Source organism: Micromesistius poutassou (assembly GCF_964030765.1).
Source record: "Micromesistius poutassou genome assembly, chromosome: 24".
NCBI lineage: Eukaryota > Metazoa > Chordata > Actinopteri > Gadiformes > Gadidae > Micromesistius > Micromesistius poutassou.
This window is the reverse complement of record NC_140294.1, coordinates 7,755,492-7,827,580: the sequence shown is the minus strand read 5'-3', so window position 1 is coordinate 7,827,580 and position 72,089 is coordinate 7,755,492. Positions and strand designations below refer to the sequence as shown.

Here is a 72,089-nt window from a genome sequence, read left to right as displayed (position 1 = left end):
AATATCATTGAGTTGATAATTTAACAGGAAATATTGACCTGTTTCCACTGATGTCACCTTCCACTAACTGATGTCTTCTGTTGTTTTCACTTTTAGGATCTGATGCTGTCGAGTGCCAACATAAAATCAAGTCTCATTTGAAGAATAAGTACAGGCGTGAGTTTGAGGGAATCACTAAAGCAGGACATTCAACACCTCTGAAGGACTTCTACACAGAGATCTTCATCACAGAGAGAGGCAGAGGAGAGGTCAACCAGGAACATGAGGTCAGACTGATTGAAACAGCTTCCAGGAAACCAGCCTTAGAGGAAACACCAATCAGATGTGAGGACATCTTTAAACCCTTACCTGGAAAAGATCAACCAATCAGGACAATAATGACAACTGGAGTGGCCGGCATTGGTAAAACCGTCTTAACACACAAGTTCACTCTGGACTGGGCTGAAGGCAAAACTAACCACGACATAGACTTCACATTTCTCCTCACTTTCAGAGAGCTGAATTTACTGAAAGGGAAAGAGTTTAGCTTGGTGGAACTTCTTCATCACTTCTTTATTGAGACCAAAGAAGCAGGAATCTGCAGATACGACCAGTTCCAAGTTGTCTTCATCTTGGATGGTCTGGATGAGTGTCGACTTCCTCTGGACTTCCAGAGAAACCCGATCTGGACTGATGTCACAAAGTCCACCTCGGTGGACGTGCTGCTGACAAACCTCATCAGGGGAGACCTGCTTCCCTCCTCTCGCATCTGGATAACCACACGCCCTGCGGCAGCCAATCAGATCCCTGCTGAGTGTGTTGATATGGTAACAGAGGTGAGAGGGTTCACTGACCCTCAGAAGGAGGAGTACTTTAAGAAGAGATTCAGAGAGGAGACGCTGGCCAGCAAAATCATCTCCCACATCAAGAAATCACGAAGCCTCCACATCATGTGTCACATCCCAGTCTTCTGTTGGATCACTGCTACAGTTCTGGAGGACTGCTTCAAAACATCCCAGAGAGAAGAAAAGATGCCCAAGACCGTGACTCAGATGTACAGCCACTTCCTGAGGGTTCAGTCCATACTGGGGGACAGGAAGTATCATGGCAGAGCTGAAACAGATCCACACTGGAGTTCAGAGAGCAAGGAGATCATTGTTTCTCTGGGAAAACTGGCTTTTAACCAGCTGGAGAATGGCAACCTGATCTTCTACGAGGCAGACCTGGCAGCGTGTGGCATCGATATCAGAGCAGCCTCAGTGTACTCAGGAGTGTTCACCCAGATCTTTAGAGAGGAGTGTGGGCTGTACCAGGACAAGGTGTTCTGCTTTGTCCATCTGAGCCTCCAGGAGTTTCTGGCTGCCCTTTATGTCTTTAAGCACTTCATAGACACTGGGATCAATCTGCTCTCAGAAGAACAACCAAACTCTGGGGAAGATAAACTCCTCCTCTACCAGAGTGCTGTGGACAAGGCCTTACAGAGTGAGAACGGACACCGGGACTTGTTCCTCCGCTTCCTCCTGGGCCTCTCTCTGGAGACCAATCAGATTCTCCTACGAGGTCTGCTGGGAAAGACAGGAAGTAGATCACTGATCACTCAGGTTAAAAAAAGTCTGCTGGGACAGACAGGAAGTGGCTCAAAGACTAATAAGAAAACAGTGTCTTACATCAAGAAGAAGATAGATGGAAATCTCTCTCCAGAGAGAAGCATCAATCTGTTCCACTGTCTGAATGAGCTGAACGACCGTTCTCTAGTGGAGCAGATCCAACAGTCCCTGACATCAGGAAGTCTCTCCACAGAATCTCTCTCTCCTGCTCAGTGGTCAGCTCTGGTCTTCATCTTACTGTCATCAGGAGAGGAGCTGGACGTGTTTGACCTGAAGAAATACTCTGCTTCAGAGGAGGGTCTTCTGAGGCTGCTGCCAGTGGTCAAAGCCTCCAAAACATCTCTGTGAGTTCACTAATAATGTATTACAATACACACAACACTATATACATAAAATTTAATATAATGTATATATTATAATATATGCTAGAATATAAAAGGTATAATAAAATACAAATCGTATCTGTACATTCACTAATAACATGTATAACAATACACACAAGATAATATACATAAAACTAGAAAATAAAAGTTATAACAACGTAGAAAACATCTCTGTACGTTCAGTGATAATGTATTATATTACACACAAAATAATTAATACTAGGATATAAAAGCAGTAATGATTTATTTATTTGACATACTCCCCAATCATAACAATCATAAAAGATAAATGATAATAATTAACAATGATTCGCCGAAGGTCTCGGGGGCTATTCCCCACTACTCACAGAGCCTGAGCTGAATCAGTTTTATATAAACTACACGTGAACACTCCAAAAATAAACAAGATTACACTTTTTGCCGGGATGTATTTGTTTTTATGAGCGGTTCATTCGTTTTTATTGGCGTGACGAGACGACCATCACTCGCGCTACCCAATGGGGGAGGGGGGAGAGGGACAGAGGGGGGAGAGGGACGGAGGGGGGAGAGGGACGGAGGGGGGAGAGGGAGGAGAGGGGGGAGAGGGACAGAGGGGGGAGAGGGACAGAGGGGGAGAGGGACGGAGGGGGGAGAGGGACAGAGGGGGAGAGGGACGGAGGGGGGAGAGGGACAGAGGGGGAGAGGGACAGAGGGGGGAGAGGGACAGATACGGAGGGGGGAGGGACAGAGGGGGGAGAGGGACAGAGGGGGAGGGGGGAGAGGGACAGAGGAGGGACAGAGGGGGGAGAGGGACAGAGGGGGAGAGGGACAGAGGAGGGACAGAGGGGGGAGAGGGAGGGACGGAGAGGGTAAGGGAGGGGGAGGGACGGAGGGGGGAGGGAGGGATGGACGGAGTACACACAACGAAAACATACATAATAGTAGAATATAAAAGTTATGATAACATACAAAACATCTTTTGAGGTTAACTTATAACATCTCAATATACACAACGTCATATTGTGTAACCAGGGTGAAAAGTCAAACTCAAAAGCTCTATTCATTATGAAATAATAATTAAAGAATGAATAATAATTGTTCATCAATAATTAAATGCACCTGTATTTAAATATGTTGCTATAAGTATAAATAAATAGTTATTGATGAGGTTACATGCATAAATATACGTTCATTATTAATAAAAGGTGACCCACTATTTTAAAACGTTTAACCTTGTTCAGTAGTTTGGTTATATGGACGCATATATCAAGACACATTTTCTACTGGCTACAATCTTTTTAATTTGGTGGCAACCTAAAAAATGTGCACCCTTTTATTAGACGTGAAAATGTCCTTGGTCACCTCCCATCAGTGGCGGTTTCAGGAACGGGCGAAGCGGGCAGCCGCCTGGGGCCGCATTATTTCATGACACATGGGGGGCGGCACGAGTACACGAGAAAAAAGAAAATCATCCGCGCCGCAAAGCGGTTTTCTATTATCGCTCACATCACTGTGGGGGGAGTTGGCTCACCGGCGCCCCCTCTGGCTGCAGGCGCCCTGCTCCCTGAGGAGGTGACGTCACAGAAGCTGTGTGAGAAGGGGAAAGGGGTGGGGGGGGGGACAGTTCACCTCTGGGTCTCCATAACAGACAAGGGGGGGACGGGGAAAAGGGAAAGGGACAGAGGGGGGAGAGGGAGGGACAGAGGGGGGAGAGGGACAGAGGGGGAAGAGGGATGGAGGGGGAAGAGGGATGGAGGGGGAGGGACAGAGGGGGGGGGGAGGAGAGGGACAGAGGGGGGAGAGGGACAGAGGGGGGAGAGAGGGAGAGGGACAGAGGGGGGAGAGGGATGGAGGGGAGAGGGACGGAGGGGGAGGGAAAGAGGGGGGGAGGGGAGAGGGACGGAGGGGACAGAGGGGGGGAGGGGAGAGGGACGGAGGGGGGAGAGGGACAGAGGGGAGAGGGGGGAGGGAGGAGAGGGACACAGGGGGGAGAGGGAGAGGGGGGGAGGGACAGAGGGGGGAGAGAGGGACAGAGGGGGGAGAGGGATGGAGGGGAGAGGGGAGGGAGGGGGAGGGACAACGAAAACATACATAATAGTAGAATATAAAAGTTATGATAACATAGGAAACATCTTTTGAGGTTAACTTATAACATCTCAATATACACAACGTTATATTGTGTAACCATAACTAACCCTACTACACACTACAATATGATACGAATCAACCAATCAAATCACTCAACAAGCAGCAACGGTCATCATCACTTACGCAAATGAAAAATATGATTTCATAGTTCAGTTTTGTAACATATAAGTCAGTTCGATGTCTTCATATAATAATATATATATATATATTGGGTATTGTTATTGCAAACTCTCTCACCTTGGGCTCCCGTCTGGTCGTTCCCGTGCTGCTCGCCACATTATTATTAAAAACATCTTTTGACCATAAATATTCGTCATAACCAAACGACTGTGGTTTTGGGAGGGGGGGCTTGGGGGGGGCTCAGCCTTTTTCAGGGGGAGCTTAAGCCCCCGCTAGCCCCCCCCCCCCCTTGCACCGCCGCTGGTTGTAACCTAATATACCAAACATCTCTGTAGATGTACTAGAACATGTATATACATAAAGTACATAATACTATAGCTGCTTTCACATATGGACGTACAACCGTCTATTCTCCCGCTATTCTCCCGACGGGCCGTATAGTGAATGACTTATCCTGACGTTGGACCTCCTGATAAAAGACTACCCCTCAGGTAGTATTTTAGCCGGCGGAAATGTTAATTACCTTATATGTGAGTGAGCAGTAGAATGTGGGCATTTCACGCCAGTTGAGTGGGCGTGTTGATGACGCTTCAGTCTACGTTTGCATGTCATTGAGTGGCACCCGCACCCTAATCGATAATCAGCCTGTTGCCTTTTGTTCGCTGAATGGTTTAAAACATATTTTAATGTGGCACTGCTTTTCAGAGTCATTCGTGGTGAACGCTAAATGATAGGTCTTATCATATCCCTCAAGTACAACATCATACAATAAATTACAATACATGAGTTCACAGCTGCACACGTATATAGAAAATGTTTTTTTATTTTTATGTTACACCTTTCCTGCTGTCGGCTCCCAGACCGTAGTCGAGGAGCACAGGGGAGACGTTCCCTCCAGGGCCGATGTTCTCTCGGGGGTAACACCCTTCACTTTGACTGGCAATGTCATTAGTGTTCATTACTTCACTAAACTAACACACGCTACCGCTCGCTCTCCTCGCTCGTCCACTCACACACCCACACCCACACACACACACACACACACACTGCCATTCTCGCGCACACACATACGCTAACTCTCGTAACAATTGTTATTGACAACAGTGAGTTGAACATTATAGGGTCCTGTCCTTCCACTCCCTGTTTTCTCAGTTAAACACAGAAATCAACTACATTTGTCCCAGTGTTTGTTAGATGTGAAATGAAGCCAAAAAAGACGCTCTCTTCCTCCGGTAATGCAGTCGTTCACGACGCCTTTCTTGTTTGTCGTTTCTTCTTTTTGTCTCTAACTCATGCTCCAATCTTTCATCGATTGATGCAGATGTTGTGGATGCAACGGAATATATGATGCATCGCTGCAGCAACATTTAAGATGATTGCGATGAGTTCTGCCCGTTCTGCCTCCGCGCTGTCTACAGTCAAACCAAAACAAACCAAGACCTTACGTCATGTCCCGCCCCTTGCAAGCCCACCCCCCTAAACCTGCCGGAGATTCTACTGATGTCTGAGCGACACCGATGTCCGCATATCGGGTGTCAAGTGTGAATAAGTGTGAATGACCCTCACGGTCGAACCTCCTGATCCACAAATGCAGAGAAAAGACGGAGGTCATATGTGAAAACGGCTTATGATTAAAAAGTGAAATTAATATACAGAACGAGTCTCAAACACTACAAAAAACTCAATAATATTATACATTTTACAGCCAATGTTGAATAAACATAAGGATCTAATGTATTGACTAGTATATATTAGATTTAATTACTAAAATATCTCTAATTATAGTTTTATCACGTCCTTTTATGTTAACGGTAAAAGATGTAAGATATTTTAATCCCAGTTCCTAACATGTTGTGTTTATTGTGTGTGAAGGCTGGATGGCTGTCATCTGTCAGAGACATGCTGTGAAGCTCTGGTCTCAGTTCTCAGCTCCAACTCCTCTAGTCTGAGAGAGCTGGACCTGAGTACCAATGATCTGCAGGATTCAGGAGTGAAGCTGCTCTCTGCTGGACTGGGGAGTCCACACTGTACACTGGAAACTCTCAGGTCAGTTTTACTCAATGGTCAAACAGTTACAGAGGGGGGGGGGGGGGGGACAGACTGCAGGATGACACATGTGCACGAGCACACAAGAAAAAAAAAAAAAATCCGTGCCGCGAAGCGGTTTTCTATTTAAGCAATAGATCACGACAGGCTGTGAAATGTTCTCATTATACCACAGTTAAGGGGCGTTGTCCGTCCCTCCGCTGCACGTCGGGACAGACAACGCCCCTTAACTGTGGTGTAATGAGCACATTTCACTGACTGAAGTGATCTATTGCTTTTATAAAACGGTTACGTAAGTATGGCGAAATGAAAGTCATAGACACCCTCAATTTTGAAAAAGCGAGCTTGGTAGCTCGGTTCGCCGGCAATTTAGCCTACTATCGAGTTCACTCACCGTGTGCCTATTGCTTTACAACATTTCCACCCTCTCCAGCAATCAACATATTTTTAGGCTTCAGTGAACTATGCTATTGCTTTTAAATATAAATAAACAACAGTTCAAGTTAGGCGCGGAGTGATACAGATCTCTGTAAACTGAATGGGCGTCATAGCTGTGCGTATACGCTCATTATACAACAGTTGGGAACCAATCAGATCGCTTGATTTAAGCCACCCGTTTTCTATTATCTCTCATATCACTGTGGGGGGAGTTGGCATATTGGCGCCCCCTCCGGCTGCAGGCGCCCTGCTCGCTGAGAAGGTGCCGTCAGAGAAGCTGTATGAGAAGTAGTGGTGGCTCGTTCACGAACGAATCAGTTTGAACGAACAACTCTTTAAAACAAACAAACCAACCTGATTCGCCGCTCTCGTTCGTCGTCGTTCGTCTCGTTCGTTCTCTGAGACTCGACTCCCAGCTCCACCCACTAGTCGCTGAGTCGCGCTGACTCGCGAGTCGCCGTTCGTTCACTGACTGTGTTTAGCGGTGAAGACTCGAGGACTGAGAAGTTACGAGAGTCAGCCGGGCAACAACATCCCGATTCCGAACATGAAGCGCTCCTCAGCTAAAAGGAACTCAGTTAATGTTGTGTTGATTGATGACCGTTTGCACCATTGCACGATCGTGATTCGTTTGAGAATGAGAACGAGGGAGGAGCTGAGTCTGACCGACTCGGCTGAGAACGTGCATTCGTGATTCGTTTGAACGAGAACGAGGGAGGAGCCGAGTCTGACCGACTCAGTGACTGAGAATCATGATTCAGCGCTACCGGAAACGCAAACGAACGAACAAACGAATGATCGACTCTTCTTGGCGAACTGACTGACGCAAACTGATTCATTCAAACAAATCATGAAATCCACCACTAGTGAGAAGGGGAAAGGGGAGGGGGGGGGACAGTTCACCTCTGGGTCTCCGTAACGGACAAGGGGGGGAACGGGGGGGTCCACTGTTAGGGGATTGAAATCCTTATTGCAGCCTGCAGGGTTATGTGATCAACATACGGAGGAACGCGGTCGCTGAGCTGCCCCAACATGAGACGTTAAACTCAGCTAGAACCGCCGCCCACCACGTCCACCATCATCCAAAACGTGATGTCAACAGACCAACAATAGTCTGAAAGCCTACAGAGACTATAGATAGTTAATGTGACGATCACGTTATTAAAAATAGACTTGGAGCAATGATTTACAAACTATCTTTTTGGGAGCATGCTTTTGCAAGTAGTTCGCCGCCCCACCTGCCCATATGGACGGCCCGGTACAGAGCAACACTCTAATGGAATGAGTGGCTCAAGTCAGGCACACCTCGAATTTCTTGCAATTGAGAGGGGGGGGGGGGGGGGGGCGCTCGGAGGGGGTCTCGCCCGGGGTGTAATTCAATGTAGAACCGCCACTGCCTACCATCCATCTGTGTCCATTCATGTGAACAGACTCACTCACTTTAAAAAGGTTTAAGTTAATGTTTTGAATGCATAGGGGGCAGTGCTTCATTTGAGCCGGAACACGCCGGAACATGTTCCAGCACCTCCTGGGTCACTGAAAAATGAATCGCCTAAATGAAAAAAAACAATTACTGTTGGTGTGTTGAGTGTGGTTTTCTGACTAGTTAGTCTTTATTCCCCGTTGAAGTTCCACTAAAATCTAGTGTTTGTGTAACCTTCCGGTGACCCCTTGAGACGGGGTATCTATAACTTTCTATATTTCTATATAACGTTCTATATCTAAATTTGATCAGGTTACTTGAGATTCTAGGTTCACATCCGATTGATAAGGAGTTTGGTTTGTAGCCTAATACACATAGGATTAATGAGACCTCCAACCCACACAACGACACAAGACCACGACTTGAGAGAATAACATATGTATTTTAAAGAAAAGACTTTCAAGGAAATATATTGCATTCGTTCTAACAGTGTTCAACTTACAATATAACCTAACTGTTACGTCAGTTTTAGTTTGTCTTGGGCCCAAGAACTAAAAGAAAAACTAGAGAAAACCTGAGTACTCAGAATAAAAACGTTACAAAATAAAATAATCCGGTTTTGGTTCCTTAATGTCGTCGTTCCTACCCCTCCTGGATTTGAGCACAATGTCCACGTAACCGATGTCCGACGGGAGACGACGGCATCCAGGAATAGCGATGGTGGTGGAAGCCGTTGAACAATCGACTTGAAACAGTTGTCTCTCGTACAAAAAAAAAGAAAAAAAAAGAACCAGCGTGCAATACGGACTTTAAGTATTCTTTTGAAAAAAAAAAACGTCCGGAGCTCTACCCACAGGATTCCTCCCGAACCACCTGTAGCTTTCAATACTACCTTCTAAAACTACCGAAACACACCTGTCTCGCAACACCGTATCCTGCGTGTCATCGGCTCTCCGTGCATATGCTTACGATGCGTTCAAGGGGCATCGTAAAACGCAGTACTAAAATAAAACAACTAAAATCACTTGGGTTACACACTCCCCCTCTAAAATACATGCGTCTCTGCATGAACATTACAATCATCAAGTATGGAAAATATAGCCCCCAAGGTCTGAAAAAATGAACCTATAGCCAAAATCAAAGGTTCTCCCAACTCATCATAAGTGAGCTTACGAGGTTGGCGCCTCTCCCTACCAGAGCGTCTCAACTCAGTGGACTCTTGGTTATCAGATGCCTTATTTTCTGTGTCTACAGGTTCAGCTGTGACATGATCTGTGATGTCCTGAACAGGCGACATACACACTATGTCTGGTTCTTGGATATCAATAACAACATAGTCTGGGGCTCTAGAGTGTGAGGTAGAATGTATAGCTGCACTGCCACTCTCTGAGCAATTCAGAGGACATTCTGATCTAAACTCATGTCTTGGGCTATCAGAGAGTGTAGAGTTTTGTGGCTCAAAAGGGGAAATGTCTCTGTTTAACACCACTGAGGCTGGTTGAGGCTCATTGGGATCACCTCCTGTTTGCAAGAAAGGGCTTCTTGTGATAACCTCTGGCACTTGTGTGGTAAGATAGAGCTCATCCTCATCACTGTCCAACTCATCCTCCTGACAATCATCTCCCTCTGTATCTTTTGTTGCTTGTTTCCTCAGTTTCATCTTTCGTTGTTGATCATTGTGTGAATGATCATCCTCTCCTTCTTTTACAGGAAGGAACCCACATGGTAAAAGGAGATCTCGGTGCAATGTGCGCTGTGGTCCTGTTCCTGTTTCAGGTTTAACCACATAGACAGGGCTCTCTCCAATCCGTTTGACAACGACATGGATTTTCTGTTCCCACCTGTCTGCGAGTTTGTGTTTCCCTCTTATGTTCACGTTCTTCACCAAGACTCTATCCCCCTCAAAGAGCTCTGCTGCTCTCACCTTCCTGTCAAACCGAGCTTTGTTCTTCTCGCCCATTTTCTGGGAGTTTTGTGTAGCTAACGAGTAGCTTTCTTGCAGGCGTTGACGAAGGCCTTTAACATACTCTGAGTGGGTCTTGTGGTTTCCCATATCAGGGTGGATTCCAAGGACTAGGTCAATTGGCAGTCTGGGCTGCCTCCCAAACATTAACTCATAAGGCGAGAAGCCTGTTGTGTCGTTACGCGTGCAGTTATACGCATGGACCAAGGGCTTAACAAAGTCCCGCCAATGGTACTTGTCCTTCTCTTCAAGGGTCCCAAGCATACCCAAGAGTGTCCTGTTAAATCGCTCCACTGGATTCCCACGGGGATGATATGGGGTAGTGCGAACTTTGTCTGCTCCGATTAGTGTGCAGAGTTCTTTGATGGTTTTTGATTCGAAATCTCTACCCTGGTCACTGAGTAGGCGACTGGGAAATCCATAATGGACAATGAAATTTTCCCACAAGGCTTTCGCAATGGTTCTTGCTTTTTGATCTTTTGTTGGCACTGCAACAGCAAACTTTGTGAAATGATCTGTCATAACTAGTATGTTTCTCGTATCTCTGTTGTCTGGCTCAAGAGATAGATAGTCTATAGAGATGAGTTCAAGGGGGTAAGTAACTGAGATGTTTTGTAAAGGTGCAGCTTTTTGGGGCTCAGCTTTTCTCCTGAAACATCGTTCACACTTTTTGCATTTTTCCTCAATGGCTCTGGCCATTCCTGGCCAGTAGAATCTGGCACGGGCAAGGTGTAGTGCACGCTCTGAACCAAGGTGACCAACATCATTGTGTACACCGTGAAGTGCTCTTTCTCGGAACTGTTCAGGTAAGACCAATTGATAGACAGGGTTGTCTCGGTCCATCCACTTCCTGTGTAGTACACCATCTCTGAGTTCAAGCCTTTTCCATTCCCTGAGGAGGAGTTTGACATCGGAATGCTCCAGATTTGTCTCTCTGATGCTGGGCTTTAACGCTCTCTCCACAAAGTGGATGACACGTGAGATACATGGATCTGCTTTTTGAAGATCGTGCCAGTCAGTGTTTGTCATAGAAGGCAAGGTGTCTTCACCGAAAATGCCGGATATCAATGAGGGGTTGACGGCTAGAGACTCAGCAACAACAGATTGCTCTGGCTGGTTTTGGTGTTCACCCGTCAATGTCACCAGGTGACGTTGACATAAGGCAGAGAACACTTCCTGACCCATGTTTCCTCTTGGGTCCATGAGACGTCTTTTCATATCCTCAATCCTTTCTCTTTCCTTGACAAAATCCTCATCCTCACGAGGTGGGCTTTGAGGCCGACGGGATAACCCATCTGCATCGCCGTTGGCATGCCCTGCTCTATACTTGATGGAGAACTGGTAAGTAGAGAGAGCGGCTAACCAGCGATGTCCAGCTGCATCTAGCTTGGCAGAGGTTAACACGTACGTGAGGGGATTGTTGTCAGTAAGAACAGTAAAATTTGTCCCATAAAGGTAGTCATTAAACTTCTCACAAACAGCCCACTTAAGAGCTAAGAACTCAAGTTTGTGAGTGGGGTAGTTTTGTTCGCTCTTGGAAAGACCCCGACTAGCATAAGCCACAGCTCTGAGCTTCCCCTCCTGCTCTTGATAGAGGGCTGCCCCTAGACCATCTCGACAAGCATCGGTATGCAAGACATACGGTAGTTGTGGGTCTGCAAAAGCAAGGATGGGTGCAGAGGTCAATTTGTTGATTAAAGTTCTGAATGAATTTTCACACTCGGTAGTCCACTCTTCTCCGAGGGGTGCATTTGGACTCACATGAGGTTTGGAGTAGTCTCTCTTGTACACTTTGCCTCTTTTCTTTGGTGCACAGTAGCCTGCTGTCAGGCTGTTGAGGGGTTTGGCTATTTTGGAGTAACCCTTGACAAAACGCCGATAGTATCCAGCGAAGCCTAGAAAACATTTCAACTCCTTCCTTGTTGAAGGGCGGGGCCAATCTCTTAAGGCGGATACCTTGTTAGGGTCAGTATGGACTCCCTGAGCATCGACTACATGACCCAGATATTTCACAGAAGTCTTGAAGAAGTGACACTTTTCTGGAGACAGTTTTAAGCCGTAATCTTTGAGGCGATTCAGTACCTTCATGAGCCGTACTTCATGTTCTTCCAATGTGTCTGAGAACACTATCAAATCATCTAGAAACACAAGCACCTCATTAAGGTGGAGGTCACCGACACACTTCTCCATAAGGCGTTGGAAGGTGCTTGGAGCATTTGTGACACCCTGTGGCATGCGATTGAATTCAAAGAAGCCCAGGGGACACACAAAAGCGGTTTTAGGCTTATCTTCCTCAGCCATGCCCACCTGATAATAACCGGATTTAAGATCCATGACGGAAAACCATTTAGCACCACTAAGGGCTGCAAATGTTTCTTCAATGTTCGGAAGGGCATATGCATCTCTGATGGTTCGTGCATTTAACTTCCTGTAATCTATGCATAGCCTGATCGAACCACTCTTCTTACGCACCAAGACTATTGGTGATGCAAAGGGGCTCTCTGACTCTTCAATGATTCCTGCATCAAGCAGTTCTTTGAGGTGCTGCTTTACTGCCTCTCTGTCATTGGGATGAATAGGCCTCGGCCTCTCCTTAAAAGGAGTCTCATCAGACAGCCTGATGTGATGCTTTACAGCAGTGGTGTGACCGTATGACAAGTCATCTACTGCGAAGACTTCTGAAATGGAGTTAAGCTTAGTGGTGATACGCTCTTTCCATTGTTCAGATAGCGGTGAGTCATCAAGGTTAAGTTTGAGGTTGTCAGTGACGGGCTTGTCCTGACAAGGTGCATTTTGTTTAGGTCCAAGTGGGGTGATGTGCTGGGCTGCACATAATTGAGCAACAATCGACTTTGGCTGCAGTATGACATTGTGTTCGCTTAGATTACACAGCACAACAGTGACCTTGTTTCTGGAATTAAAGGGAATGTCAATCAGAGAAGCTTCAAGGAACACACTACCTGGCAGCCGATGTTGTTCATGTGGTTCAAGCAAAAATGCAGTATTCTGACAGTGTTTTCTCAGCCTGACATCACCTATGACACAGCACTTTTGTTTTGCAGGAATGGTGATGGGATCGTTTCCATGCAGCTTGACAGGATATGCATGGCTGTCTATCTCATGTGTGCGGGCAATGTGCTGGAAGATCATTGCAAGGTCTTTTGAGCAAAGTTTCTGGATGAACCCTGAGCCATCTTGTTCAAGTAGATGATCATAAAGTCTGAATAACACATTAGTCCCAATCAAAAGTGGGGTTCTACTGTGAAATGAGCATTCTGGAACTATAAGTGCTAACACCTCAAGCTTCTCTTCCCGGCCAGGGATAGGTTGGGAAAAATTGATGCAAGCTTCTATGTAGCCAAGATAGGGGACATTCTGTCCACCAGCTCCTTCAATTTCAAGAAGAGCATTAATAGAATGGATGGGTAGGTGAGACAGATTGTTTCTATAGAAACACTCAGAAACTGTAGTTACTTGCGAACCAGAGTCCATAATTGACTCACAACTTACTCCTTCAAGAGAAACTGAAGCTTCACAACGGGGACCCACAAGTCCTGAAGGTATGAGTTGTTGTGTACTGTCAGCCTCCATTGTCTGTGTCATTACTTTCCTTTGTGTTTTAGCACTGTGAATCAAGCTCTTGGGACAGGGGTTATGTGCTGTCGCAGCTTCTGGATGTCCCATGGCAGAAGCTGCTACAAGTTTAAACCAAAGGGCGAAGCAGTCTGCTGAGCGGAAAACTTGTCACGTGCCTCTCTTAGCTCTACATTTTTGCTGCGGACTAACGTCTGGTTCGGTTCATTTGAACAATGAGCAGCAATGTGGTTGTCTTGTCCACACTTAAAACAGAACCAAGCCCTTGGCATTCCAGGAACTCTAAAGGGTCTCCTGCTATTTTCGCTAATTGTGAAGCACTCCTTTCTCTTGGTGCTCTCACTCTCTTTTTGACTCTGAGATAGCTTCTCAACTTGTTTTGTTAGTTCAGCTATTTTACACTCAAGCTTAAAGGTTTCACCTTGTTTTGGGTTTGGCGCTGGCCTGTTATCATGAATGGGGTTGTGTGAGTCTTTGCTCAACTTCTCCACCTGTTCAGTTAGCTCATTCACTTTCTTTTCAAGCTTTGATGCTTCGGTTTCTTTTGGGGTCGGTGATGGGGCAGGACCACTTTCATAGGAGGGAATGTCAAAGATGTGGTGGGCTTGTGCGATAGCTTTTGAAGCACCTAGATGTTTTTTCATTCTGTCTAGCTTTGCTGAACGGCGATCTTCCTCGGCTCTCAACATAAGGAGAAATTCACAGAATGATGGGGGGTTGCTCTTTTTGGGCCCAAGCTGTAAACCTATAATGATGCTCTGATCCCAACACCCCCGGCAGAACTGTCTGAGTAAGTGTTCGTTTGAATTCCTAACTGAGGCTCCCCCTCTAGAAATTGTTTTTGTGAGGAGGGTGTGGAGCCGGTTCAGATATGCTGAGGGTTTCTCCCCATGGTTCTGGTTTGAGCTGAGAAACGCTGCAAAGAGCTCCTCTCCATCCTCCACAACACCGAAGGCAGATTCAAGCTGAGTGACATAAGCGCTAGGAGGTGAGGAGATTCCAAGGGGTTTCACAACGTCAGTAGCTGGATTCAGCAGGCTTTCAAGGATTTTCCTTACCTTGTGCGTATCACTAAAGGAAGGATCGTCAAGAAGGAGGTCAACCTGGGTGCGCCAGGTGTCATAGTCAACCTCACCGTTAGGCTTTGGCATGCGACCAGAGAAGATGCGCAGACGGACAGGCATGGGTGATGAAGTTCTTGAGTCACTTCGGATGACATGCTCCACGATCACTCTTTGGATCTGAGGTGGGTTAATGACATTCTCATCAATGTGAACTGGGCTCACTGGCACACTAGCAGGTACATTAGGAACATATATGGGTTCTGCAGGTTCACTTTGGTTATCATTGTCAGGTGTGTTATCATTTTGTGTTGTATCCTGGTTCCCTAATAACTCACTTGTGAGTACACTTAAGAAGCCTGCTTTGCCACTACCCGCGACTAGCTTTAGTTCACTCAGGTATCTGCGGCCTAACTCCCTACCCATCTCTTCTTGACAGACATCCCTAATGGTTCTCACAGACCATTTTAGGGAAGGATCTTTGGGACTTGGTAAGGTGCCTAAGATAATGGGGTCTATTCTAGAGATGGACCGGTCAGACGCGTACTCAATCAGGGCTCTACCCTTTGGGTGTTCTAACTCATCTGGGATCCGGACAATTTTTGAGACTTCCCCATTAGCTCCAAAAACATCAGCTATTTCTACATCTGAGTAATCTCCCTCAATGCCCGTTACCAAGAGGGAGCTCTGACCATCAACGTCAAACTGGTTACAAATATCCATAACTAACTGGAAGAACAAACAACTGATGGGACAAATTATTAGCATACAACGTGTGTAACGTGGATAGAAGGTCAGGTTGCTACTTAAAACCAATCTCCTGGCTGGCTCGCCACTTTATGTAACCTTCCGGTGACCCCTTGAGACGGGGTATCTATAACTTTCTATATTTCTATATAACGTTCTATATCTAAATTTGATCAGGTTACTTGAGATTCTAGGTTCACATCCGATTGATAAGGAGTTTGGTTTGTAGCCTAATACACATAGGATTAATGAGACCTCCAACCCACACAACGACACAAGACCACGACTTGAGAGAATAACATATGTATTTTAAAGAAAAGACTTTCAAGGAAATATATTGCATTCGTTCTAACAGTGTTCAACTTACAATATAACCTAACTGTTACGTCAGTTTTAGTTTGTCTTGGGCCCAAGAACTAAAAGAAAAACTAGAGAAAACCTGAGTACTCAGAATAAAAACGTTACAAAATAAAATAATCCGGTTTTGGTTCCTTAATGTCGTCGTTCCTACCCCTCCTGGATTTGAGCACAATGTCCACGTAACCGATGTCCGACGGGAGACGACGGCATCCAGGAATAGCGATGGTGGTGGAAGCCGTTGAACAATCGACTTGAAACAGTTGTCTCTCGTACAAAAAAAAAGAAAAAAAAAGAACCAGCGTGCAATACGGACTTTAAGTATTCTTTTGAAAAAAAAAAACGTCCGGAGCTCTACCCACAGGATTCCTCCCGAACCACCTGTAGCTTTCAATACTACCTTCTAAAACTACCGAAACACACCTGTCTCGCAACACCGTATCCTGCGTGTCATCGGCTCTCCGTGCATATGCTTACGATGCGTTCAAGGGGCATCGTAAAACGCAGTACTAAAATAAAACAACTAAAATCACTTGGGTTACATTTGCATTTTAGGTTTGAGGTGAAAGATGGTAAAGAATGTGCACCCCTTTACCCTTTAGTTGTTTTTTTACTCTACTCTAAAACTTTACAGATTTAATGATCAAACAGTTAAGTTCCACATCAGAGGACGTTGAAAATATTTACCTCCAGAAAAGTAATAGTTCCCACACGTGTGTGTGTGTGTGTGTGTGTGTGTGTGTGTGTGTGTGTGTGTAGGTTGTCTGGCTGCCTGGTCACACAGGAAGGCTGTGCTTCTCTGGCCTCAGCTCTGAGCTCCAACCCCTCCCATCTGAGAGAGCTGGACCTGAGTACCAATGATCTGCAGGATTCAGGAGTGAAGCTGCTCTCTGCTGGACTGGGGAGTCCACACTGTACACTGGAAACTCTCAGGTCAGTTTTACTCAATGGTCAAACACTTACAGAGGGGGGGAGGGACAGAGGGCGGGATGACACATGTGCACGAGTACACAAGAAAAAAAAAATCATCCTTGCTGCGAAGCGGTTTTCTATTTAAGCAATAGATCACGACAGGCTGTGAAATGTTCTCATTATACCACAGTTAAGGGGCGTTGTCCGTCCCTCCACTGCACGTCAGGACGGACAACGCCCCTTAACTGTGGTATAATGAGAACATTTCACTGACTGAAGTGATCTATTGCTTTTATAAAACGGTTACGTAAGTATGGCGAAATGAAAGTCATAGACACCCTCAATTTTGAAAAAGCGAGCTTCATAGCTCGGTTCGCCGGCAATTTAGCCTACTATCGAGTTCACTCACCGTGTGCCTATTGCTTTACAACATTTCCACCCTCTCCATCAATCAACATATTTTTAGGATTCAGTGAACTATGCTATTGCTTTTATATATAAATAAACAACAGTTCAAGTTAGGCGTGGAGTGATACTGAACTCTATAAACTGAACGGGTGTCATAGCTGTGTGTATACGCTCATTATACAACAGTTGGGAACCAATCAGATCACTTGATTTAAGCCACCCGTTTTCTATTATCTCTCATATCACTGTGGGGGGAGTTGGCATATTGGCGCCCCCTCCGGCTGCAGGCGCCCTGCTCGCTGAGAAGGTGCCGTCAGAGAAGCTGTATGAGAAGTAGTGGTGGCTCGTTCACGAACGAATCAGTTTGAACGAAGGACTCTTTAAAACGAACCAACCAACCTGATTCGCCGCTCTCGTTCGTCGTCGTTCGTCTCGTTCATTCTCCGAGGCTCGACTCCCAGCTCCACCCACTAGTCGCTGAGTCGCGCTGACTCGCGAGTCGCCGTTCGTTCACTGAATGTGTTTAGCGGTGAAGACTCGAGGACTGAGAAGTCACGAGAGTCAGCCGGGCAACAACATCCCGATTCCGAACATGAAGCACTCCTCAGCTAAAAGGAACTTAGTTAATGTTGTGTTGATTGATGACCGTTTGCACCATTGCACGATCGTGATAAGTTTGAGAATGAGAACGAGGGAGGAGCCGAGTCTGACCGACTCAGTGACTGAGAATCATGATTCACCGCTACCGGAAATGCGAACGAACGAATGAACGAACGAACGACTCTTCTTGGCGAACTGACCGACGCGAACTGATTCATTCAAACGAATCATGAAATCCACCACTAGTGAGAAGGGGAAAGGGGAGGGGGGGGGACAGTTCACCTCTGGGTCTCCATAACGGACAAGGGGGGGACGGGGGTCCACTGTTAGGGGATTGAAATCCTTATTGCGGCCTGCAGGGTTATGTGATCAACATACGGAGGAACGCGGTCGCTGAGCTGCCCCAACATGAGACGTTAAACTCAGCTAGAACCGCCGCCCACCACGTCCACCATCATCCAAAACGTGATGTCAACAGACCAACAATAGTCTGAAAGCCTACAGAGACTACAGATAGTTAATGTGACGATCACGTTATTAAAAATAGACTTGGAGCAATGATTTACAAACTATCTTTTTGGGAGCATGCTTTTGCAAGTAGTTCGCCGCCCCTCCTGCCCATATGGACGGCCCGGTACAGAGCAACACTCTAATGGAATGAGTGGCTCAAGTCAGGCACACCTCGAATTTCTTGCAATTGAGAGGGGGGGGGGGGGGGGGGGGGTCGCTCGGAGGGGGTCTCGCCCGGGGTGTAATTCAATGTAGAACCGCCACTGCCTACCATCCATCTGTGTCCATTCATGTGAACAGATTCACTCACTTTAAAAAGGTTTAAGTTAATGTTTTGAATGCATAGGGGGCAGTGCTTCATTTGAGCCGGAACACGCCGGAACATGTTCCAGCACCTCCTGGGTCACTGAAAAATGAATCGCCTAAATGAAAAAAAACAATTACTGTTTGTGTGTTGAATGTGGTTTTCTGTCTAGTTAGTCTTTATTCCCCGTTGAAGTTCCACTAAAATCTAGTGTTTTCATTTTAGGTTTGAGGTGAAAGATGGTAAAGAATGTGCACCCCTTTACCCTTTAGTTGTTTTTTACTCTACTCTAAAACTTTACAGTTTTAATGATCAAACAGTTAAGTTCCACATCAGAGGACGTTGAAAAGATTTACCTCCAGAAAAGTAATAGTTCCCACACGTGTGTGTGTGTGTGTGTGTGTGTGTGTGTGTGTGTGTGTGTGTGTGTGTGTGTGTGTGTGTGTGTGTGTGTGTGTGTGTGTGTGTGTGTAGGTTGTCTGGCTGCCTGGTCACACAGGAAGGCTGTGCTTCTCTGGCCTCAGCTCTGAGCTCCAACCCCTCCCATCTGAGAGAGCTGGACCTGAGTACCAATGATCTGCAGGATTCAGGAGTGAAGCTGCTCTCTGCTGGACTGGGGAGTCCACACTGTACACTGGAAACTCTCAGGTCAGTTTTACTCAACGGTCAAACACTTACAGAGGGGGGGGGGAGGGACAGAGGGTGGGATGACACATGTGCACGAGTACACAAGAAAAAAATAATCATCCTTGCTGCGAAGCGGTTTTCTATTTAAGCAATAGATCACGACAGGCTGTGAAATGTTCTCATTATACCACAGTTAAGGGGCGTTGTCCGTCCCTCCGCTGCACGTCGGGACGGACAACGCCCCTTAACTGTGGTATAATGAGAACATTTCACTGACTGAAGTGATCTATTGCTTTTATAAAACGGTTATGTAAGTATGGCGAAATGAAAGTCATAGACCCCCTCAATTTTGAAAAAGCGAGCTTGGTAGCTCGGTTCGCCGGCAATTTAGCCTACTGTCGAGTTCACTCACCGTGTGCCTATTGCTTTACAACATTTCCACCCTCTCCATCAATCAACATATTTTTAGGATTCAGTGAACTATGCTATTGCTTTTATATATAAATAAACAACAGTTCAAGTTAGGCGCGGAGTGATACTGAACTCTGTAAACTGAACGGGTGTCATAGCTGTGTGTATACGCTCATTATACAACAGTTGGGAACCAATCAGATCACTTGATTTAAGCCACCCGTTTTCTATTATCTCTCATATCACTGTGGGGGGAGTTGGCATATTGGCGCCCCCTCCGGCTGCAGGCGCCCTGCTCGCTGAGAAGGTGCCGTCAGAGAAGCTGTATGAGAAGTAGTGGTGGCTCGTTCACGAACTAATCAGTTTGAACGAACAACTCTTTAAAACAAACAAACCAACCTGATTCGCCGCTCTCGTTCGTCGTCGTTCGTCTCGTTCGTTCTCCGAGACTCGACTCCCAGCTCCACCCACTAGTCGCTGAGTCGCGCTGACTCGCCGTTCGTTCACTGACTGTGTTTAGCGGTGAAGACTCGAGGACTGAGAAGTCACCAGAGTCAGCCGGGCAACAACATCCCGATTCCGAACATGAAGCGCTCCTCAGCTAAAAGGAACGTAGTTAATGTTGTGTTGATTGATGACCGTTTGCACCATTGCACGATCGTGATTCGTTTGAGAATGAGAACGAGGGAGGAGCCGAGTCTGACCGACTCAGTGACTGAGAATCATGATTCACCGCTACCGGAAATGCGAACGAACGAACAAACGAATGAACGACTCTTCTTGGCGAACTGACCGACGCGAACTGATTCATTCAAACGAATCATGAAATCCACCACTAGTGAGAAGGGGAAGGGGGAGGGGGGGGGGACAGTTCACCTCTGGGTCTCCGTAACGGACAAGGGGGGGATGGGGGTCCACTGTTAGCGGATTGAAATCCTTATTGCAGCCTGCAGGGTTATGTGATCAACATACGGAGGAACGCGGTCGCTGAGCTGCCCCAACATGAGACGTTGAACTCAGCTAGAACCGCCGCCCACCACGTCCACCATCATCCAAAACGTGATGTCAACAGACCAACAATAGTCTGAAAGCCTACAGAGACTATAGATAGTTAATGTGACGATCACGTTATTAAAAATAGACTTGGAGCAATGATTTACAAACTATCTTTTTGGGAGCATGCTTTTGCAAGTAGTTCGCCGCCCCTCCTGCCCATATGGACGGCCCGGTACAGAGCAACACTCTAATGGAATGAGTGGCTCAAGTCAGGCACACCTCGAATTTCTTGCAATTGAGAGGGGGGGGGGGGGGGGGTCGCTCGGAGGGGGTCTCGCCCGGGGTGTAATTCAATGTAGAACCGCCACTGCCTACCATCCATCTGTGTCCATTCATGTGAACAGATTCACTCACTTTAAAAAGGTTTAAGTTAATGTTTTGAATGCATAGGGGGCAGTGCTTCATTTGAGCCGGAACACGCCGGAACATGTTCCAGCACCTCCTGGGTCACTGAAAAATGAATCGCCTAAATGAAAAAAAACAATTACTGTTGGTGTGTTGAGTGTGGTTTTCTGTCTAGTTAGTCTTTATTCCCCGTTGAAGTTCCACTAAAATCTAGTGTTTTCATTTTAGGTTTGAGGTGAAAGATGGTAAAGAATGTGCACCCCTTTACCCTTTAGTTGTTTTTTTACTCTACTCTAAAACTTTACAGATTTAATGATCAAACAGTTAAGTTCCACATCAGAGGACGTTGAAAAGATTTACCTCCAGAAAAGTAATAGGTCACACACACGTGTGTGTGTGTGTGTGTGTGTGTGTGTGTGTGTGTGTGTGTGTGTGTGTGTGTGTGTGTGTGTGTGTGTGTGTGTGTGTGTGTGTGTGTGTGTGTAGGTTGTCTGGCTGCCTGGTCACACAGGAAGGCTGTGCTTCTCTGGCCTCAGCTCTGAGCTCCAACCCCTCCCATCTGAGAGAGCTGGACCTGAGTACCAATGATCTGCAGGATTCAGGAGTGAAGCTGCTCTCTGCTGGACTGGGGAGTCCACACTGTACACTGGAAACTCTCAGGTCAGTTTTACTCAACGGTCAAACACTTACAGAGGGGGGGGGGAGGGACAGAGGGTGGGATGACACATGTGCACGAGTACACAAGAAAAAAATAATCATCCTTGCTGCGAAGCGGTTTTCTATTTAAGCAATAGATCACGACAGGCTGTGAAATGTTCTCATTATACCACAGTTAAGGGGCGTTGTCCGTCCCTCCGCTGCACGTCGGGACGGACAACGCCCCTTAACTGTGGTATAATGAGAACATTTCACTGACTGAAGTGATCTATTGCTTTTATAAAACGGTTATGTAAGTATGGCGAAATGAAAGTCATAGACCCCCTCAATTTTGAAAAAGCGAGCTTGGTAGCTCGGTTCGCCGGCAATTTAGCCTACTATCGAGTTCACTCACCGTGTGCCTATTGCTTTACAACATTTCCACCCTCTCCATCAATCAACATATTTTTAGGATTCAGTGAACTATGCTATTGCTTTTATATATAAATAAACAACAGTTCAAGTTAGGCGCGGAGTGATACTGAACTCTGTAAACTGAACGGGTGTCATAGCTGTGTGTATACGCTCATTATACAACAGTTGGGAACCAATCAGATCACTTGATTTAAGCCACCCGTTTTCTATTATCTCTCATATCACTGTGGGGGGAGTTGGCATATTGGCGCCCCCTCCGGCTGCAGGCGCCCTGCTCGCTGAGAAGGTGCCGTCAGAGAAGCTGTATGAGAAGTAGTGGTGGCTCGTTCACGAACTAATCAGTTTGAACGAACAACTCTTTAAAACAAACAAACCAACCTGATTCGCCGCTCTCGTTCGTCGTCGTTCGTCTCGTTCGTTCTCCGAGACTCGACTCCCAGCTCCACCCACTAGTCGCTGAGTCGCGCTGACTCGCCGTTCGTTCACTGACTGTGTTTAGCGGTGAAGACTCGAGGACTGAGAAGTCACCAGAGTCAGCCGGGCAACAACATCCCGATTCCGAACATGAAGCGCTCCTCAGCTAAAAGGAACGTAGTTAATGTTGTGTTGATTGATGACCGTTTGCACCATTGCACGATCGTGATTCGTTTGAACGAGAACGAGGGAGGAGCCGAGTCTGACCGACTCAGTGACTGAGAATCATGATTCACCGCTACCGGAAATGCGAACGAACGAACAAACGAATGAACGACTCTTCTTGGCGAACTGACCGACGCGAACTGATTCATTCAAACGAATCATGAAATCCACCACTAGTGAGAAGGGGAAGGGGGAGGGGGGGGGGACAGTTCACCTCTGGGTCTCCGTAACGGACAAGGGGGGGATGGGGGTCCACTGTTAGCGGATTGAAATCCTTATTGCAGCCTGCAGGGTTATGTGATCAACATACGGAGGAACGCGGTCGCTGAGCTGCCCCAACATGAGACGTTGAACTCAGCTAGAACCGCCGCCCACCACGTCCACCATCATCCAAAACGTGATGTCAACAGACCAACAATAGTCTGAAAGCCTACAGAGACTATAGATAGTTAATGTGACGATCACGTTATTAAAAATAGACTTGGAGCAATGATTTACAAACTATCTTTTTGGGAGCATGCTTTTGCAAGTAGTTCGCCGCCCCTCCTGCCCATATGGACGGCCCGGTACAGAGCAACACTCTAATGGAATGAGTGGCTCAAGTCAGGCACACCTCGAATTTCTTGCAATTGAGAGGGGGGGGGGGGGGGGGGGGCGCTCGGAGGGGGTCTCGCCCGGGGTGTAATTCAATGTAGAACCGCCACTGCCTACCATCCATCTGTGTCCATTCATGTGAACAGATTCACTCACTTTAAAAAGGTTTAAGTTAATGTTTTGAATGCATAGGGGGCAGTGCTTCATTTGAGCCGGAACACGCCGGAACATGTTCCAGCACCTCCTGGGTCACTGAAAAATGAATCGCCTAAATGAAAAAAAACAATTACTGTTGGTGTGTTGAGTGTGGTTTTCTGTCTAGTTAGTCTTTATTCCCCGTTGAAGTTCCACTAAAATCTAGTGTTTGCATTTTAGGTTTGAGGTGAAAGATGGTAAAGAATGTGCACCCCTTTACCCTTTAGTTGTTTTTTTACTCTACTCTAAAACTTTACAGATTTAATGATCAAACAGTTAAGTTCCACATCAGAGGACGTTGAAAAGATTTACCTCCAGAAAAGTAATAGGTCACACACACGTGTGTGTGTGTGTGTGTGTGTGTGTGTGTGTGTGTGTGTGTGTGTGTGTGTGTGTGTGTGTGTGTGTGTGCAGGTTGTCTGGCTGCCTGGTCACACAGGAAGGCTGTGCTTCTCTGGCCTCAGCTCTGAGCTCCAACCCCTCCCATCTGAGAGAGCTGGACCTGAGCTACAATCACCCAGGAGACTCTGGAGCTGCGCTGCTCTCTGCTGGACTGGAGGATCCACGCTGGAGACTGGACACTCTCAGGTATGGAGAGGACAGCTCTCCACTCGGGGACAAAGTCTCCTACAGGGATTCAAGCCGCTGCTAGATGAAGCGGTTTGAAAAGGCAGCTGTCACTCATGTTGTGTAGAACGTGATGAGACAGCAGATGATGAAGGTGAATGTTTCAACATGCTGCTCTCACTTTGTTCCCCCCCCAGTGTGGAGCACGGTGGAGTGTGGAGGCTGAAACCAGCTCTAAAGAAGTGTAAGTGTCTGTTTGATTCATCACAACACACACTCACTATTGGGATGGAAAGTCCATCCACACAGCAGGAGGTGACGTCCGCTCATTCACATGTGGACTTGTGTATCCGTATGTGTAGCTATGTTTGCCTGTGTTGATGTGTGTCTAGTATGTTTGTGTAGGTGTGTGTACGTATGTGTACATCTCTGTACTGTATGTATGGACCAGTTCTATGGTACCAACAGTTAGTTTCCAGCCTGTATATGAGCTCAGCTGGTTCAGTCTGTTGTTTACACAGGTGGATCACAATGGATGTGTATTGGAACCTTTCAAAGTCGAATATCTTGAAAAGTATGTAGAGTATAGCTTAGATATTACAGAGGATTAATCAGCTCATCGTGGTGAACGTTTTGATGTATAATATGTGTATGTTGTGTAAATATTGCGGGAGTAGATTCAGTGTATACATTTTTCATTGTTTTGACTGGGACAACCACTCACACACACATGGGATTTACATTTACGTTTAACTTAAAACATCTTATAAACAATATGCACTACTATTTCTAAAGCTATAGCACACTAGTCCACTATAGTAGCTATCATCTGATATGATTTAGTCTTTCTATGTAAATTTTTGTAGAGAAGATGAACGTGAAACAGGAAGAACAGTACTAGTGATGATGATGATGATGAAGATGCAGAAGGGTTCAGTAGCTCATCATGTCTTGTTCTCCGTCAGATGCCTGTGAACTCACACTGGACCCAAACACAGCCCACAGACGACTCTCTCTGTCTGAGGACAACAGAAAGGTGACGCTGGTCGGAGAGGACCAGTCGTATCCGGATCACCCAGAGAGATTTGACTCCTGGCCCCAGGTGTTGTGTAGAGAGGCTCTGACTGGCCGCTGTTACTGGGAGGTAGAGAGGAAAGGACGTGTTTCTATAGCAGTGACATACAGAGGAATCACAAGGAGAGGAGGGGGTTATGACAGCCTGCTTGGAGGGAACAACGAGTCCTGGAGTCTTTATTGTGATGATGATCGTTACTCTGCCGTGTACAACGGTAGAGGGACAGACATACGTCTCCCCCCCCCTGGCTCTACCAGAGTAGGAGTGTATCTGGACCGGCCTGCTGGCACTCTGTCCTTCTACAGAGTGTCCCCAGGTGGAGGAGGGTCCTCAGACACACTGACACACATCCACACCTTCAGGACCTCCTTCACCCAGGAGGACCTCCTCCCTGGGTTTGGGTTCTCTGGGTGTTCTCCATCTTTAGGTTCCTCAGCTTCTCTGTGTGAGTTATAGTCTCTCGCTCTCTCTCTCCTCATCCCTCTGTCTGAGGACACACGTGAACACAAACACGCATATATGAACACACACTCATATATGAACACACACTCATATATGAACACACACACTTGCATTTATTAACAGACACGCACGCATATATTAACACACGTACATATAATAACACACACACACACACATACACACGCATAAACACACACACATAAACGCACACACACATGCATATATAAACCCACAAATATACAGACACACACACAGTAACACGCGCACACACAGACACGTATAAACACACTCGCTCACGCACACACGTGTACGTTTTTCTTGGGCTTCTGAAAGTTGATCTTGATAAACCCTGAAAGGAAGAGACTTTAAGATCTTACATAAGGTTAACTAAGCAGGTTTTACAAAGACTATTTCTAACATCAAATGTATTTTAAATATTGATCGATGGCTAATCTAAACATGTTTATATTACAATATTTTGTATATTTTCAGACATTAACAGTTTCATACAAAAGGGCTCTGATAGATTATTTTAATAAGCCAAATATGGAACCTGATTTAAAGCAGATTTAATATTATATTCATAATGCAAGCGGTCTGGGAAAGGCTATTGATCATGTTGTGATGACTTTAAACTGAGTATTGATTCCTTGTGTTCTGTTGGGAACAACACAGCAGAACATGTTCAGTTATTAAAGATATGTGCACACCTGTTTATGATTAGTAATGTCTGCTGCTTCTATTGTTTGAGTCCTTGTGTTTATTGTGTATGTAACTGGTTAATAAAGCATAATGGTGATAAACAACAGTGGAGCCACTGAATGTTCTCATGTGTTCAGCAGAGGATCAGTTCACACTTTAAGGTCGGGGGTTCACTGAATAAAAAGCACAACAGAGGCTTCGTCTACACAGCATTAATAATCAGGATACCAGCAAGTGCATTTCCACATCAGACTCATACGCCCGATGCAGAACATGGAGAGAGTTCTAGAAGCGAGCCGACAGGAAACAGACCCCGGCTGCTGGCGTCTCTCCAGAGACGAGCCTTGCAGGCTGGTTGATGCACCGCCTCCCCGTCTAACAGGACCCTGAGCCTCCATGTTGAAGCACACAGAGGTGTGTGTTTGAGGAGCTGGTGCTGAGCTGCAGAGGAGGAACCTCTCCTTCTCTGGGTGCGTGTGAGAGGGCCCATGCAGGCCACCGTACCACAGAGTCAGACCAGGACCTGTTTCATGAAGGTCATCAGTCACACCACGAGGTGACCCTCTGTGTTTGTGATTCTAGGGCAGGGGTGGGCAACAGTTTTAGTCTGAGGGCCACAGTTACTTTGGCAAAGTAAGCGGAGGGCCACACTTTGGACGATTGCAATTAAACATAGTTACACGATTAAATGGGACAAATTAATTAAGTGCAAATTATGTATTAGCTACTTTACAGTTGCCTCGACTTTGCCAGCCTATTTCAAGGCCTCACATTTATTTTTGCTAAGCCTATCTGACCTTGGCTACTCCAAGGTTACAATAACTGGATTTACTTTCAAGGATTGATTTACTACACTACCCTGCATATTGTTCAACTGTCATTCATACCAGCTGTAGCTCTTCAAGATAGATAACTATTAACAAAACTGTAAATGTATGTGTGCAGGTCACATTAACATACAGACTTAAGGCAGACTTGGAATTATCAAATTGAATTGAGGCTACCAGAGGGAGACCTTCATCACTGAATCACCATCACTGCCTATCCAGCTGATTTCAGTTGTGATAATTCATTTTTTTGTAATTTCTTTCACATATTTAATTTAAATATTTTATGAAATAGAACACAATTTAAGTGCAGATCAACTTCATCACACTTATGTCAGTTTGAAAGATATAAAAGGGCAACATGGAAGTCAACTTTTCTCTTTTTTTGCTGCACTCATTTTGACATTGTTAATGCCGCCCAGCCGTTTTGAATTTGTTACTTTGAGGCAGGCGCATAGCCACATAAGGGCCAGTGCCACTATGACAGACAGCTGGCCCACCCTATCAGAAGGAGGCGCAGAGCCACATAAGGGCCAGTGCCACTATGACAGACAGCTGGCCCACCCTATCAGAAGTTGAAATTCAAGGAATGAAAAAAAAAAAAAATCTAATCTAGAACACTCCGGGAGCTCCGGCGGGCGTCCTGGAGCTCTTTATCTAAATAATATAAGATAATATAATATATAGATATCTCTATAATATAATATATAATATCACTGCCAAAAGCTGTGTGCGCCTCCGGGTGATATGTGAGTATATGAATCGTAACGACTGCGTCGGGTTCTCCGTCTCTGGTTCTTCCACTTCCACATCAATCTAAAGTTCAGACTGAACTGCGACACGGAGGAGAAAGGGATTCCCTCCAAATTGCGAGTGCATCGTGGGGGCCGGATTGAAGCCCTATGCGGGCCGGATTCGGCCCATGGGCCGTATGATGCCCATGTCTGTTCTAGGGCAAGGCATGACGATAAAGAAGGATTCATTATTAGGATATTTAAATCCCTGCCTGCAGTGTCGTCTGCGGCCACTAGGGGGTTCAGTGAGCCCCTGAACCGACGCAAACTGCGCCTCTGGTGTTCAGCAGATGATTCTACTTCCTGTTTCTTCAGTCGAGGTCCTCAGCAGATGTTTCTCCAGAGCTCAATACATGCACCTGATAGTGACACATCGTCATGGAGGTCTGTCTTAACTCCACAATAGACAATAGGCCACTTCATCTAAATCACAGGCTCCATGTCAACTGTAGCTGCGATAGGAACCATAAACACACTTTATTACTGCCTGCTTTCAGAGGGTCTCCTGATGAGGAGCAACGAATACAAAGGTGATGATGACTTCTCTCCTCGCTGCCTCCACAAACTAGTGCTGCTGAGCTGAAGGGAACCTTTCCTCCGGACCCTGATGGACCCCTCCACGCTCTCTCTGGAGGGCGCTCAGCCCCCTGGTCCCTGGTCTCCATGGTAACCACAGGTACAACGGCCGCTTAACGCAGCGAGCGGTGTGAGCAGCCAGGTGAATATGTCTGGTGAGGGTGATCCCGGACGGTTACCACGCCGATAAATAACCTAATCTCTGCTGTCGGACTGGGAGCTACGGAGTATGTAAGAGGGAGGGGGGATTCATATCTCACGTCCTGATAGTTTCATATAGGCTGCTGTGTGTGCGTGCGTGCGTGTGTGCGTGCGTGCGTGCGTGCGTGCGTGTGTGCGTGCGTGCGTGTGTGTGTGTGGAAGAAGAAATGGAAACCCTTCAGAGACCAGAGGAGAGGAGAGAGGAGAGGACCACAACAAGTGGAGCGGAGGGTTGCAGAAGAGGAGGTGGAAGAACACGGGAATCCTCTCTTCCACGGAGCCTCATGTGCAGCAGAGGAGCACTCCTTCAACATGGAGGAGGAGACAGAGAGAGGCACCTGGTAGACCTCATCATTCACCAGTCCACACGCCTATTCACTGCAATGGATTCAACAAACTGTTCTTTGCCTTGCTATGGATCTTTCTGTTTCCTGTTGAGCCTGGAATGGAGCTGACACCATCAGCTCAGGAGACTGACACCACCAGGAGACTGACACCACCAGGAGACTGACACCACCAGGAGACTGACACCACCACCTCAGGAGACTGACACCATCACCTCAGGAGACTGACACCACCACCTCAGGAGACTGACACCATCACCTCAGGAGACTGACACCACCAGGAGACTGACACCACCTCAGGAGACTGACACCACCAGGAGACTGACACCACCACCTCAGGAGACTGACACCACCAGGAGACTGACACCACCAGGAGACTGACACCACCAGGAGACTGACACCACCAGGAGACTGACACCACCACCTCAGGAGACTGACACCACCTCAGGAGACTGACACCACCAGGAGACTGACACCACCACCTCAGGAGACTGACACCACCACCTCAGGAGACTGACACCACCAGGAGACTGACACCACCAGGAGACTGACACCACCAGGAGACTGACACCACCAGGAGACTGACACCACCACCTCAGGAGACTGACACCAGACACAGACACAAGACAGACTTAACATGAATGTACTCCACACGTTTACTTTCCTGCATTTGAACCTTTTAGCTTCATGCATTGAGCTAAGTGAACTGGTTACAATCGTTTCCACACGGTATGTCAGACAGGAGCCTCTCCCTGAGGCCATGGGGACTGAAGGAGAAGAGGAGATGCCAGGACCCCTGAACCAGCACACTCTAGCGGTCCGAGAGACCCCCTCAGCACACACTAAAGGGCTCAACCTCCACCGCTGCAGCCACCAGAAGGATGGCCACCGTCCACCTCAGCTGACTGAACAGCAGCAGCGCCTCCTCTGGGTTCTAGACCAGCCTAATAACGGATCAACAGTTTCCTCTGAGCCTCGTACCAGCATCCAGAGGCTGGACCATGAATCAAAGGCTACAGTCTGCATCGGCTTTCACAAACTGATGCATGACGCAGAATTGTTTAAGTCCCCAAATCCTGCTCCATGCAGTTGTTTGTGAATAGGTTATATATAGTATTCCAAAGACTATCAATGTTTTAATGTTTTGATGTCAGGTTATATTTTTTGTAACTTGACAAAATAATTAAATAAACCTTGTTCCATTAATTATTGCTATTATTATTATTGTTATTATTGACAAGTTGAACATTTGTTATGTTTTGTTAACATAATTGAATTAAATATAAGTATTTAAAATATGTAGCTAGATTGTATGTAGAAAATGTAGAAAATATATAGTAAATTTCTCCCAATTATTCTTTATAAATTATTTATAATTATTAATTACATTTTCACAATGAATTTTCAATGTTAGGTGCAGTTAGTTTTATTCTGTAATTTACCTTGGCTAATGTCAACTTAAACTCCTGTAATGAATTGCAAATACGCCATGCATATTATTTAACAATATTCACGTAATCCACCTATGTTAATATATTATACAACATCAATATTGCTACTAAGTATTTTAATTGTATTAACTATGTGTACCGACTGCCCCCTACAGGCCATTATCAGCTCCTACAACTCAACTACATTTAAAAAGTGAACTGATCGGTTGTTTAACCATATTTATGTGATGACTTCTATGGAATGCCACATGAGTCAAAATGAAAAAATAAATAGATAAATTTGGCTATGAAATAAATAAATGAAGCATCTCCTCCCATACCTTCTTGTGTATCTTCATGAATAACACATCAAAAATCGTAGAAAAAATATTTTGAAGAGAAAACTTGCAATTGTAACACCAAATATATTTTTTACGCTTACTATGTCCAGTAATCATTATTCCAATTGCAAAACATTTTTTCAAAAATATAATTAGTAAAAAATAAATAAAAATATAGTTATATCGCGTGACCATGGTGAAGAGACACACTCATGAAAGCTTAATTTATTATTTCATAATAAATACGGGAAGCCGAGAACCTCGCTCTGGAGGAATGGAGACAATAGAGGTGAATTATGTACAACAGGGTGGAGTTAGAGAAATGCACGTTTCAGAGGACATGTCTACAGTGGTAGATAAGAAGAAGGGTTCTATTTAAATAGTATAGATATACATGTAATATATATATATATATATATAATGCACAGGTTTGGGCAGGTTATGGAATATAAAAATAAATGTACTGTGCAGTTTTGGGTGATGATGTAACCCAGCTGTATTTTCAGTCAGCTAATCCTTTCATGTAGTATCATTGTTATTGGTGTGTGTGTTTCTTTAAGTGTTAGACCATTTTTAATGTTACGTATGTTTACGTTGATGTTTTATCGTTTCCTTATCGTTTCCTTGGAGATAGATAAGCGGTTATCTTCTCTCTTCAATGCATCCAAGAAAACTGTGGACAAGCTGGAATCCAACTACTGTTTTATTTCGGAGTTTAGTTTGTTTTAAGTGATTTAAGTGCAATACTTACTGTATAAAGTAGGCCTACTCGGTTTAATTTTAATGATAATCCTGAGGCCCGTCGGCACAGTGTATGAAGACCGTTGGAAGGGCGCTCCGCCGAGCGTGTGACCGTTGGTGAAGGTGACGGCCGCTGGTTCCTGAGCGGCTCCTCCCGGTGGGTCCAGAGGAGTCATCTTCTGTCCCCGAGGACTGCAGGCAAAACCACTTCAATCACACACACACACATAGAGCTCTGTAATATTGTTTTTGCTGGCCAGCACTTTACTTTACTTTACTTTATTTTTACGTTACTACTCTTTCTTGTCGCTAAAGACAATACAAGGACACTTGAAGATTTATTTTATTTTTGAATAAGAAGACCGTTCGGTATTTATTTTGTTTATGGATTGAGAGAGAGAGACGTATATAAGTATTTGGTTTAACTTCCTAGAGAAAATGGAAATATATTTTATTGTGTATTTTTTTTTTCTTATTCCAATTGAGGGTTAACCGAAATAGAATTGTATTCCTATGTGTTTAAAGTATACTGTTACATGATTTACTTGATTTTCGTTATGATGAAGTACGATGCGTTTCAGTCCATCAACTATTGAATAAATTTGGATTGATAGTAAATTGCTATCACAACCCTGAGTTCTGTTTATTGGTTACAAAAGTGCAATAGAAAAAAGGTTATCTAGGGGTATTAATAAATAATGTATGGATGCATGTCGGTCGTATGTGAGTGGTCAGACGTGGAGTGGAAAGTGTGTGACCGCAAGAGAGAGAGAGAGAGAGAGAGAGAGAGAGAGAGAGAGAGAAAGAGAAAGAGAAAGAGAGAGAGAGAGAGAGAGAGAGAGAGAGAGAGAGAGAGAGAGAGAGAGAGAGAGAGAGAGAGAGAGAGAGGCAGAGGAGGGCGAGGGCTTATAGGCCTACGCCGGCGCCAGGTGAGGCCAATCGTCCCTAACTGGTCTCCTCACTGCAGGCCGGCAACCTGAAGCCGTGTGGCCACCAGGAGACCAGCAGGCAGCCCGCAGGGGGAGCACAGGGCCGTCACATAACGTTCACTTTACATGCACGTTCTTGCCTTTGACCTCAATGAATTTGAAGTAGTGCTTATATCTCCGCCTTGAAAATGCCACCTTTTCATCGGATTGCTCCGGACTCGCCATTTCTACTGCTTCGTCGGATCTGTTTGGTGTTTGTGTGTGCGTGTGGCGCGCGTATCCTGGCTTGTGTGTAAAAACACTGGCTCCGATTGGCTACCATGAAACACGACTCTGCCTTAGCCAATCACAATCGCTAACCCACTCGGTCTCCTAGCAGTTTGTGTGTGCAGCCAGGGGTGCGTTCGGATTACGCAGTTTATTCAATGAATTCATAGTAACGCACCGCATTTAACTGTCAGTAACGGTAACGCTGTTGTTATAACGGAAAAAGTGATTAGTTACATTACCCGTTAGTGAAAAAATAACGGCGTTACCTAACGGCGTTAGGTAACGCCGTCAAACACTGCTGAGGAGGCTGGTTGACGTTCTTCTTTCATGTGATGTTGATACTTCACCTGCGCGGCTCGCAAAGTTGCGCGAGTTCTATTTTGGACCAATCACAGCAGAGCAATCGCTCTGATCCACAGACACGGGACTAGCCTCCTGCGCGCACTAGGGTGGCCGTCACCGAGGGGTAGGGAGAAACGTCTTCTCCATTGCTGTGTATGTCGACATGTGGAGTAATTCACAATAAAGCTGACTTTTACTTTGACTTTTCTACACAGTACAAGACATTTATTAATATCTCTAGAAATAATTAGATGGTTTTTAAGCTAAATGTTTGCTCTTCAATGAATGTCAATGTTATGTTAGTTAATTAAATTAAATGTGGCCTGTGGGATTAGGTCTTCTCTCTCTCTGGCCGTTTCTCAATTCACGTTCTCGTGCGTTCTCGTGTACTTGCGTTCTCGATAAACGTCATCAGTGGTGGCCCAAGCACTGTTCCAATTCCAAGAACGCGAGTACTGTCGTAAAACCCGTGTGTGTTCTCGATGCGTTCTCGATGAGGCCGTTCCACCGAGGATGCATCGGAGGTGACTCGTGTGGACTCGGGACCGTTAAATATCCCAGAATGCATCATCGAGTCCGCTGCTGTTCCAATTGCAGAGTGCGTACTCGCGTTCTCGGAAGTCTGTACTTGAAAGTCCGGACTTGCCAAGTACGTACTTCCAAGTCCCCTGTTTTTGTCCCTGAGGTCCAGACATTGCATTCACATGAGTAGGAATAACCAGCATTTACCATCAGAACATGTCATGTAACTCTTCCTGCAACAAACAGGATTCACATGTCAACAGAAGCACTGAGAGATGAGATGATCAGCTGACAATATTGATGTGGCTACAGTGAAAGAGCTGTCATGTGTTTTAGCAGACGTCAGTACTTATACTTATTAATGTTGAGTGCGTAAATCATTGAGCAATGTATTGGTTGGGTTAAACAGTCTTCATTCTGTAAATACCAAACGTTGTGTGTCACTATACATACTATAGTTTATTACAATGCTTTTGTGATTTTGAAATTACAGCAAAGGTTTGGTTTAAGACCATGAATACGGTCAGGAGATGTTAATATGATATAAGATACATAATTATTAAGTCAGCCTGTTGCACCAGCTGTGCTCATTTCAACCTCAGCTTTCCACCACAGTGATGACTGTTGCAGAAGGTACAGACCTTATCTAGTGATGGCACAGTTTAATATCCATCTAACCTTATATAAAGTTATAACAGCTTATTGTTAGTGTGGTTTAGTTAATTAAGACACTTTCCCAGAACTGATTGTGAATAAATTGCCAATGGGCGCCAACACTGGAATTATTATAGAGCGCTGTGATTCATGTATGCATGTAATGATTCATTTATATATTCTAACTTATTTACTTGATTAAGGCTACTTAACCTGTTACTTTGGGTGAACGTTAAAGGTTATATATAGTGTTGCGACCTGTGATGAGTCTGACTGGTAGAAAGAGTTGATTTACCTTGACGTTATTGCTGGCTCTGTTGTCATGACAATAACGCCACTGGCTATCCGATGTAAAAATCCTTCAAGTTTATTTACCGTTCTCTCTCTTAACTAGGCTACATAAATAAAATTGAAAAATATATATTTTTGGTGGATTATCCTCTGGCCTGTATAATAACAAAATGAATGCAGTGGTAAGTAAAGAGCAATACAACAAAATCTGACACACCGTGCACCGTGTGCTTTCTCAACTTCATTTGGGAGGTGACTAGCCTTTATTTAAATAGACTCATTTGTCACGTATTAAGTAGTAATAATCATTATTATTGCTTTTTCATATTTTCATATTTTTCAGACCTTATACATATTTACATCCTGGTATATATTTATACTTACATCCTGATTCTACTGTACTGTTGTTGCATATTTTGTATTGTAAATAATGTTTGTTGATTTTCTGACACGTACATTAGGCAATACCCCCTAAACTGGCCTTTTTCATTACACAACGTGAACAACTGTAAATGAATTAAACTTTGTACACGGACCAACAAAGCTATTAATTGTCCATCCCTGTACGGTCTCTCACCATTAAAGACGTTAAATTAAAATATAGGCTACTATACGGGACGTAGACCGACTCATTTCACGGATTCCTGTACGACCAGGTTGCCTTAAACATCTGTCGCATATGTCAGGTGAAAACTAAACGTCAAGGGAAAGAGGCGGTGGTTGAAAAGAGTATTTTGATCGCTTATTAAGTTCACTCGTTGCTTATAATGGTTTATTTGTTTCCCAGTATCATTTCCTTCATTTTTGAATTGTAAAATAAATAAAATAATTGTTTGAAGTTGCAGGTTTTTTAAATGATTGAAAGCGTGGAGTCGAGCTGACCTTGCCTGCTGTACCCACGGCCCAAAATAAAGAACAGCCGAGACAATATCCTCGATTCAAAGTCAAGTGTGAGTCAGTGTGAACGACCCTCACGGTCAAACCTCCTGATCCACAAATGTGGAGAAAAGACGGAGGACATGTGTGAAAGCAGCTTCTGTCTCTGTCTGTCTGTCTGTCTGTCTGTCTGTCTGTCTGTCTGTCTCACTCACTCACTCACTCACTCACTCACTCACTCACTCACTCACACACACGCTTCACGCTCTGTTTCTACTGGTTGAAGAGAAGTGAAGGTTTTTTAACTTGTGATTTAAATAGAAGGACAGTCAAAGGACTTCTGTCTCGTCCTTCTCTTCACTTTAGATCGCATTGAGACAAATTAATCACCTGGATGTTCAACGTAAAGTTAAGTTTACCACACGGCTCAGAAAAGAACAATCTATTGCAACATTACCTAACGTTGTTTTCTCTATAGTGAGATTGATAAGCGTTACACAGACACACTTCACAATATCACATCATTATAATAAACCAATAACCTAAAGATAATATAAAATGCTGGGAAGTCCAGACAACCGCCTTCTCTCTGACAGCCAATCACAGCCTCGAATACCTCACAGTGTCACGTGTTTTCAGGGAAAGCGAAAGTTTCCACACACACACACACACACACGCACGCGCGCACACACACACACACACACACACACACACACACACACACACACACACACACACACACACACACACACACACACACACACACACACACACACACACACACACGGGGCGTGTGTCCGTGGGGGCGGGGCCAGGAGAGGACGTGATGTTCGAGAAACGAAACTTAAGGTTGACAGAAACCCGACGAGGAGGAAGCAGTTCTCTCCCTCAGGAGAACAACACAACACGTTTTGGGACACACACAGTCTGACCGACAGCAACCGCAACCAGGTGAGTAAAACAACACAACCTCCGCGCCTCTCTCCCCGCGGTGTGACCCCGTACGGACCGGCCCTACAGCGGGTTATGATGTGAACTAGGGGAGCGCTAGGATCGGACAGGCAGCCTGTCAGGCAAACTCACACGCTGACTCCTCACCCTCACCCTAACCCTCACCCTCACCCTCACCCTAACCCTCACCGTAACCCTCACCCTCACCCTAACCCTCACCCTCACCCTAAACCTCACCCTCACCCTATCCGCGAAACGGACCCGTGTCGGGGTCCACCTGCACGCCGCGTTGGAGCCGCTACGGAGGCAGATCGCGGACCCTCTCGCCCGCAGCTGCAGCCCGTCGACGGACGCGCAGCGGGTATGAAAGGCGTTGGCCTTGCGTGGGACGCTCCCGAAGTGCATTGTGGGTCCGTCCGTCAAGTTTAACTTTTCAGGCAGCGACGGATCCGTCACCCAATCAGATCGCGTTATGCAAATATACGCACGTGCACTGTCTTCTTTCAGCTAAGCTTTCTGTAACCTTTTTGTAACCAGAATGCGCTTTCTCTAGACATCACACGGTCATATGAATCATGTAGTCATATTAATCATGTAGCCATATGAATCATGTAGTCATATTGGACATGTAGTCATAGTAGACATGTAGTCATATTAATCATGTAGTCATATTAATCATGTAGTCATATTAAACATGTAGTCATATTAGATATGTAGTCATATTAATCATGCAGTCATATTAATCATGTGGCCATATTGGATATGTAGTCATATTAATCATGTAGTCATATTAATCATGTGGCCATATTGGACATGTGGTCATATTAGACATGTAGTCATATTAATCATGTAGTCATATTAATCATGTAGTCATATTAATCATGTAGTCATATTAAACATGCAGCCATATTAATCATGTAGTCATTTTAATCATGTAGTCATATTAATCATACAGTCATATTAATCATGTAGTCATAGTAGACATGTAGCCATATTAATCATGTAGTCATATTAATCATGTAGTCATATTAATCATGCAGCCATATTAATCATGCAGTCATATTAATCATGTAGTCATATTAATCATGCAGCCATATTAATCATGCAGTCATATTAATCATGTAGTCATATTAATCATGCAGTCATATTAATCATGTAGCCATATTAATCATGCAGTCATATTAATCATGCAGTCATATTACACTGTTCTATTCTTTTTGAGTGAAGTGGGGCACTAAAGGTCCCATGCTACTTTACGGATGCCTTTATATCGGTGTTAGTGGCCCCTAATACAGTATTTGAAGACTCATTCCCGAAATTCATCCTTGGTGCAGAGTTCCAGCCGCTACGGGCCAGTCCCACAATGAGCTCCACAAACGTTCCTGTAGCTTTAAGGCTAATGAGGAGGAGAGAGGCGGGTCTTTGATGAAAAGGTTACAATCCCTTCAAATTACCCTAAAAATGATTTGGCCAGAGGATGATGTAGATATGGTAATCTATCCAGTTTCTAAAGCCGATAGGCGCACATTAATCACACATTTAACAGGCATGACATTGGAATGTCTGCAATGTCCCATCCTGAATAGATGCATTCCCAATGGCTGTAATTGCCACGTAATCAAGCAGCTTTGCGTACACGCAAATAAGGAGCCTAAAATATCAACGAACCAGGAACTTTATTGTCAGCACTGATAGTCATCGTCCTCAGACCAAACAGAACGTTGTGTGGAGGTGACGGTTTGGGTTGGTTGGTTCCCTCAATGTTTGGGGAATGTTGGGCTAGGCCTGGGAAATAAAACAATAAATGATCGTATCGTGATAGACTCTTCATCAATATCAATATAAAACATGTTCAATATATATCGATAAGAGACATTGTTGTGTCGACATTGGAGTATTGATCAATGAAGAACAGTGGAAGCTCATATTAAGTGTTAAACAGTGTTTAAATCCAGCATGGTAATTCCTAGTCTTTTTAGGTCATTAAAATGATCAATAGTTATCGATATTGATCAATATGATCAAGTTATATCGTTATGTCTTTCAGCCGTATCGCCCAGGCCTACGTTAGGCTCTGTTAGGTTTCTGCATAACCCAGAGTGAACGTTCTCTAAATGTTAGTTCTTGGTTTGGTTCTAACTAACCTTCAGATAAGGCTAACGTTATCTATACGTTCTGCGTTAGCTGGGAGAAACCGTGGCACTTATTGAAAGTGCCGATGTGAAACGCCATTATGAGTAGGCTGGCTTCAAACAATCAATTTAAAATCAACCTGCCTTTTGAATTTTCCGATATCGATTAATAAAATCTAATGATTAATCTTTTAATGTACGCTGTTGCACATTGGCTGCTCGTGCACACACTCAGTTTAGCCTCACAAGCAGCTCTCTCCTTATTTATTTACACTGGCTGCCTGGTTCAAATTTAAAGTTGTTTATACTGAATATATGTATACATGGTTCATATATGGGATTGGTTAACCTATTCAAGGTTGTCTCTATTATGGCTGGGTATTCCCTACAACCTCACCACGTGATACGTATCACGACACAGAGGCCACGATACGATGCGCATCGCGATACACGTTGATTTTGAATAATGACCATGTCCTACACAGAATTTACTACAACAGCTGTTCTTCATTATTCTCTATGGATGGCACAACTTAAAACACTCACAATTCAGGCCCAGAGAGATCTTAAAAGTAAAAAAATATATTTTCTAATCGAGTTATTCATGCAAATAACATATTATTTCATTCTTATATATAAAAGCAATAGCATAGTTCACTGAAGCCTAAAAATATGTTGATTGCTGGAGAGGGTGGAAATGTTGTAAAGCAATAGGCACACGGTGAGTGACAGTTAAGGGGCGTTGTCCGTCTCTCCACTGCGCGTCGGGACGGACAACGCCCCTTAACTGTGGTATAATGACAACATTCCACAGTCGTGATCTATTGCTTAAATATTTCATATCCCTAACCAAATCAATATTGGATAGATTCTGATCGAATCTGCAATTAATCGATTCCGGACGTCATGACTATTTGAATAACTTCCAATGTTGTGGTTTTGTGTCATTTGGATACGTTGTATTTGAACCTCTAGTTTTCAGGGACAGAAAAAGTGCTTCCATGTTGAAAGTGAAAGTGTAGCATTGTGACACTCGGCTGTTTCAACTGGGCAGAAGTCTGAGACTTCTCACCCTATGCAAACGTTGTTTTTGGACACATACTTATCCCATATTTTAGACAATAATTGATATAAATGTACTTTGAGAATGTATAATTCCTTTAATTTAAATTAAACTAAATAATCAGACAAACATTGTAAGGTGAGTCCAAAATATTGACCCCTCATCCTCAGTGAAGATGTCCTGTCTGCAGGACTTCATGTTGTACCTCCTATTGGATGAAGATTTCTGCTTGAAACAACAAAATATATAACGTATAAAGCACTTGCATTTGAACGAGTTCAAACTGTTATTTTACTATTGTTATCCATGTTTTCTAGGAATGGCCTCTGCTACTTCCTGGTCTGAAGAGGACTTCTCCTGTTCCATCTGTCTGGATGTGTTCAACAGCCCAGTCTCCACACCATGTGGACACAACTTCTGCAGAACCTGTATTACAACGTTCTGGGATGACCAAGTCCAGTACAAATGTCCTGTTTGCAACGAGCTGTTCCACACAAGACCTGATCTACGGGTTAATACCCTCTTATCAGGGATGGTTGATCGGTTTAGAAGTTCTGCACCAGTCAAAGAGCAGCCTTGTGTTGAACCAGCAGAAGTTCCCTGTGACGTCTGTACTGGGACCCAGCTGAAGGCCGTGAAGTCCTGCCTGACGTGTTTTACCTCTTACTGCCAAACCCACCTGGAGCCTCATCAGAGAGTCGCAGGCCTGAAGAAACATCAGCTGGTCGAGCCTATGGACCGTCTGGAGGACAGGGTGTGTAAGAAACACGACCGACTCCTGGAGCTCTTCTGCCAGACTGAACAGGTGTTTGTGTGTGTGTTGTGCACAGTGACGGACCACAAGTCCCATCCTGTTGTACCTCTAAAGGAGGAATATGAAGTGAAGACGGCCCAGCTGGGGAAGATAGAGGCTGAAGTTCAGCAGATGATCCAGGAGAGACAACTAAAGATTAAGGACATCAGAGACACAGTGGGACGTAGCAAAGCAGACGCAGACAAAGAGATAGCCGATGGTGTGCAGGTCTTCACTGCTCTGAAGCGCTCTGTTGAAAAGTGCCAGGATGATCACAACCAAACGGTTAAAGAGAAACTGAAATCCACAGAGACAGAAGCTGAAGGCCTCATCAAAGAGCTGGAGCAGGAGATAGAAGATCTGACCAATAGAAGATCAGAGGTGAAGCAGCTCTCACACACTGAAGACCACCTCCACCTCCTCCAGACCTTCAGATCCCTGAAGGATCCTCCACCCACCAGGGACTGGACGACGGTGGAGGTCCGTCCTCCGTCATACGTAGGGACCTTGAGGAGAGCCCTGGATCAGCTGGAGGAGACACTGAACATGGAGATGGGGAAGGTGCCTGTCCCTAAACCAGATGTAAAGAAGTGTAAGTGTTTGTTTAGTTTGATTCATCTTAGGGTTGTCCAATGATCCAGAATGTCTCCGGTATGATACTGTGCCACACCGCCCATACCGCTGTTTGGTCATATTCTTTTTGAAGAGCAATTGAACCCAAAATTGATGACATTTTATCACTGTTACTAAAACAAGACCAATCATCACGAGAACATGAATGAAATCCTATGTTTTTTGTCTCCCCAAAACACGATGTGATCGTTCCACTCTGCTCTGAACACAGGTGGTGTTCTTGAACACCATGTTCTTGAATGTCTTCCCAATCAGGGTCTTCATATTGAACCTCTTCTTGGCTTTCCTCTGCTTGTAGCCTCACCAGTCTCTCCCCCTACTAACCTCGTGAGGAGATCCCAGGATCAGCTGGAGGAGACACTGAACATGGAGCTGGAGAAGGTGGCTGACCTGAGATCAGCTCTAAAAAAGTGTAAGTATCTGATTAGTTTGATTTAGGGCTGTCAAATGTACATTCAATATTCTTAAAATATAAAGATTTATTTTACAGAACAAAATGAAACATGTCAAATGTTTTTCCCTGAAGACAATGTTGTGAGTGCTGCAGTGTAAAGTGAGGTTGAAAACATGATAAAGCTACATAGCTTAAAGGGACACTGTGTAGGAATTACTCCCATCTCGTGGTAAAATTATATAGTGCATTCAAACGAACAGTGCTCGCTTTTTAAAATGGACGTTGCAACCTGGTTGCAACTACGGTAGGCGGTATGTGCCAAGAAGCTATGACAACCTGTCATCCCATTCTTTCGGGTGATGATGAGGTACGCTGTTTCAAACAAACTTCAAACTGCATTGAACCATTAGTGTGAGCATGTATGAGTAATTACTCCTTGAGCAAGATAGTGAATTATGTTGCCATGTTTATGATGTTTTTTATTGGTAACATTACTATGTCGTAGTCTAACCTATAGCATCAGTTAACAACTTGACACACAACAAACACACATTTTTTTACTGGTGCTTATATAACGCATGAACTATGTAATAATAATTAGTAGTAATTAATTAATAAGTAGTGATACATTCCTTATTTGTTTATTTTTACAATGTGCGTGCATTGTCAGATCATCATCATTACGTGATTGAAGCGTAGGGAGAGGACAGAGAGGCAGTGGATCGGTGGGAGGTAGTAGGCAAGAAATACAACCCTTATTCAATCAAACAGAGCCTATGCTGCTATCCACCAACGAGGCTGTTTAAGCTTTTAACTATACGTGTTCTACTGTTAATAATAATAATAATAATAATAATAATAATAATAATTCATGAAATTTATATAGCGTTTTTCAGTGACCCAAAGACGCTTACATTGTGGAAGACATAAAAAACATGAAAGGTGTCAGGGGGACATGGGCAGGGGCAGGGATGAAGGTGGTTATGGGTAGGGGAGGTCGTAGGCTTGGGAAAAGAGAGAGGTTTTTAGAGTGGATTTGAATGTGGGAAGTGAGGGAGAGTCGCGGACAGGTTGGGGAAGAGAGTTCCATAGTCGGGGGGCTGCCCTGGAGAAGGCTCTGTCACCGAATGTGTTCAGTTTGGAGGGTGGTACGGTGAGAGTGAGAGTGGAGGAGGATCGGAGGGCTCGGGAGGGGCGATGGGGGACGAGGAGGTCAGACAGGTAGGGCGGGGCCAGGTGGTGGAGAGCTTTGAAAGTCAGCAGGAGTATTTTGAAACTGATACGTTGTTTGACGGGGAGCCAGTGGAGAGTGTGGAGAACGGTAGTGATGTGCTCACGGGACCGGGTGTGAGTGAGGAGGCGAGCAGCAGAGTTTTGGACCATTTGGAGTCTATGGAGGGAATGAGAGGTGACGCCAGTGAGGAGGGAGTTGCAGTAGTCAAGACGGGAGGAGATGAAGGCGTGGATAAGGGATTCAGCAGCAGGGGGGGGGAGGCAGTGTCTGATTTAGGCGATGTGGCGGAGGTGAAAGTAGGAGGTCTTGACAATGGAGCTGACATGGGGATCGAAGGAGAGGGTGGGGTCCAGGGTAACACCAAGATTGCGTGCCAGGGGGGAGGGAGTGATGGTCGAGGCGTCGATGGTGAGTGAGATGGGTCCAGTTTTATTGAGAGTGGATTTGGTGCCTATGAGAAGGAGCTCTGTTTTGTCGCTGTTAAGTTTGAGAAAGTTGTGGGTCAGCCATGTTTTTATTGTAGAGATGCAGGTTTCGATGTGGGTGAGGGGAGGGTTTTGGGTGGTTTTGGTACTGATGTACATCTGAGTGTCATCTGCATAACAAGTCGAGATTGAGTTTGCGGATGATGTGACCAAGGGGGAAGAGGTAGCAGATGAAAAGAAGGGGGCCGAGGACTGAGCCCTGAGGGACCCCCTGCGGTACAGGAGAGAGGGTGGACGTGTGGCCAGAGAGGGAGACGAACTGTTGCCTGTCGGTGAGGTAGGAGGTGAGCCAGTCGAGTGCGGTGCCCTCAACACCCTGTTGGCGCAGCCTTTTGAGGAGGATGGAATGGTGTACAGTATCAAAGGCTGCGCTGAGGTCTAGTAAAAGCAGGATGTTGAGGGCACCGCAGTCTGCAGAGGTGAGGAGATCATTGATGACTTTGACAAGGGCAGTTTCGGTGCTGTGAAGCGGGCGGAAGCCAGACTGGAGGGGTTCATAGAGGTTGTTTGACTGGAGGGGTTCATAGAGGTTGTTTGACTGGAGGGGTTCATAGAGGTTGTTTGACTGGAGGGGTTCGTAGAGGTTGTTTGACTGGAGGGGTTCATAGAGGTTGTTTGACTGGAGGGGTTCATAGAGGTTGTTTGACTGGAGGGGTTCATAGAGGTTGTTTGACTGGAGGGGTTCATAGAGGTTGTTTGACTGGAGGGGTTCATAGAGGTTGTTTGACTGGAGGGGTTCATAGAGGATGTTTGACTGGAGGGGTTCATAGAGGTTGTTTGACTGGAGGGGTTCACAGAGGTTGTTTGACTGGAGGTGGGTGTGGAGTTGGGCGGCGACAATGCGTTCCAGAGTTTTGGAGAGGAACGGCAGGTTGGAGATGGGGCGGTAGTTGGAGAGGTTGGCTGGATCAAGGGTGGGCTTTTTGAGGATGGGGGTGATGGAGGCAAGTTTGTAGACAGAGGGAACATGACCAAGGGATAGGGACTGATTAAAGAGGGTTGTGAGGTGGGGGATGAGGACAGGGAGGCAAGCCTTGGTTAGAGTCGTTGGGAGGGGGTCGAGAGAGCAGGTGGTTGTCTTGGACGCAGTGATGATGTCCAAAATGTGGGAGGAGTCAACAGGGGAGAAGGCAGTGAAAGAAGGGAAGGGTGGGTGGTCAGGGAGGGGGGGGGGACAGGAATGGTGGGGGTGGAGGAGTTACTAACGGCGGCAGTCAGGGAGCTGTTGATTTGGGATATTTTATGGTTAAAGGCGAGGAGGAAAGAGTTACAGAGGTCAGGTGAGGAGGGTGGATTAATGTCCGGCGGCTGGAGCAGTTTGTTGACGGTGGAGAACAGGATGCGGGGGTTCCGGTTGGTGCTGTTGATGAGGGTGGAGAAGTGGGCGGATTTAGCAGCATGGAGAGCGTCACGGTAGGAGGAGATGTGATGTTTGTAGGCTTCGGCGTGAACGGTGAGGCGGGTTCGCTTGCATAACCGCTCGAGTTGGCGGCCAGTCTGTTTCATGGTGCGGAGTTCCGGGGTGTACCAGGGGGCGGAGTTAGTGAATGAGACAGAGGAAGTCTTCCAGGGGGAAAGGGAGTCAAGGGAGTCAGAAAGGATGGAGTTGAGCATGATGGCATAGTCGTCAGGGGAAGAGGGGGCAGAGTCAGGGGGGAAGGCAGAGGATATGAGCTGGGAGGGTGAGAGTGGGTTGACTGGTTTGATGTTGCGGTAGGAAATGGAGAGCTTTTTGGGATTATGGGGTGAGGGTAGAGGAGCGGAGAAGAGGATGCAGAGATGATCAGAGAGTGGGAAGGGGAGAGGATGGGGGTTAGATACGGGTAGGGAGGCGGAGCAGACTATGTGGAGGATATGGCCTTTGGTATGGGTGGGGAAGTCAATGTGTTGGGTGAGGTGGAAACAGGCGAGAAGGGAGAGGAAGTCAGATGTCAGTGGGGCGGTCGGCTTGTCCGTGTGGATGTTGAAGTCACCGGTAAGTAGGAGGCGGGAAGAGAGAGAGGACGCAATGGTGAGGAGTTCAGACAGTTCAGAGAGAAAAGATGGGTGTGGCTTCAGAGGACGGTAGATTAGAACAGTGGTGACAGAGTTGGGGAGGGAGAAGGCAAGGTGTTCAAAGGATGAGATAGATGGGAGGTTGAGGTTCAGTTCAGTGATGGACAGGGATTGTTTATGAAGAACGCCAACGCCTCCCCCTCGGCCAGAGAGGCGGGGTTTGGCAATGTAACTGTAATTGGAAGGAGTGGCTTGATTGAGAGCGTAGAAGTCCAGGGGCTGTTGCCATGTTTCACAGAGGAGGAGCAGATCCATGTTATTGTCCAGTAGCAGTTCAGATATAACGGCTGATTTGTTGGAGAGGGAGCGACAGTTCAGCAGTGCGAGGGAGATGGATGGGGGGGCAGGGGAGGGGGAACGGAGGTTAGTGAGGTTGGCAGTACGGCAGGTGGGGGTGACGGGGGGGCGAGAGTTAGTCCAGAGTGAGGGGATGGGTGAGCCATGGGGGAGGTGTTGGTTGCGAGAGGGGCCAGAACCTGGATGGATGTAGCGGCGTCGGCGGAGGATTCCGGCTATGCTGGCTGCAGGGGCAGCAGCAGCAGAGAGACGATGGTTATTGTTGAGGCGGTGAAGGTCAGCGGCGGTGTAGCTGAGTGGGCCAGAAGTTGGTGGAGTAGAGGAGAGAGTCCTAAGAGTCTGGAGTAGCAGGAGTGATAATCCAAGGTGGAGACGAGACATGACGGCGGATGAAAGAAGGCCGGGTAGTATATTGGTGGTGGCTAGTAGCTGATTGGCTAGAAGCAGGGAGGCAGTGAGTTGTGTGTTGTTGTGTAAGACTTGCGTGGATTTCTGACTAAAACTTTGCGGACGCCAAAATCTGGAAAGCTGATGCTCACAAAAAAATCTGGATGTATCAATCCTTGCGTAAGCACGATTTCACACAGATTCTCTTTGTACATCCCAATTAACGTGACATTGAGCGCACATGAACGAGCCCGTCTCTCCACCCATTTCCATCTCCACCCGTCTCCTCCCTCATTTAATATGCTAATTCGTATAAATAAACCTGCAGTAGTGCGCTCGTTAGGAGAAAGGAGAAAATGGAGAAAGGAAGAAAAAATAACTTTAGTGAATGCGAGGTGGAGGTGCTGATTTCGGAGGTAGAGGCCAGAAATAAGATATTGTTTGGCTCTCTTTCCTCCGGAATCAGCACCAAAAGCAAAAAACTGGCGTGGGAAAACGTTGCCAGGTCGATCAATGAGGTTGGGGCCGAAAGCCGAACTGTGGCTGACATTTAAAAAAGTGGTCGGACAACGTCCACTATTGTAGTCCACTATTGTAGTCCACTATTGTAGTCCACTATTGTAGTCCATTGTTGTAGTCCATTGTTGTAGTCCATGAGGGAGAGAGAGAGGCCATTTCTCAATTCGCGTTCTCGTCTGTACTTGTGTACTTTGCGTTCTCGTGAAACGTCATCAGTCGTAGCCCAAGTACTGTTCCAATTCCAAGTACGCATCAAGTCAAGTACAGTCGTAAAACCCGTGTGTGTTCTCCATGCGTTCTTAAACTGGCCGTTCCACCGAGGACGCATCGGAGGTGACTTGTGTGGACTTGGACCGTTAAATATCCCAGGATGCATTTCGCATTCCCATGTTTTAAAATATTAGTATGTAAGCTATAATAATAGGCAATATATAGGAACATTTGACATATAACAAAAATGTAGGCCTATTCATTCAAAATATTGACATACTATTTTAAAATTAAAGAGGCTGGGGTTTTGTTTAATATAATTTGTTTTTATTGTATAAGTCGCTGATAGAGGAAACCCAACACAACGGCAACGAAAATCTTGGTCGGATCCATCCGATCGTGTGTGTGTGTGTGTGTGTGTGTGTGTGTGTGTGTGTGTGTGTGTGTGTGTGTGTGTGTGTGTGTGTGTGTGTGTGTGTGTGTGTGTTCTAATCAGTCATTTCTCGCTCATTCGTTATTATTATTATATCAATAGTCTACTCTCCAACTACATAGCCAGTTAGGCACGCGCATCTGTACCCTACATATAAAAAGTTGTGTGAATAGCTTATACACACGATAAGCATATCTTTTCATTTATATTCATTCAAAATATTGACATACTATTTTAAAATGAAAGAGGCTGGGGTTTAGTTTTATATCATTAGTTTAAATTGTTCAGTAGTGTATGCCTACATGAGGCCGTAAAGCAGTTAACAGAGCTGAGGTGGTGACGTCACAGGTGCGTACTCGCGTCCTCGGAAGTCTGTACTTGGAAGTCTGGACTTGCCAAGTACTCACTTCCAAGTCCGCGAGTCCGTAGTTTGCGTACTTGGTATTGAGAAACGGCCAGAGACTAACAAAGACCACACTACCCTCCACCACGTGACTTTAACCAGACTCCTCCAGAGTGCTGTGATGTCCACTGATTGCTCAACGAGCAACAGCTGAGGCAAACGGCTAGAGTGAGACCAACTGAGAACGAATCCGGAGTGAAACTAAAACTGTGATTCTGAAAAAAGTATAAATGATATCGAAATTCTGATTAAATACTATCGAAGATACAAATGTGTAGATTTGTTTAATAGTTTGAGTGATGGTAAACGGTTGAATTTTGACCAAGTTATGATGTCTGAAGTGTTGAAGAGGGGGTGTGTGTGTGTGTGTGTGTGTGTGTGTGTGTGTGTGTGTGTGTGTGTGTGTGTGTGTGTGTGTGTGTGTGTGTGTGTGTGTGTGTGTGTGTGTGTGTGTGTGTGTGTGTGTGTGTGTGTGTGTGTGTGTGTGTGTGTGTGTGTGTGTGCCTGAGCGCCTGAGCGTCCTCGGATTTAGCATCCTAGCATATCTAAGATGTCAATGCTTCCAGCAGTACTAGTGATGATGATGATGATGATGAAGATGCAGAAGGGTTCAGTAGCTCATCATGTCTTGTTCTCCGTCAGATGCCTGTGAACTCACACTGGACCCAAACACAGCCCACAGAGTCCTCTCTCTGTCTGAGGACAACAGAAAGGTGACGTGGGTCATAGAGGACCAGTCGTATCCGGATCACCCAGAGAGATTTGACTCCTGGTACCAGGTGTTGTGTAGAGAGGCTCTGACTGGCCGCTGTTACTGGGAGGTAGAGAGGAAAGGACGTGTTGATATAGGAGTCACATACAGAGGAATCACAAGGAGAGGAGGGGGTGGTGACAGCCTGCTTGGAGGGAACAACAAGTCCTGGAGTCTTGAGTGTTATGATGGTGGTTACTCTGCCTGGTACAACGGTAGACAGACAGCCATACGTCTCCCCCCCGCTGGCTCTACCAGAGTAGGAGTGTATCTGGACCGGCCTGCTGGCACTCTGTCCTTCTACAGAGTGTCCCCAGGTGGAGGAGGGTCCTCAGACACACTGACACACATCCACACCTTCAGGACCTCCTTCACCCAGGAGGACCTCCTCCCTGGGTTTGGGGTAGGGTGGGGGGTTGGGGACTGGGCCGGGGCCTCAGCGTCTCTGTGTGAGTTATAGTCTCTCTCTCTCTCTCTCTCTCTCTCTCTCTCTCTCTCTCTCTCTCTCTCTCTCTCTCTCTCTCTCTGTGTGTAGGAAAAAAAAAAAGGATGGCCGGGACGGGCACACACACACACACACACACACACACACACAGAAACACACACACACTGCTTTTTCGTCAGTCTCTAGGGCAGTTATAGTCTCTGTCTCGCTCTCTTTCTCTCGCATCTTTCCCTCCCCCCCGTCTCCCCCTCCCCCCGTCTCCCTCTCCCCCTCCCCCCCGTCTCCCTCTCCCCCTCCCCCTCCTCCCCCCCGTCTCCCTCTCCCCCTCCCCCCCGTCTCCCTCTCCCCCTCCCCCCCGTCTCCCTCTCCCCCTCCCCCCCGTCTCCCTCTCCCCCTCCTCCCCCCCGTCTCCCTCTCCTCCTCCCCCCCGTCTCCCTCTCATCCTCCCCCCCGTCTCCCTCTCCTCCTCCCCCCCGTCTCCCTCTCTCCCTCCCCCCCGTCTCCCCCTTCTCCTCCCCCCCGTCTCCCCCTCCCCCTCCTTTTTATGGGGCTTCCTAAAAGTTGATGATGATGAATCATGAAAGGAAGAGACTTTAAGGATCTCCCATAGGGTTCGCTAAGCAGCTTTTATTAAGATCTCATTTTTAATTTGAAATGTATATTAAATACCTACTGATGGTAAATCACATGTTTTTTTATGCAACTATATATTTGTAATTTTCAGACATAAACATGTTTGTTCTATGGACTATGATATCATCATTGTTGTCCTAATCAGATTTTATATTTCATTCATAATAACCAAGAGGTCTATGGGATAATGCTGCATGTTGTAAATGACTTTAAACTGAATCTTGATTCCTTTTGTTCTGTTGGGAACCAAACGGCCGCAGAACATGTTCAGTTATTAAAGATACGTGCACACCTGTTTATGATTAGTAAAGTCTGCAGCTTCTATTGTTTCAGTCCTTGTGTTTATTGTGTACATGTAAGGGACCATTTTTCTGTTGTATTTGTTCATGAAGCATAATGATAATAAACAACTCAGTGGATCAACTGAATGTTCTCGTGTGTTCAGCCCATCATCATTCTCCTTTTATTACTAAATAATGTTACATAAGAGCCTTAAGAATAATAATATATTAATCAGAAAAGATAAATAAAACAACAAATGTTTTAGTCTCTCCCCCCCCCCCCCCCCCCCCCCCACCACGGTAACCCCCCCCCACCACGGTAACCCCCCCCCCCACCACGTTAACACCCCCCCACCACGGTAACACCCCCCCCCACCACGGTAACACCCCCCCCCCCCACCACGTTAACACCCCCCCCCACCACGGTAACCCCCCCCCCACCACGTTAACCCCCCCCCCACCACGTTAACACTCCCCCCCCCACCACGGTGACACCCCCCCCATCATTCCCACCCCCCCTGAGTGCAGGACCACCTTGGCTGTTCTACCGTCTGCTTAAGGTCGGTAAAGTGTTCTTATGATGCTCCTGCCGCTGTGCAGGCTCTCTTTGGTCATGGTTATAATATTTATATTGTGGAGCCCACGGGTTCATTTAGTAAGTTACGTTTCTTGTTTGTGTCACAGATCTGGTAGTGCGCCATGCAGCCAAGCAGGATCAGCACCTTGGAGAGTTCTATTTATTTTGGTTTTGGAGTGCGGCCTTCACTGAGTCAATGTGTGTGTGTGTGTGTGTGTGTGTGTGTGTGTGTGTGTGTGTGTGTGTGTTCTTCAACTTGAAGTTATTTATTGTTACGTTTAGTAAAAGTTCTTTATTTTTACATTAAGTTCAAATTGTTACTTTAGGCTGTTAGGCTGTCAATAACGCGTCCCGTTATTGTTACGTTAGGCTTTAGTCCGGCGTCAATAATAAATGGTCTTGATCAGAAATAAACCTCCATTCCGTGTGTGTGTGATCTGTCCGTTGCTGAATAAGGTTCTATAGCTGCTTTGGCATGTTGGTGGTCAACATGTCTGTAGTGTAAAACGTTCTAAAACTGGTGTAAAATGTTGCTGGCCGTATTACTACGTAAACCATGAATGTTGCGCATCATTTATTATGACGTCATTATATATACTTTCTCTCAGCAACCCCAACTCAAACTGACTTCCCGCGTCCCTGACAACTGCCTCAATAATCAAGGAGAAGAAGAAGAAGACTCCCTTTGTGTGTCTTTGTGTTCCTTCAATATGTGTTGTATACGTTTGGGTGAACACAGATCTCCTCACACTCCTCTTTTCAAAACAAGGGTCCATTTTGTTAGCAGTGACGCGCGTAGGAGGGTGGTCTGACGGAGCCTCAGGGGCCGTCTGGCTCCAGGACGCCTACGGGTTAGACAGGGGACACCTGGCATCCAACCCACAACCTTTAGAGCAGGCAGTCACACACCCCCCAGACCACTGGACTGTTGTGGTGTCTGTGTGTCTCTGACCTCCACCCCCTCCACCCTCAGGGTCTGTCAGGGCACCCCCAGCCCCGCTGCAGGGGGGCTCTGCTGGGGGCCGTCTACCGGAGCGACCGGCTGGAGGTGGACCTCCTGAACGCTGACATCACCGCGCACACGCACGCCGCCAGCACCCAGAGTGTGTGTATGAATACCCTAACAAACTACAGTACCGCTCTGCCCCGGTAGAAAGACTGTGGTTTACTGAAGAGGCAAACCAACCTAATGGACTGCTAGGTGATACAGCCTACGCAGGTCGTGTTGAACACAGCTGTGAAGAGATCATCTGCAGCTTGTCCAGCTGTAAAGGAAAGTGTACCCTGATAATCAAAGACCTGAGAAACACTGACTCTGCTTGGTACAAGTTTAGGTTCATAACAAACCAGACAGGATTTACTGGTCCAACTGGAGTGAATCTATCAGTGAAAGGTATACTCTGATGACTTATAAGACTACCCAACATTGTGTGTGTGTGTGTGTGTGTGTGTGTGTGTGTGTGTGTGTGTGTGTGTGTGTGTGTGTGTGTGTGTGCGTGCGTGCGTGCGTGCGTGCGTGCGTGCGTGCGTGCGTGTCTGTAATCTGAACCATTATGAATAACAGTTTTTCTCTTGGACCCAGATCTGCAGGTCTCATATATCAAACCATATCTGGAATGTTCCAGTGGTCACACGTGTGAACTAGCTGGTAACCCTAACTACATCTGGTACAAGAACGGACGGCATATCAGTGAAGGAGTGAAGGGTTTAAATATAAACCCTACCTACTCTGACAGCTATTCCTGCGCTGTTGAAGGATACAAACGCCTCCATTCCCCTTTAGTGTGTAAGTCGACTCCACACTGACATGAGGGCAGATGTTATGGAGCTTTTTGTAATAACTATGTGTTATGAATTAGTAACTATAATAACTACATGTGTTATGAATGGAAAGTCATTAGAGAAACATATTTTCTGTCACATTGTGGTGGAGGGAATAGTTTCTCTATCGGACCTTACATAGCAAAATCTACTGTAGGAAGACAATCAATTACATAATATATAAGAGGACCCTTATTAAGAATACATTTTAGAAAGCATAGTAACACTTGACAATATGGGTACATTAATTTACTGTTGATTCAGTAAATGCAGTAATAAGCATTAATATATATTAGCACAGGAGTTAGGGTTGTGGGTTAGAGTTAGAGTTAAGGTTAAGTCTAGCCATATGAACTAATGTATAAATCAATACTTTAGTTAACATGAACACCATTAGTCAATTATTACTAGACCATTAGTGAACTGGTTATTCACTGTAAGTTAAAGTTAATGACTGCTTTAATTAATGTTAATGAATGGTTCATTAATTAACCCTTGTAAAGTGATACCGAAGGAATAAGTAGAAACTACAGCTTCTATTATAGTATATCTTTTTAGTTTCTTCTATTGTAGTTTCTACTCTGGTATTTTCTCATTGAACTAAACCAGATAGTTATTCTCCAAGTAAACACTAAGACTACAAATTTCCACCAGATTAGTGCTTCAAGAACTCTAACGGTGCTATTCCTTTCTCAGGTGTCTCTGTCTACAGTTGTTACAAAGTGTCCTACACCACCAGAACCATGTGTGTTCTACAAGGAACATCAGTGGACATCTCCTGCACATACAGAACGTATGGATCAACCTATATATCAGATAAATACTGGTATATATGGAGAGATAATCAACAGCCCAGGGACCTCAAGACAGACTCTGAATATAAAGGCCGTGCTCAGTACTCTGACGAAAGGAGACGAAGCTCCACTCTGAGAATCACTGACCTCAAAGTCACAGATTCAGCAGAGTACCGCTTCAAGTTCAAAACATATCACCATGAATGGAAAGGTGATTTACATGGTACAACTCTGACCGTCACAGGTAATACTTTATATATAGTCGGCCAATAATACTAATAATATTAAACAGTCAGGACTCTACAGCGGTTTAATTATATACTATATATTACTTATTCAGGCCTGAGCGTGGACGTGACCCCTGTTGCCACGGTGACAGAGGGCCAGAGAGTGACACTGAGCTGTATCACCAGTTGTCCTCTGACTGGTCCACCCTCCTACATCTGGTACCAGAACAACGTTTCCCTGTTGGAGGAACCAAATAACCAGCTGGTTCTGGAGCACGTCACCCCGAGGCATGCTGGGAACTACTCCTGCTCCGTCAGAAGTGACCGACCCCTCCGCTCTCCCCAAAAGACCCTCACCGTTCAATGTACCATGTGTATATTACATCCCACTTCATCTGTTTCTGATTGGCCCAGTTTACCTGTGACTGCAATAACACTGTTGAGCCAGAGGTGGTGACTGCAGTCTGATGTTTGTCTTTCGTGACTCTTTGAAGAAAAGGGCAATGATACTAGCCTGACATGTTTGCTAATACTTTTGTGATACATTTAACTAACACTTGTTATCAACACACCTGCCACCAGATGCTCCAAAGACCCCCTCAGTGAGCGTGAGTCCCTCTGGTGAGATAGAGGAGGGCAGCTCAGTGACTCTGAGCTGCAGCAGTGATGCCAACCCAGCAGCTAACTTCTCCTGGTTCAAGGACCATGAAGACTCAGTGGGACAATCAGGACAGAACTACACCATCGCTCATATCTCATCCCAGCATGGAGGAAACTATTACTGCAGAGCGCATAATGGAATCGGACGTCATAATTCCACCTTGTTGTCCATTTATGTGACAGGTAATCGTTCATCTGATAGACCAACACCTTTGATGTATCAAAGGGTCAGGTTTAAGGACTTGAGCACACAGTCTAATACTGGCCTATGGATGTTGCAGGTTCCTCACCATCACCACACACACTAGTTGCTGTAGGAACCGCTGCGGCCTTACTATCCCCCATAGCCCTCCTCGTCTTCCTCATCTGGATGAGGTATATTCTCTCTCTTCTTCATTCTTAGACATGGATTTCTCCTGTTGCTTCTTTATCCGTCTGTTCTCTTCCCCAGAAGAAAGAAGGCGTCTACAAAAGCCCAAGAACTGGGAGTGAGGTACCAAGGAGAGACACAGGAAGCCATTCAACTATCCCATGATGGAACTAACACACTTTAAGGTGTGTTTTGTGAGAATCTTGTGGCTTCTAGCAGAAAATACTTGACAGACATGCAACATGAAATTCCTAACTATGTTTAAATTCAATATAATCCAATGAAAATTAGAAGCTTTTGCTTTTCGTTTCCTAGAATAAGGTTCTTAAATATACTGTGGCAGACGCCAGGGAGGAGTGAGGGGGGTGTTATTTGAATGGCGATATCTGGCAGCCTGCTGGCTCCACCGCCAAGCCTTACATGGACTTCCTCCCATTAACGACACAAACCTGAGGTAACCTGGAGTGCTGGGTGGTTAAAAGGGAAGAGATAGGTTAGGTATTCGGGAGGGTGTCTGTGTGAGCCTCTGGGGAGCTAACACTGTGTGTACTGGCAGATGAGAGTAAGACTGTACGGAATGGATTACTGTGTACCGACCGCTTGTATTGAGAACACTTCTGGAGCTGACCCCTGGACTGAACGTTTTGAATATGGATTATGAAACCCGTGGGTAAATAAAACCCCCCTGAACCTTTTACTGCTGTGTGTGTGTGTGTGTTGGTTCTTTTCGACTTGACTTGGTGGCGTGGAAACCCCACACCCACGGGCCTGCTACAATACATAGGGAGTGGGTCCTCTATGCCACGGAGCCTGCCATGTTTCTTTAGTAGCCCAGAACAAAAAAAAAGCTCAGAGAAAGGACCACTTTTTAAGTATATCATAATCGCTATCTTATTTGCAATCTATGACCTATAATTTAAATTTAATTAAAATTCAAGGAACCACATCATTTGAAGGGAGCAGCATGTTGAAGTGTATGTGGGATCCAGCCCGTTGCCTGCTGAGGTGTACACAAATACCAACCCAATGGTCTTCCTGTCCTGCATGACCACAACCATGGCCTCATGCGCTGGGCTCTCATGGTCCAGGACTACAACCTTGAGATGAGCTATAAGAAGGGATGTGACAACGTGTTGGCTGATGCCTTATCTCAGGGAACGGCAGTAGTAGTTCAGCATTCCCTTATTGAACGACACAAACATTATGTTTACCTTTGTGGGTTGGGGTGATCCTATGTATTTGTGGGGGTTTGGTTTTCCTCTCTCTGTTTGTTCCTCTGCCTTTGGGTAAAAGGCCTAATCAGTTCCACCTGGTCTGCCGGACGCTCCATCAAGCTCATGCTTGTTTGATACGTGCACCTTTTTGTGTCCCTGCCTGTTAGCTTTGTTTTGTGCTGGTTGTTGCCACTGTGGCCATTGGTCACTTTTCGCTTTCTTAGGTGCTTCTTGCCATGTTTTACGTTAGATGTTGAGGTTTTGTTCAACTTTGGTTCAGCCCATTGGAAGCTGGTAGGGGTGAGTGGCCTTTTATTTGGTGCCCATTTTCTCCTGTTTTTTTTTTACCAAGTCAGGGAGCTAGGCTTACCCTTTGTTTTTAGATGTAATTAGAAAGACTCTTTTTGTTAAAGGTACGTCTGTTATGTTTGTTATTTTGGCCCAGGCTCACCCTGACGTATAGTTTCTTTCAGAATTGATATTCTTTTTACAATAAATCTTATTGTTTACTTGGAAACCAAAACTCTTTGGGCTGTTTGAGTTGGCTTTATGTTAACCCCTCTATCCCCTAGACTAGAGGGTTGTAACATATATAGATTTAGGATCTAGATTTATGTATACGACTGAGCTTCAGATTAAGATAGATTTAACATATAATTCTCATTTTATATGTGTGCAAAAGTGACATGACAATTATAGAACAGTTTGGAAGGATCGTCTTTTGCTAAATCTGGGCAAAAAAATAAGCAAAACTAGAGTTTAATCCGGAACAAGTGAAGCACGTTTTTCAGCAACTAAAGTTTACAAACTGCCCCCTCATATCATGTCCATAGTATTCATGTGGAGCTCTTTTTTATGACCCTGTTTGTTGTATGTGTATGTTATGTGTGATGTCTTTAAAGAAACTGTGACCTTGAATTTCCCCTTGGGGATCAATAAAAGTATCTATCTATCATATCCTCATGGTTAAATATTATTAAAAGATTGTAGAATATGCTACAAAGCCTGTAGAAATGACAGCTTTCTCAGGTTGGACGGGGAAGTTTGGGCATGGAAAACAGGGCAAACATATTAAACGTTAGGAATCTTTCTTCATTTCAAAGACCTCCAACATGGACTTCAGATATGACCATGATGCTCTGGAGGTCAGAGAGAGAAGTGGAGTCAAAAGTACATTATTTGTATTCCAAATGTAGTGGAATAAAAGTCATACATTTCCATAAAAATGTATAGTTAAGGAAAGAGAAAGACACTCGAAAAATGTTCTTAAGTTCAGTACTCAAGTAAATGTACTTTGTTACTGTCCACCCCTGCCCCAAGGCCATTTCTGCCACAGTCATTATTTGAGATCATCCCAGTGATACCACCAACCCATCCCCCATGTCTTGTTGATTGGTCAGAAAGTGACTCTGAACCAAGCCCAGCAGACCATGATATTTCCGCTGCGTATAAATTGTGTGTAGATAAAGGAAGTACTTCAACATTAATGTGCGTCTTTTCACAACCAGGCCGACCACAGACACCGTCAGACCAGCTTCTTCCTCTACAGTAAGATGCTTTATTTCCTTTATGTCTTCTTTTATTGCTTATGAACCTGACCTTCATCTCTACAGCACAGGTACTAAGAACTATCGCACAAAATAAATAAATAAATAATAAATAAATAACACCAGGAAGGATTTGGACATATTTCTACTTTAATGTATACCGGTAGTTTCATTTTCTACCCGCAGGTGTGTTTAAATATCTCAACGTGAGAGGAGAGGAGAAACTATGAAAATGTCTTCAGCAGTGAGAGTATTTCTAGCTCTCCTTCTGTCACTACCAGGTTGGTACATTGACATTCTGAACAATTAGTTGAACTCTTTCAATGGGTGAGCATGATAAATATCCAGTCTTTGTTTTTCATCCATCCATCCCCAATTTGTAGATCTTTATGTAGATAATGATATTCTGGGTGTTGCTACATTTGAGTGTTGCAGATGCATTTGAGAGGAACATACAGATTTGACAGACGGCCATTTCCTGCTGGCTCTGTCACTTCCTTTTGTTCTGACTTTTGCACGTTAAACTTGAACCCACAGTTCAGTGGTCGCATGTATCTGTAGTTTCCAGCTCCGCCCAACAGCCTCCATATCTTAATGTATCTCATGATCTTGCATTTCCTCAGTTGAACCTCTGTCTTGTTCATTCTCAATGAGATGTGTTCTTTTGTTTTACAGCACTAAAGGGTAATCGTGACTGGGCAGTGAGATACACAACTAGTAATGTCTGTGCTTTAAGGGGATCAACGGTTAACATCAGCTGTGCGTATGAATACCCTTACAAACTACAGTACCGCTCTGCCCCGGTAGAAAGACTGTGGTTTACTGAAGAGGCAAACCAACCTAATGGACTGCTAGGTGATACAGCCTATGCAGGTCGTGTTGAACACAGCTGTGAAGAGATCATCTGCAGCTTGTCCAGCTGTAAAGGAAAGTGTACCCTGATAATCAAAGACCTGAGAAACACTGACTCTGCTTGGTACAAGTTTAGGTTCATAACAAACCAGACAGTATTTACTGGTCCAACAGGAGTGGAGCTAACAGTGAAAGGTATACTCTGAAGAATTATAAGACTACTCAACATTGTGTGTGTTTGTGTGTGTGTGTGTGTGTGAGTCTGTAATCTGTAATCATTTTGAATCATTTTTTCTTGGACCCAGATCTGCAGATCTGGTCAGATCGGTTCTCATATTACGAACAATATCTGAAATATTCCAGTGGTTACACGTGTGAACTAGCTGGTAACCCTAACTACATCTGGTACAAGAACGGACGGCATATCAGTGAAGGAGGGAAGAGTTTAAAAATAAAGCCTCCCTACTATGACAGCTATTCCTGCGCTGTTGAAGGATACGAACGCCTCCATTCCCCTTTAGTGTGTAAGTCGACTCCACACTGACATGAGGGCAGATGTTATGGAACAACAAAGAACCATGAATGGAAAGGTGATTTACATGGTACAACTCTGACCGTCACAGGTAATACTTTATATATAGTCGGCCAATAATACTAATAATATTAAACAGTCAGGACTCTACAGCGGTTTAATTATATACTATATATTACTTATTCAGGCCTGAGCGTGGACGTGACCCCTGTTGCCACGGTGACAGAGGGCCAGAGAGTGACACTGAGCTGTATCACCAGTTGTCCTCTGACTGGTCCACCCTCCTACATCTGGTACCAGAACAACGTTTCCCTGTTGGAGGAACCAAATAACCAGCTGGTTCTGGAGCACGCCACCCCAAGGCATGCTGGGAACTACTCCTGCTCCGTCAGAAGTGACCGACCCCTCCGCTCTCCCCAAAAGACCCTCACCGTTCAATGTACCATGTGTATATTACATCCCACTTCATCTGTTTCTGATTGGCCCAGTTTACCTGTGACTGCAATAACACTGTTGAGCCAGAGGTGGTGACTGCAGGCTGATGTTTGTCTTTGGTGACGCTTCAAAGAAAAGGGCAATGATACTAGCCTGACATGTTTGATAATACTTTTGTGATACATTTAACTAACACTTGTTATCAACACACCTGCCACCAGATGCTCCAAAGACCCCCTCAGTGAGCGTGAGTCCCTCTGGTGAGATAGAGGAGGGCAGCTCAGTGACTCTGAGCTGCAGCAGTGATGCCAACCCAGCAGCTAACTTCTCCTGGTTCAAGGTTACTACAGATGATTCCTCCAGAGTGACGGGCCTGGGTCAACAGGTCGTCTTTGATCACATCCAGTCTTCAAACACTGGACAATATCTCTGTGAAGCTAAGAATGAGAGAGGGACAACATCAGAATCCATCTCCATCGATGTGAAGTGTGAGTAAAACACACTAATACAGAGGAAACCAGAAAATGCATTTCCTACAGAATATGCGGTGAGTGCTGTAGTGCAAAGTGAGGTTGAAAATATATTTTAGTAAAGCCACATAGTTGAAGATTTAAAGAAATGTTAAATGGCTAAAATCAAGTGAAGGGATTTGAACAGAACCTATTGACCTTATTCCATCAAATCTATTGATCAAAATAAGCTCAGAACATGATGAGGCTCATACCGTTGAGCTCCTTGGAGTCTCAGCTTTCATGTGACACCTCTTTTGTGTGAATAGCATGAAGGTAAAATGATCATTTTCTAGCATTATTGTTAGCATTTAGCTTCTAGCGGGAGTACAGCAGATATGTACCAATCACCTAGCCTCTAGCCATATAAACGGGGTCCCTGCACACACACCCCATATATAATAATCATATTTACAATCGATTAATCATTTTAGCGCCAGTGTAACAAGAAATAACATAACCGTTTAAGCTAGACATTGTGTTTCTAGGTGAAGTATTGGTGTTAAAAGGTAGAGTGAGTGACGTGATGACGTCACTCACTCGTTGAGTCTAGAGACGTCATCCCGCTCTGTCCTCAACGGACGACCAATTGAAAATATATGAAGCGGGTATGAAATTAAAATATTGATTCTGGAAAAAGTTTAAATGATATCGAAAATCAGTTTAGATCAGAGGACATTGATTTGTTAAAGGTCCCATGGCATGAACATTTCACTTTATGAGGTTTTCTAACATTAAGTTGAGTTCCCCTAGCCTCCCTATGGTCCCCCAGTAGCTAAAAATTGCGTTAGGTGTAAACCGAGAAGTAGCTATCTTACTTAGTATGACGTGATCCGGGACCAGGTTACCTCCCCTTTATCTGCTTGGCCCGCTCAGAGAATTTGGCCCAACAATGAGACAATGAGCTAGGACCGTGAGAGCGCCACATGTGTGTGTGTGTGTGAATACACACACTGTAACGCAAGTGTTCTTTGTTATTTGGAACCGTTCTGCTGTTGGTGTTATGGCGCATAACATATGTAGCAGAGAGCAGTTCGACCGCTCGCGGGTCTCGAACCTGCCACCTCTCTAACTACGACAATACCGGCATGGGAGTCGAACAGGCCTCTAACTCAGCGGCTAGAAGCGTACTTAAGGCTAGGGGTGTGAGGATTTACAAACGTCCTAACGCCAGCTAGCCCAGGCTAGTTGGCATCCGTTACACACGCAACACAATAACGCAAGCTTGCATAAAGCTCCCATTTGGTGAAAAGACTAGACTGCGTCGGGTTGGTTGAGAAGGAATTGTGAACCGCGACATGGAGGAGAAAAGGATTGTTGCCCAGGATTGTCCGTCGGAGCCGGGCAGCCCCGGGGGCGGCCAGCGGGGCTCCGACGGACTGCTGCCGTGGCAGCGGGGCTGGGCGGGCAGCCCCGGGGGCGGCCAGCGTTCGGCAGGCAGCCCCGGGGGCGGTCTGGGCAACAATCCTTTTCTCCTCCATGTCGCGGTTCACAATTCCTTCTCAACCAACCCGACGCAGACAACCCCGGGCAACAATCCCCTTCTCCTCCATTTCGCGGTTCAGTCTGTACCTAATATTGACGTGGAAGTGGAAGAACCAGAGGCGTCTGAGAACCCGATGCAGTCGTTTGAGATTCATAATATCATCCGGAGGCGCAAACAGCTTTTGACCATGATAATATATATATTATATTATATAGATATCTAAATATAATATGATATTATTTAGATATAGAGCTCCAGGACTCCTGCCGGAGCACCCGGAGTGTTCAGTGTTCCACTGTAAACACTAGCGCATGGTACCGTGGCCACAAGCTGCTCAGGGCCACGCCCCCACCCTCCACCTGGACCCGCCTCTAAAGACATTGTGGGACTGGCTCGTAGTGGCTGTAACTGCACCAAGACTGGATTTCTTGAACGTCTTCAAGTACTGTATTAGGGGCCCACTAACACCTATATTAAAGCGTCCATGAAATAGCATGCCATGGGACCTTTAAATGTTGGGACGAAGGTCAACGGTTCAAGGTGACTAAGTCTGAAGTAGTTGAAGAGTCAGAGAACGGGCGGACGGCTTTACAATTGAGGTCATCCCATTGACGTCATTGTAAAAAAAGGTATTTTAAAAGTAGAATATCTTAAAAAGTTTAAAATATGTTAATGATAGCGATAGCGATTCCAAGCTAATCTGAACATTTTCAAATTAGAATAGAGTCTCTAGGTGAAAAGTTGTGGAAGGAGTAGGGTCCCAAAGTTGGTAGAGAATAAGAAAGAAAGAAAGAAAGAAAGAAAGAAAGAATAAACCCTAAGAAGAACAATAGTTGAGCAGCACTCACCTACTCAGCTAAACCTCGTCTACATGAATCATCACTCTCTGCTATTTTATAATATGAGAGTTCTGTTTTAAATGCAAAAGGTTGAACATGAAAACACTCATGGAGCAGTTCTCTCATGTTTAAGATATTTATTCATCATGTATTCAATTCAAAAGCTCTCAAAGCTTTTCTTTCCAATATCGTTAATACTAATCCATGTTATGTTTCAACATGTTTTTACAATGACCTCCAGATGGGCCTAAAAACACATCTGTGTATTCAAGTCCCTCTGGTGAGATAGAGGAGGGCAGCTCAGTGACTCTGAGCTGCAGCAGTGATGCCAACCCAGCAGCTGACTTCACCTGGTTCAAGGACCATGAAGACTCAGTGGGACAATCAGGACAGAACTACACCATCGCTCATATCTCATCCCAGCATGGAGGAAACTATTACTGCAGAGCGCATAATGGAATCGGACGTCATAATTCCACCTTGTTGTCCATTTATGTGACAGGTAATCGTTCATCTGATAGACCAACACCTTTGATGTTTCAAAGGGTCAGGTTTAAGGACTTGAGCACACAGTCTAATACTGGCCTATGGATGTTGCAGGTTCCTCACCATCACCACACACACTAGTTGCTGTAGGAACCGCTGCGGCCTTACTATCCCCCATAGCCCTCCTCGTCTTCCTCTGGATGAGGTATATTCTCTCTCTCCCTTCATTCTTTGACATGGATTTCTCCTGTTGCTTCTTTATCCGTCTGTTCTCTTCCCCAGGAGAAAGAAGGCGTCTACAAAAGCCCAAGAACTGGGAGTGAGGTACCAAGGACAGACACAGGAAGCCATTCAACTATCCCATGATGGAACTAACACACTTTAAGGTGTGTTTTGTGAGAATCTTGTATCTGTTGTTGTCTATTGGGTCTAGAGCCTGTAATAAAGTTAATATATTTTAGGGTTATGATAAGACCTATCTTTTAGCGTCCACCACGAATGACTTCTTAAAAGCAGTGCCAACATTTAAATATTTTTTAACCATTCAGCGAACAAAAGGCAACAGGCTGGTTATCATTTAGGGGGCCACTCAAGGATATGCAGAAGTGTCATCAACACGCCCACTCAAGTGGTGTGAGAAATACAGACTTTCGACTCCTAATTTACATATAAGGTCATTTACATTTCCTACGGAGAAAATACTACCTCAGGGATAGTATTATTCAGGAGATTTTCAGGGTACAAATGTCTGGATATGTTGTTCGCACATACGGCCCATCAGGAGAATAGCAGGAGAATATCAGGACTTACACGTATGTGTGAAAGCAGCTAGTGTGTGAGCATTTGATTACATAGTTGTGTTCTTTTTCAGAAAAGGTAGCCTAAACAGGATCGCTTTTAACTCAGTTTATTTGGTAAAGGTTCTGGCCTATTATCTATGAAGCAAAAGGAGAGGAATTGTATATTTCATGTGTGGAGCGACTCCTAGCTGAATATCTTATCAATACGCTGCCCAGGGGTTTCTGTCGTCTGAGTCTGAGGTTAAATAGCAGGTAGGGATGGGCGTCTTCTATGGCTTTAAAAGCCTGCCCCCTCCTTGTATGTGTGATCAGCTGCTGCCCCCTTGTGGCTATGTGCAGGTGTTACAGCTTTTTATTATATGTGCTCGGTCCTGACCCCTGTGGCTATGTGAAGATATTGCATCACATTATAATATAAAATACATTATAATGATTACAGGGGTAATTGTTCAATGAAAAGTGTAGTATACTATGCATGCAAATCAATTATTCAATAGACCTTATTCTATAAACGTCACCGCGTTCGCGGCGGCCATATTGTTGACATAGTTGACATTCCTAACATAGGCTCTACGCGACAAACTGAGGATTTGAGCCAGCGAAGGAGAGATTTATGGCTGGCTAGAATTAATAGGCGAGACTTCAGCCGACTACTCATAGCGAAGTCTGTTCCCAACATTTCACCACAGGTAACGAGAGAGTTACCTGTGGTAGTAGTTAGAGTTAGATCGGGAGCGTAAACTATGTTCCCCGGTCGCGTTTTTCATAGGTGGAATCCGGAAAATGTTCAGCCTCAAGCGCTAGGATTGGACAGACAGCCTGTCAGGCAAACTCACACGCTGACTCCTAACCCTAACCATAACCATAACCCTCACCCTAACCATAACCCTCATCCTAACCCTAAACCTAACCGTAACCCTAATATTCATTCTTCCGGATTCCACCTACGAAAAACACCGGTCACATACAAAGCGGGGAACATAGGGATGACCCCGTTAGATCGGTCTAGCGCACAGTCTATACATTATTTTATCACAGGGAGTAAGTTGTAACGTTACGATGGATGGTTTCCATTTGATAACGTGCGAACGAAGCCATAATATTGATAACTCAGAACGACAGCTCACTTCACTCAGTTCAGACAACTCACTCTCAATCAGTGTCATGTCAACAAAATGGCCGCGGCGACGTAAAAAGGGGCGTGCGAATACCCTCTATATATTTTACTGTTATTCAGGACTCAAAGTGCGTTGACATTTTAAAAATGCATGGCAACTTCTATTGGTTAGTTAAAAATAATAATAACAAACAGCTTCTTCTGAAATTGAAAATTGTGTTCATTTACAGAAGCACCTTAGTGAAATAAACTGTAGTAACAACAGCTAAGGCAGCAACCTACCTAACTATAGTGAAATAAAGCAGGGCTTGTGTGTGGTGGGGGGGGGGGGGGGGCAAGATGAAATCTTGAAATCTCATTTTCAAGATTTCTGGCCAAGACAGGCAGCAGTCGCCTACAGTCACACAGTCATACACACCAAAATTTATAAAAATAAAATTGTTGTGTTTTAAACACTATTTAAGTTCTAACTGTTTAAGAGGAACTTGAAGCGCACACGGCAGACTCATGACTTAGTATAATTAAGCAATAGATCACGACAGGCTGTGGTATACGCTCATTATACCACAGTTAAGGGGCGTTGTCCGTCCCGACGCGCAGCGGAGGGGCGGCGACCCCCTTCACTGTGGTATAATGACCGTATATCACTGACTGAAGTGATCTATTGCTTTTATAAAACGGTTACGTAAATATGGCGAAATGAAAGTCATAGACACCCTCAATTTTGAAAAAGCTAGAAAGTCGGAAAAGCATTTTTTTTAACGAATACAAAAAAGTAGTCCCTCCTGGCTGCCGGCAAAGTGTACGGCGGTTGCTATGCAACACACTGTAGCGTCCTTCAGAGAGAAGGCTAGGCTAAAGACGGTAGCTTGGTTCGCCGGCAATTTAGCCTTCTATCGAGTTCACTCGAACTCGATAGTAGGCTAAATTGCCGACCGTGTGCCTATTGCTTTACAACATTTCCACCCTCTCCAGCAATCAACATGTTTTTAGGCTTCAGTGAACTATGCTATCGCTTTTATATATACATAAACAACAGTTCAAGTTAGGCGCGGAGTGATACTGAACTCTGTAAACTGAACGGGCGTCATAGCTGTGTGTATACGCTCAATATACAACGGTTGGGAACCAATCAGATCACTTGATTTAGGCCCCCCGTTTTATAATTATTTATAACCAGGTAACCAATAGCGTGAAGCTATCCAGGCAGAGCAGAGTACCAAGAGGTCCCCCTGGTGGCGATTCTGCCTTATATACTTTACAGGACAACCAATAGATGACCACCTTATTAAGTACCAATCATATTGAACATACATAACTGATCTACCACACTGGTTAATTCTGTGTTGGGAACACCACAAAAACAACTAAAACAGTCGGCAGGGGGGATATCAATATCATTTCTTGAGGCTCAAGGATGAGATTACAGGTACAGTACAGGTCTGTACCTGTACTGTTATTACTGTAAAGCAGCTTTATATGACAGCATTGGAGTCCAAGACAAATTTCCTTCAAGGACAATAAAGTGTATCTTATCTTATTATAAAATTTGAGCAACAAAGTGTAAAGACATTTCGGAAGGCTCAAGGAGGAGAGTAATATTACATTTTAGCAACAAAGTGTAGTCTTGTGGTTGACTCTATAGACATAATTCATCATACTGTGTTATTGACATGTTTTCGTTCTGCGCTACAGGGACGCTCTTTAAGATAGCGCCACTTGTTTGATATGCCGGTCGGAGCATGTTTGAATTAAAAAAAAATGATATGATAAAATAAACAACACTCTGTTTCGTTGTCGATGTGACAAATTGTGTTGACTACTTTTATCGTAATTTCTACAGTCTATAGCAGAACGTCTTACCTGGGAGAGTGTCGACGGCGGGGCCGTTAAAACAGTGGGAAGGGGGAGGGGAGATATCAATATCATAAGGCATTGCGGACTTGCCTCCTCAAGGAGGCAAGTAATATTTAAGAAATAAATAGTTAAGTATAAAGTGTAGTCTATAATAGACGTCTGAGCTGGGAGAGTGTATCGACGTCGGGGCTGTTATCTCGACTTGCCGTAGTCGTGTGTGTGTGGTGTTGCGCGCGTGCTTGTGTGTATGTGTGCTGTATGTGTGTATGTGGTGTGTGTGTACGTAAGTGCAGTGTGTGCGTGCTGTGTGTGTGTGTGTGTGTGTGTGTGAGCTGCGGAATGCTTGTTACATGCACACTTGACCAAGTGTGGAGGAGCAACTTGTCCGACAGGCCCGCTATTCTGGTAGTTAGATCATTATGACGATCTTATTTGCAAGCTATGACTCATAGTCTTGAATAGAATTACAAGAAACCTCATCCTTTGACTCTCTCCTACTCGATGCCGTGGTGGACGAAGACCTCTTTTAGGATTTCCATGCAGTACAGGACATCTTTACATCCCCTACGTCGTTGAAAAGGGAGTGGGGAGGGGGGAGGATTCAGTTGGTTGCATTCTGCAGCCCCGACGCTAGGTGCCAATAAATCCTGCACATTTAATGACACCATATTCAATGGGAGTTCTATTTTATATGAATCAAGGCAAAACAGACTGACAAACAGGGGGCTGGAAAGACTTCTGCCAGTGAGGAGACAGCGATGGAGGAAGTGATGTCAATGATTGAATTAGTCCTACCAGCTCACCATTCCTTGCAGTGATGAGGAGGAGGAATCATTTCAAAGAAGGACGAAGACGAAGGGAGGCCCACAGCCTCCTCCATGACGTCATTAGTCTCCTCCAAGGTTCTCTCAACCAGAAGTGCATGAAGCCTTTTAAAAGGCTTTTCTAATGGACCTTTCTGTCTCTCCCTCTCTCCCTGTCAGTCTCTTCCTGTTCCTGTGTATGACAACGTCTTAGCTGGGACCAATCGCTTGGCTCCTTCAGCACAGAGTGAACCAATAGAACAGCAGGATGACCTTCAATTCAATTCATAAAAGCTTTATTGGCATGAGAAACAAACGATAACATTGCTAAAGCAGGTGAAAAATGACGAGGTCAGAATATTGACTCTTTTTCTCTTCTGATATCATGAGAAGCTCATTCATTTCTCAATACCATTTCTCAAAATGCTATTTAATGAATTAAATACATTTCATTCATGCAGTTTACTTTCATTTGATTCCAAAAAGTTTCCAGACTACGAGTCTGAACTTCCTGTTTCGGAGAAGTCCAACCCGCTGACGCGTGACATCGACCAGGCCTCAGCCAATCACGTGGTTGGGCTGCTGAGAGCCTGCGACGCAGAGATACTCCAGGATGAGAGGAAGCCCTTTTAAGGTCATGTCAACATTCATACATTCAAACAACAACACAGCGCACTTGTCTATTGTGCTATGGTTCTGTTATAAGTTAGCTTTCTGTGTATTTGTTAACATGGACAGATATATAAATCTTTATCATCATTAAACAAGTGATCATAGTATGATGTAGTTGAAATCGTACAATACAAGCTGGTACGTCTGCAGGCCTGGGTTGGCCATAGGGCGTACCAGGAGTTTTCAGTAATGGGCCGGCAGTGGCTGCCTTTTTAAAAAAAAAATTCTGCAGCCCAGGGAGAGAGACACGCAGCGGCCCACAGAGCTCAGCTGCCGCCCACAGAGGCCCAGTGGCTTGTCTGTCTAAACAATACCTGGCCCAGTGGCCCTATTGTAGGCTACAGAGGCCCATAGTCCCGCCCACGCATTTTCAGACCCCCCCCCTCGCCCAATCACCTTTAATGATGAGCGATCATTACGAGAGAGAAGAGAAACACACACAAAAAACTAAAATGGAGAAAAAACGAAAAGGCGGTGCAGAAAAGCTGAGGGAAAAAGAAAAGAAAAGCTCTGGCTAGTGATGCTGCTGAGAGCAGAAACACGTCAGACATGTTTGCTGCAGCGGGGGCTGGCGGCGGGGGCGTGGCCTCCGGCTCCGGGGCTTCGGCTGCGTTGGCCGCGGCGGGTCCCTCTCAGCAGGGGTCACAGGCGGACACGGACAGTGACAGTGAGGCTCCCTCTGCCATGGTGGTACAGGAGGAGGAGGAGGAGGAGGAGGAGGAGGAGAGGGGAGGAGGAGGAGGAGGAAGAGGAGGAGGAGGAGGAGGAGGAGGAGGAGGAGGGGGAAGAGGAGGAGGAGGAGAGGGGAGGAGGAGGAGGAGAGGGGAGGAGGAGGAGGAGGAGGAGAGGGGAGGAGAGGGGAGGAGAGGGGAGGAGGAGGAGGAGGAGGAGGAGAGGGGAGGAGGAGAGGGGAGGAGGAGGAGGAGGAGGAGGGGGAGAGGGGAGGAGGAGGAGGAGGAGAGGGGAGGAGGAGGAGGAGGAGGAGAGGAGGAGGAGGAGGAGGGGGAGGAGGAGGAGGGGAGGAGGAGGAGGAGGAGGAGGAGAGGGGAGGAGGAGGAGGAGGAGGAGGGGGAGAGGGGAGGAGGAGAGGGGAGGAGGAGGAGGAGGAGAGGGGAGGAGGAGGAGGAGGAGGAGGAGGAGGAGGAGGAGAGGGGAGGAGGAGGAGGAGGAGGAGGGGGAGAGGGGAGGAGGAGGAGGAGAGGGGAGGAGGGGGAGGAGGAGGAGAGGGGGAGGAGGAGGAGGAGGAGAAGGGAGGAGGAGGAGAGGGGAGGAGGAGGAGAGGGGAGGAGGAGGAGGAGAGGGGAGGAGAGGGGAGGAGGAGGAGGAGGGGGAGGAGAGGGGAGGAGGAGAGGGGAGGAGGAGGAGAGGGGAGGAGGAGAGGGGAGGAGGAGAGGGGAGGAGGAGGAGAGGGGAGGAGGAGGAGGAGGAGGAGAGGGGAGGAGAGGGGAGGAGGAGGAGAGGGGAGGAGGAGGAGGAGGAGGAGAGGGGAGGAGGAGAGGGGAGGAGGAGGAGAGGGGAGGAGGAGAGGGGAGGAGGAGGAGGAGGGGGAGGAGGAGAGGGGAGGAGGAGGAGGAGGAGGAGGAGAGGGGAGGAGGAGAGGGGAGGAGGAGGAGGAGAGGGGAGGAGGAGGAGGAGGAGGAGAGGGGAGGAGAGGGGAGGAGAGGGGAGGAGGAGGAGGAGAAGGAGGAGAGGGGAGGAGGAGGAGGAGAGGGGAGGAGGAGGAGGAGGAGGAGAGGGGAGGAGGAGGAGGAGAGGGGAGGAGGAGGAGGAGGAGGAGGGGAGGAGGAGGAGAGGGGAGGAGGAGAGAGGAGGAGGAGGGGAGGAGGAGGAGAGGGGAGGAGGAGGAGGAGGAGAGGGGAGGAGGAGAGGGGGAGGAGGAGGAGAGGGGAGGAGGAGGAGGAGGAGGATAGGGGAGGAGGAGAGGAGAGGGGAGGAGAGGGGGAGGAGGAGAGGAGGAGGAGAGGGGAGGAGGAGGAGGAGAGGGGGAGGAGGAGGAGGAGAGGGGAGGAGGAGGAGGAGGAGGAGGGAGGAGGAGGAGGAGAGGGGAGGAGGAGGAGGAGGAGGAGAGGGGAGGAGGAGGAGGAGGAGAGGGGAGGAGGAGGAGAGGAGGAGGAGGAGGAGGAGGAGATTGGTGGTGGTGATAGCAGGTGTGTGTGCTAGCTAACACGTTGTGGATAAACACTCATTAAATGTTCAGAACCGTTGTCTATGAACTTTACTTGACATCTGCATAGTGTGTGGTGTGTTACAACTAAATCTAAAGTGTTGGGAAATAATATACTATCCTGATTAATCGGTAGTTGCTTTTATTAACCACTGTTTTATGTTTTTATCAAAGGATGCCATACATTTGCAGATCTACAAGCTTAAAACTCACATGTTGCAATGTGGTGTTGTTTGAGCATGTAGATCTGCTATTTTCACAATTTGACCTATAATTACATCCCTCAAATCAGGTCACCAGAGTTAAAGTGTTTTAAGTATCAATACACAGTCCGATTTGTTCAAATATGCTTTATATATTTTTAAGTCAGTGTTTATGGTTTATTGTCCTTTCTTTTTCTTTTTTTTTGAGCACTTTATTTATGGAAATTTTCAGATTAAATTACATCAAATAAGAGACAAGGAAACAACGACCCCTTTCACATTATACAGTTAAAACTAATAAAACACTGATTAACTGTGTTAACACTGTGTAGTCATCATTTATTCTATTCAAGGCTCATATATATATATATATATTATATATCATATAATATTATTCAGTATAGTCGTGTTATTAGGGCTTGTGTGATTATATGTACAGTACATCAACGGGCCGCGTTGGCACAGTATCTGCACGCGGATTGTGGTGGGCCAGTCTGGACCAAAAAGTCCAGGGCTGAATTTTTGTCCCAGTCCAGGCCTGGGGTACAGTGGAAGAGGAGCTCCAGGACCAGTACACCCCGTGGATCGGTCTGGTTTGTCCCAGTCCAGGCCTGGGGTACAGTGGAAGAGGAGCTCCAGGACCAGTACACCCGTGGATCGTCTGGTTTGTCCCAGTCCAGGCCTGGGGTACAGTGGAAGAGGAGCTCCAGTGTGTGTGTGTGTGTATGGTGTGCTTCATGGGGCCACGCCCTGAGGTGCTCCTCACGCGCCCATTGGCTGGGGGCCGTCGGTGTGGCGGCCCCACTGAGAGCCCCCCACGGAGCCCCCCCCCCCCCCCTCCCTACCGGGTCATGGGAGTCATGGACTCTGGGGGGAGACTGGACTCACCGCGACCCCCCTGGTTCAGGAGGAGAGGGCCGGGGGGGTCACGACCTCAGACTCCCCCTCCCTGGGGGGGTCCGTCTCCCCCCCCCCCCCTCTCCCCCTCCCTGGGGGGGTCCGTCTCTCTTCCTGAGCTCGCCGAGAAGAGTTCTTCTGCGCTGGGGGGGGGGGGGGGGGGGCGTTGGATGGGCTGAGGGTCTCAGCCTGCGCGTCACGTCTCACGCGCCGCGGAACCAGGTGGTGCTCGGTGGCGGTCGGGGGGGAGACGTTCCCGCTGAACTCACCTCAGGCGGAGAGCGCGCTGCACAGGATCACCGATGGACGTCTACCGTGAGGTCTGAACGGCCTCGACGCCCGGCTCAAGGTCTGTCGTCCCCCAGCGCGGCTCGTCACACCGTCCACCGCCACGACAGACGGGCGGAAGGTGGGCTTCATCCTCCCAGGGTGAAGGGAGGGTCCGTCCACGGGGTCACCAGGCAGCGGCAGGTTCTCCTCCGGGTCTCGGTGAAGAGGTGGACGAGAGGAGCGACGCACAGCCCCTGGTCCAGGGTCAGTTGGAACAGGGCTTCTGGTCGAAGCTCTGCAGTAGAACGGGTTTCCTCTGACGAAGCAGCACCTCAACGAGAGCAGAACCCGCCGCTTCTGACCGGGGGGTCAGGTCCGTTTCCCGCGTGGCGACGGAGACGCTGCCGAAAGACAGATGAATGTCTTTTTTACTTTTCATTGTGTGTGTCGGCGATGTGTCGGAGATGAACACAACACCCTCACCCCTGTGAAGAAGAGAAACACACGCGTGACATCCCTCAGTGTGCACCGTTGAGGGATGACTCCAACACAAACGGACACGAGGGCACAGCAGTTCATTACCCAGCAGCCCTCTGTTTCAGCGGGGGTTCAAACCCCCCTCAGGTTTCTTTTTAAAAGCGCTTTGGGCGCAGAGTTCTCAGGGGCAGAGGGCCGCGCTGCGACCCACGGCAGGCGCCACGCGTCCATGGCCGCCGCCGTCGTCGTCTGTGAGCGCTGTAAGCGTCAGGCGTTGCGGGTGAAATGCGCCACAGCCCCTGGAGATCCACAGCTGCCCACACAGAGCTCCACACCTCCACACACACCTGGCCGCCCGAGTCCCTGGGTCCTGACGTCCACCAGGGTACCCACGGGCCCTTCAGCGCCGCCCAGAGAGCGAGCCGCGCGCTCGGAGCGGAGCGGAACGACGTTCACCGACCGTTTGGGCGAAGACGGTGGGATCTGAACCCTGGGGTTTGACTCCGGTTTCGGCTCCTGGATTCCAGGGCATGGCGGACACGGCCTGGGTCTCTGAACCCTCACCCCCTCCAGTGTTTCCCACAGACCAGGTAGCAATGTGTGGTGGATTTGTTGACGGCGGGGGGGGGGGGGGGGGGGAGCCGCGATTACCGGCTGGCGGAGTTGTTGACAGGGGGGGGGTATTATCGATAATAGAAAATGCGCGGATCATTTTCTTTCTCATGTGTCTCATGTGTCACGTTTTTCGCCCGTGCCTAAAACCGCCACTGCTTATAATACTTACGTTATGACCGCGGGTGGTCATAACGTAAGCATGACCACCCGCGTCATGCTTACGGACGGACGGGATTGTTGACCGGGGGGGGTGGTGGGGGGGGAGTTGGGTTGCGGGCGGACGGACGGACGGGATTGTTGAGGGG

The 72,089-nt window shown here is 46.1% G+C and overlaps 3 protein-coding genes across 5 annotated transcripts in view; all 3 read left to right on the top strand.

Moving 5' to 3' along the window:
• LOC311369509 (NACHT, LRR and PYD domains-containing protein 12-like) overlaps positions 1–26,444 on the top strand; it is a gene marked incomplete at its 5' end in the record, with an annotated part of 68,138 nt that extends 41,694 nt beyond the window's left edge. Inside the window, 4 exons of the mRNA XM_084487696.1 lie at positions 6,089–6,262; positions 23,932–24,105; positions 24,282–24,328; positions 25,050–26,444. Of these exons, the coding sequence (XP_084343822.1) occupies positions 6,089–6,262; positions 23,932–24,105; positions 24,282–24,328; positions 25,050–25,615 (961 nt within the window). The 3' untranslated portion in view covers positions 25,616–26,444. The remainder of the gene's footprint in view (positions 1–6,088; positions 6,263–23,931; positions 24,106–24,281; positions 24,329–25,049) is intronic.
• A 9,701-nt stretch (positions 26,445–36,145) lies between these two features.
• Positions 36,146–51,333, top strand: LOC311369531 (E3 ubiquitin/ISG15 ligase TRIM25-like). 3 transcript variants are annotated; one of them, XM_084487755.1, is made up of 4 exons: positions 36,151–36,412; positions 39,925–40,992; positions 41,332–41,445; positions 51,111–51,333. In XM_084487755.1, exons 2-4 carry the CDS (start codon positions 39,927–39,929, stop codon positions 51,203–51,205), a joined length of 1,275 nt encoding a protein of 424 aa, XP_084343881.1. In that variant the 5' UTR covers positions 36,151–36,412; positions 39,925–39,926; the 3' UTR covers positions 51,206–51,333. The 3 variants fall into 3 exon arrangements, with proteins under 3 accessions (XP_084343880.1, XP_084343881.1, XP_084343882.1); XM_084487756.1 differs by lacking the exon at positions 51,111–51,333 and adding an exon at positions 48,093–48,987 and having other exon boundaries at positions 36,320–36,412; XM_084487754.1 differs by lacking the exons at positions 41,332–41,445; positions 51,111–51,333 and adding an exon at positions 48,093–48,986 and having other exon boundaries at positions 36,146–36,412.
• Positions 51,218–66,903, top strand: LOC311369813 (B-cell receptor CD22-like; the record flags this gene model as incomplete). The annotated part of the gene is made up of 12 exons (XM_084488000.1): positions 51,218–51,530; positions 51,720–51,923; positions 52,655–52,996; positions 53,093–53,344; positions 53,562–53,695; positions 58,173–58,245; positions 58,342–58,593; positions 58,811–59,077; positions 61,665–61,925; positions 62,024–62,114; positions 62,192–62,295; positions 66,667–66,903. Coding segments are annotated over 11 exons (2,292 nt in total), but the record flags the coding sequence as incomplete, so codon positions are not given.
• Positions 66,904–72,089: the final 5,186 nt, after the last annotated feature.

Bases quoted from the DNA above. Each gene is read 5' to 3' on its own strand.
- LOC311369531 (XM_084487756.1), top strand. From the start codon at position 39,927: ATGGCCTCTGCTACTTCCTGGTCTGAAGAGGACTTCTCCTGTTCCATC. The intron at 40,993-41,331 runs GTAAGTGTTTGT...CTCTGCTTGTAG, and splicing joins TAAACCAGATGTAAAGAAGT to CCTCACCAGTCTCTCCCCCT. The intron at 41,446-48,092 runs GTAAGTATCTGA...GTTCTCCGTCAG, and splicing joins GAGATCAGCTCTAAAAAAGT to ATGCCTGTGAACTCACACTG.